Source organism: Hydra vulgaris, chromosome 02 (genome assembly GCF_038396675.1).
Source record: "Hydra vulgaris chromosome 02, alternate assembly HydraT2T_AEP".
Taxonomy (NCBI): domain Eukaryota; kingdom Metazoa; phylum Cnidaria; class Hydrozoa; order Anthoathecata; family Hydridae; genus Hydra; species Hydra vulgaris.
In genome coordinates, this window is record NC_088921.1 from 50,759,700 (window position 1) to 50,831,788 (window position 72,089).

Sequence of the window (72,089 nt, forward strand, 5' to 3'; positions counted from 1 at the left end):
TAAAACAGTAATATTAGTGTACTGTGGTAGCAGTATATGTATACCATATATGCGAGAACAATATTTTATTTTATTCGCTAATATTTTCATTTTATTTCATTTTTTTCCGTTTAAATAATCTGTTTGAATAATTTAGATAATATGCTAGTAATCCAGATTTTTTGGCAAATCTTCTAAACTTCTACTTATTTTGAGCATAAAACCTATGTATATATATGTAGGGTGAAAGAAATTTATATATTTAATTTAATTTACATCAAAATTAACAGTTTTAACTGTTAGTTTCATAAATTTAAACAAGAAATATTTTTAATATTTACAATTGATCCAAATTAATATTTATATGCATTTAGACATAAGTCTAAATGCATATAAATATTAAATAAATATCTAGTGTTAAACATTGTTTGATAATACTTGTATTACATTTTAAAAATGAAATTTTTAAAATGTAATACAAGTTTTATCAAAATTATTTATAAAGATGCTGCCTTGTAAAGAACGAATAACGAATGTCAATGGGACAAACTGTCAATACTAGATATTAATACCATACCATGTATTATTAACGAAGAAAATATTTATTTAATGCAAGAAGAAGAAATAAAAAGAATTTATTTAAATAACTTTAGAAGATTAAAAACAATAAACGATTTTATTGACAGGTCTATGGGTGACATCATGATTTAAAAACAAATAAAAAGGCTGCTCATGGAAAATTCATTGTAAAAAAACGAAGCGCGCATTGTGTGCACTGTACAAATAAACTGATACAAATGGATATGGAAAACTGTTTATTGTCGTTCTTAAAGAAAAAAAAATGTCGTACTATTAAAAAATTGTTCATCAAAGATTGATGAAAAAGGCGAATTATGGCTACTGCATAATATAACGAAACAATCAAAATCTATATCTATGATAAAATTATTATGCAATCATTGCAATGGAAAAAAAAAAAATAATAATGAAACGAAATAAAAGAAAAACTATTAAAACAAACGAAAACAAGAATTTTAATATATATTTTTAGTGTCTAGAAGATATACACGAATAATACACAATGTCTTTTTTTAAATATACTTTAAATATTTTTATCTGACGGCACATAAGGGTTAACTGGTACTTTAGGCGTTGTAACAGCGGCCGGCAATTTTTTCTCCTTCCATGCTTTTTAAAGCTGCATAACAAAGAACCCACTTGCAAAGCATTAGATACGTTTTTAGGCGTGAATTAATCTGCTAAACTTTGTTCGCGTCGAATTCTTTGTTTGAATTAATCGTTCATAAAAGTCTAGATTTTCTTTCACCAACTCAAAAAAAGTATTAATAAAACATTTTGAATAATATTTTTTAATATGATAAAACCGATGAGCTTTATCGCATGTTACTGGAGAATTCATTTTTGTTAAATGCGCAAATGTGCTTTTTTTTGCTTTCTTTCTAGTCTTTTTTTATTCCGAATTAAAAAATGGTTTGAAAAAGATGTCCGAATAAAGGCATAAAATAACCATGAGCAAGACTAGGTTTTTTCAAACCGAGACGAGACCGAGACGAGAAGTTAGTTCTTCTCGTGAGACCGAGAACGAGACGAGACGAGAAATTTAACAATTTTTGAAAACAATTTTATTAAAATCCAAGTTAAAAAAAAAAATGTAAACATGGTTTTGACAAATAGACACAAATGACATTTGTCAAATGTAAACAACTTTTTCAAATATTAATTCAGAATTTTTTTGCCAAACTTTTCCAACAAGACAATGTTTTCTCTGATTAAGATGATTTGTTCTACTTTTTCTGGGTGTAAGTTGTGTCTGGATGATCGGACGACATTTCCACCTGAGCTAAAAACTCTCTCTGATTTAGTTGAACTTGCTGGAATAGCTAAATTTTGTCTAGCTAATGAAGAGAATTCTGGTAATGTATTTGAATGCAATTTCCACCAATCAAGAATCGGAAAGTCTTTTTTGGCATCAGGGAGATATTCATACTGGCACATTTCGCTCAAAATAAGATTCAGTTCAGATGTTGGCTCTTGTGTTTCAAGTATGACGTTTAACTTGCGCTTCAGTTTTGAATTAGGGGACAAATCTGCTGAAAGGACTCTGGCAACAGGTTGGCACGCAACATTATCCTTAACCTGTGAGGCTAACCATTCTTTTGTTGTTTGAAATTTTTTGAAGAGCTTCAAGTGAAGTCCCTTTAAAGCAGGATTTAAGTAGTTTGCTGCAGCACTCAATAAGTTTCCAGTGTGACAAAGAGGAAATCTTTTCTCAATGCAGCTTTTCAAGTTTTTTTGCGTACAAGACACCGTAGCCATTTTTTCCATCCGTCTCAATAAATTGATCAATTTTGTCATGGATTAAATAAAGAGAATTGGCGACAGTATTAATTGTTGGAATAGACTCAGCCGACCACGTTTCTGTAGCTTCTTTAGGTGGTACCAAAATTTCTACTGCTCCCTCGATTGATTTCCACTGTGATGCACTGATGGTCTTTGAAGAAAAAATATCTTCATTTGCACATAAGCTGATAATTGCACTCTTTAGATGTAGGACAGAAGCCAAGCCTATTCCATCTTGTGTCAACTGTCTAAAATTGATTCCTTGAGCGTCTGATTCTGATTCATGCAACTCAGCTGCAACTGTTGACTGGTGAGTTAAAGAAGCCAAATCTTTGCATGTTTACAACGCATCATCCATTCCAGCAGTCATTCTAAATGAGTCTTGAACTGCAAATTGCAAAATATGATTGTTGCACAAGTATTGGTCAAGGCGCTTTGACAATTTGACTGCAAGTTTCATGTTTCTTGCGTGGTCGTTCATGCAGTACATTGGCAAATCAGCAGGCAAAGTTATTTCTTCTAAGAAAGAATCCAGCTTTCTTTCAATTAAGATACCTGTGTGTCTGCCTGGGAACTGTTGGACATGGGGTGTCCAGTGATGTAGTCTTCAATTTTCGTCAATAGCATGAAAAGTCCAAGAGATGTAGCTGTCCTGAGCTCTAGAAGTCCATAGGTCAGAAGTAAATGCAGCACTTTTTAGATTTGGCGTAATCTCCATTACTATGCTCTTCATTCCAGCTTGAACTTCTCTTGACCGAATTGAAAGCTTTCTTGAATATGTTGTTCTGTGATGAAGACTCAGTTTAAGGTTTGCAATGTCAAACAATTTCTTGAAACCTCTTCCTTCGACTGCTGAAAAGGATGCCGAATCAGTGCAAAAGTAATCCAGCATTGCAGAGTCAAACTGTTTTTGAATGGAATTGTCTTTGTCATATTTGGACTTTGTTTCAAGCATTTTGACCATGGTTCGTTGTTTCTTCTTAGGAGGAGGAAGAAGAGAGTTGTCAGTTTTTTCAGAATACTCAACGTAATCTTGGTTGTATTTTTTTTTGCATTCAGTACCGTCACTTGTTTTTTGAAAATATCTCTAGATTTTGTTTTTTCTTGGTGACATTTTTAATCGTTGAAATGAGGCAAGAACATTTCTTTTCAATATGAACAATATGTGTCAACTTGAATTCCACTGGTAAACTAATGAAATTAAGTCAAAAGTCTACCATTTTATACAAAAAGTTTTTGTATTTAAAATCTAATTAAAAATATTTAAAGTCTAATTAAAATCATGGAGTCAAAATATTAATTAATTAAAAAAACAAATTATTGAGCATTTTGTAAATTATAATAATTTTTAATTTGGAAAATAATATAGCATTTAAGTCTCGTTCTACTTCTCGCGAGAATTTTCTATTTCTCATTTCTCACGAGAAGTCCCATTTCTCACGAGAAACGAGACGAGATCTTGCTCATGGTTAGCATAAAGCCTAAAGCACTACCAAGAAAACCGTCATTTTTTTTCTTACGTAACCGATTTTTTTTTTCTTCCTCTTCCAATTAGCGCGTTATAAATTCGAGGATGAAGTCTTTGTTTTTTATGTTTTTTACATAAAAAACAAAGACTTCATCCTCGACCATGTTTACAATGTTTTCGATAATGATTTTTTTTTCTCTCTCTTTTTTTTTTTTACATTTGATTTCTTTGTTTTTTATGATCGACTGTAGTCCAAACAAACCTGTATATCAGTTTTCCTACTCGATGTAAATTTCGATTTTAGGGATTATTTTTATATGCACTTTTTGTTTTCCTATAACAAAAGAGTCCTTTTTTACAAATTTGATGCTTTACTTTTTTTAATTTATTTTTTCGCTTTCTACGTCGTATAGTTCTTAATCTTCCAATATTAGGATCCGTCAAATTGTTTTCATCAAAAGAATTTTTATCGAAATAATCAAAAAAAGGATCCTTTGTAGATTTAACTCGGGTTCTAAGTGCATGATATAAAAAAACTTTTTATTTTTTTTTAAAAGATTTGTATTTTTTTTAAGTTATATATATATTTTTTTAAATAAAAAATGTTGTGTCACCCTGACACTGCCTTACTTATTCTGCCTTATAACTTTCTTCGTTGGCCTACTTATTTATTCTATTTTTATACTATTTCTTTTGCAAACGCGATCGTTTATTCCTTACTCACTTACTTAGTCCTTACTTACTTAAGGTGGTAGTCTACCTTTAAACCTAAATCCTAGAATTTTGTGTAAAAAAACCCAATTTTTGGCTGCAATATAAAAAACCTTACAAAACTAAGGAATTTAAATTTAAATTTTCAAATTTGGTTTTGGAACACTGTTTTTTGGTCCGCGGGACCGAAAAAAGGGCATTTACGCTGCGATAAATAACTCAAGAACATCATCTAATAAGGAAGTTGAATTGGCTAAATTAAGGAAAAAAACTATTATTAAAAAGTTTTTGTTTAAATGATAATTCCAAATGGCAGCAAAATTTTGACCCAAAATACAGATTTTGAGCCCAATTAACTAAAGAACCAAAAAAATTAAAATAATTTTTTTTAATTCAGCGAATAGATTATATATAAAAGAATCAATGAACCAAATTTCAGGTCCATAGCATTTAATTGAGAAAAGTTATTTATCACACCGTTTCAAAAAACCTTATTTTGAGAAAAACAGAAAAGAAACAGAAAATCGAACTCTTTTAGTCTAGTTTAAGCCAAAAACTCACAAATTGCATTAACAAAGCATTATTTTTGAAAAACAAACTGTTTCAAATCATTATTGGCTTTAGAAATGTTTTTTTAAGACTTCAAAGTTTAAAAACCACTTTAAAAACAAGAAAAGAATAAATTTACATAAAGCAATAAATTAGTAAATTGTAAATTAGTAAAACGCTATATATAATAATGTAGAAAAAATTGTATAATAACGTAGAAAAAAATAATTTGAAAAAGACCAGTCTCATATACTTATATCCTTCCATTTCTTCATTGGCATCTGCAAATCCTTTACGCTGAGCTCTTTTTTGAGTTCAGCGTAAAGGATTTGCAGCAGGATTCTTGAGCGGTAGATTCTGCTGCCGTTTTCTGTAATGTGAAACCTTGGCATCAAGATGGAGAAGATTACACTGCTTTAGTTTTGACCCTAGAAGTTCTGCCTTTTCCTGTGAAAAGTCCAGATCTCGAACAAGATCACTTAATTCTGCTTGACTCAATCTGTGTGGCACAACATCTGTTAACTCAAAATCAGGATCATTTGATGTGAAAAGCTTGTTGTTTGCATTGATGTTTTTGGATTAATGCATTGTCTTAATTTGAACTATGATCCAATTGAATGGAGATTATTCTTAGACTCATCTAAGCTAAGCTTGAAAGCTGTATTACTGCACAATGGAAACCGTCTTCCTTCTGTTCCTATTGGCCATGCAGTTCACATGAAAGAGACTTACATAAACATGAAAGTTCTCCTCAACTCAATTAATTACAATAAACACAAATGGAAAATTTGTGGTGATCTAAAAGTCATTGCTATACTTTTAGGAATGCAATTAGGGTATACTAAATACTGCTGCTTTTTGTGTATGTGGGACAGTAGAGACAGAAGTTCACATTATATAAAAGAAAACTGGTCTGCAAGAAATCTCAACACAAGGAAAAAATGTTATTGCTGAACCACTTGTGGATCCAAAAGATGTTCTTCTTCCACCATTACATATTAAGTTGGGTTTGATGAAAAATTTCGTCAAATGGTATGAACAAAAAAGGACAGGCTTTTAGATATTTAAGAAATAAGTTTCCAAAAATAAGTGATGCAAAAGTTAAAGAAGGTATTTTTGTTGGGCCACAAATACGTCATCTTATGAAGGATTCTGCATTTGACGAAGTTTTGAAGGGGCCCGAAAAGGAAACTTGGGAAGCTCTTAAGAGAGTGATTAGTGGATTTTTAGGCAACAAACGAGGTTATAACTACATTCAATTGGTAGCAGTACTTCTGCAAAAATATCATCAACTTGGATGTAACATGTCCCTCAAGATTTATTTCCTCCACTCACATCTAGACTTCTTACCCCCCCCCCCCCAATTGTGTAGCTGTTAGTGATGAGCATAGTGAAAGGTTTCGCCAAGTTATTTGTGTAATGGAAAAAAGATATCAGGGTTGTTGGAATGAGGCCATGTCTGCAGATTACTGTTGGTTTGTGTGTAGGGATGCTCCAGAACTAGTTTACAAAAGGAAAGCAAAAAGATCACGATTTTGTGACGATACCCCATAATCATTTTTAACCCTATTAACTTGATGATCATGATTTCTTTGTTTAAAACTATTAGAATATATCTGTAATAAAAAAAAACCAAATGTACTTTAAATTTTATTAGAATATGTAAATTATATGTCATATTGCTCTGTTGCAAATTAACTGAAATAAAAATTTATTGCTATTGTATATCTCAGAAACTAAAGCTAATAAAAAATTTTCGTTGTTATATTCTTTTTTCTCAGCCCGAAATTAGTATAATTTGAATAAAATTGCTTGAGATACAAAAAAAAAATATTTTTTTGTTGCCCAGTGTAATTTTTTATTCTTCAAGTCGGAAAATCACGTGATTAAAATTCGCGATTGGAAGGCGTTTTAGAATTAGGGGAAAATAAACTCTGTGCTTGCGCCTCTTTCTATATAAATATTGCAATTATTAGTTTATAAAAACTAATATGAATTTAATAAAACATCATGAAAAAGAATGTGCTTTAATTCTTGATAAATTTTCAATAACTGAAAGTATTAACTATGACACATATCAAGCTCATACTATGGAATTGTTAGATTACCTAAACATTATGGCCAAGCTAACCATATTTTAGTTTTTATGCTTAGAGGAATATCTACGAGATGAAAATAAACTGTAACATTAATAAAGTGAAAGTTCTGTATATAAAGTGCAAATAACCAGTGTGGAAATCTTTTAGCATAAGCTGTATTATATAGCATAAGCTGTAATATCCATGTGGCTGAAGTTGCTCTATTGATTTTTTAACAAATGTGCTTCATCTATTGAAGAATACAAGAACATCTCTCTATGTAACAAACCTTTCATAGTTACAGCTGGAATTAAAAAAATATATATACTGCTATCACTAGTTATAGATTCAAAATTCCTGTGCAAGCTTGTTAACATTTTAAATATGGATTTGAGTTACAGTTAATATTAATTACAGCTAAGATTAAAAAAAAATACTTCTATCACAAGTTATAGATTCAAAATTCCTGCAAAGTTATTGACATTCTAAATATGGATTTGATGTTTACTTATAAACTTAGCATCTTGATGAAAAATATTTTAACAAAACGAAAGTATCAAGAGTATTATATTGTAATAAACCATAATGTAAGTTGTGGATTAAAATTTATTGCAAATAAAAAAAGATGATTATGTACTCACAACTGCTTGATTTGACTGAATTATTGATATGACATAACGAAACCCTACTATGGCTTTTAGTATAAAAAATTGCCGAATTTCCAATAAAGCAAAAGCTTTTTTCAATGAAATTATTGAGGTACTATGTGGATTATATGTATTGAGCCAAAGGAGAAAACTAAGGTGAATGTTTATTCCTTTTGGTGTTAATTTGCCGACAACCAAATATTCTTCTTGAAAAAAAAACTTTTAATATGAAATTGCGATTTACTCAAAACTACTAAAAAAGTATTTATAACTGGTATGTTCACAAAACTAGTAATTCCTACAGCTTTTCAATACAAAAATGATTTGAAACTTATTTATGTTGCTCAATTCTTAAAAACATTATCAAAGTGCAGTTACGATACCATAGTATAATGACCATCAGTTCTTATTGTGATTTTTTGACTTGGTTAATAATAAGGTGCACAATCCACACAAAAATTAGCACATTTTTTTTACTCAAAGATTTGGATAAAATGTCATGTTCAATCTTGAGTAACACTGAGCAAAACTGTTTTTTTATAATGTGTTTTAATGTAATTTTTTTAATATACATGAGTTCTAGAGTTAATGAAATTTAAAGAATTTTCTTAATTTGTTTTGAATCTCAATATTTTAAAAAATAGAGTAAATGCTGATTATGTTTGCTACATACAAACAGTCCAATGTGAGAAGTTTATATTTTGCTAATGAAACAAACTTTGCATTTTTTTTTTTTAAAGAATTAATATTTAGATCATTTTATTCTTACTTTTTACCTAAAAGAATAGTAATTCTATACTCTAAGAATAAGTCAATATCAATTGATTTATTTAAACTGATAAACAAATTAAAAGTTTTATTTTAATTCTTATTAATTTTAATCAAAGCTTGAAAAAAGGTTTAAAAAATTCATACCTGTAACAGGGTGTCAGATCTGCCAGATCAGGTTGTCAGTACTGCCAGATCAGGGAAAACAGGGAAAAGTCGGGAATTCAGATATCTGCAAAAAAATCAGGGGGTTATCAGGAAAATTTGGTTTAAATTTAGAAAAATCAGGGAGAAATCAGGGAAAATGGCTTTTTATCAAACTTACATAATTTAAATAAGTTTTATATGGTACAAGTAATATAAAAGTTTATTCTTCTCTTGATACACTTAATGTGGGTTGTATTATTGTTTATATTTTTGCAGTTAAAGAGCATTTTTTTAAACGAATCTAGGTCAATTTTTGTGAAGTTGAGTTTGGGTAACTTTAAATTAAATCAGGAAAAAAAGGTCGAATATCACGGAAAAGTCAGGGAAGTCCACCTTAAAAAATTGGCAAACACCCTGTGTAATATTTAGCCTTAAGAAAGAAAAAAATGAAGTAAAAAGATTATTTTGAAATTGACAGCAAAGTTATGACAATAAATGCGTTGGCTTTGAAAGAATAGATTCAACTAAAACTAATATATAAAAAAAATGCAAAACTTATGTCCAGGTCTAACCTTAAATAAAGTTACTTATAAATTAAAAGTAATTTTTTGACGGTTTTTTTTAAAGAATTTATTTATTTGCCAAATAAATTTTTGTTTAATAAATAACTATTAAAAAACTGCAAAAAAAAAAACTTAAAATATTTATATTTTCAAAACATATTTTAGTTTAAAATTTTGTGTTTTACAATTGTTTTTATTTAAATTTTTGGCATGGTAGTCTTTTATTCTTTATCAATTGTTTTGTTGTACTGTTTGAATTAAAAACTCTGTTAGTTTTTCCCCAAATCATAATGGTTGCTATTTCCGTGTTTTCGCATGACGTCAAGCCGACTTGAAAGATGCTGAGTAATAGCTTAAACGTAATAATCTTTAGAAAAAAATCATTCATTTACATTGTGAATTGAAACAATTTGGTCGCGTAATTCCGCAACAGTAGATATTTGGTGGTTATAAACCTGCGACTAAAAAGGAATTTTTCCAGTGCAAAATTGCAACGCAGCAACATTGATTCCAATCATACATGAGTGGATTCTACCTGGCACTACTATTTGGAGTGATATATGGGCAGCATATAATAGTTTGCAAGGGCCTTTATATCAACACGGCACAGTTAATCACACCTACAACTTTGTGGATCCGCAGACAGGAGTAACAACAAATCACGTGGAAGCTATGTGATGTCGAGCTGAAGCAAAATTCAAACCAATGATGGATTCGAATAATCGCGAAATGATAACAGATTATTTATCAGAATTCATGTGAGTGCAAAGATTCAATGCACATTGTTTTTTATCATTTTTGGGAACATGTTGTAACAGCATACCCAGTGTGACCAGAGTAGTGCTTACTGTATGCATAGGAAACATCACATACATTATAATTTATACTCTAGGATCATCGTTGGCAAAAAACGGCTGTTTTCATAGCCACAAAAGTTTATTTAAAACATGTTTTACAGAGAACATTATTAAAGTGTGTTCATAAAGAAAATTTGAAATGAACATACTGAATGTTTGTATGTTTCATTAATAAAATTTGAAATGAACGTACTTAAGTATGTTCATTAATAAAGTTTATTAGTTTGAAATCTCAATAAATTAGAATAAAAATGTAGTTTTTTCTTTGATCTTGCTTAATTATGAAAATAATATAAATTTAAAAAAAGGACATATCATATGTTAATTACTTTTTTATTGCATTGTATGTTTACAATAGTGTCTTTTTTAATGAATTTTGTCTTGAAATTCTGTTATTTAGCACGAAAGAATTTTTTATATTGTCATAACAATTCAATCAAAACCTCAACTATTTTATCAAAAATAGGATTATCTGTGTTTTCGAACATTTCTTTTACAAAATTTTGATGCAATTAGAAGCAGTCTTTTTCTCTTAGCAAGAGGTTGAAAAGCAAGGTTCTGGAATGTCTCCATTTAAAATTAATTATAGATATGTCTTTGTCGTGTGAGGGAGAAGAAAAGGTCATTCTGGTTTAGGAAAGTTTTGCGGTCTAATGAACTTACCTCCTCCAATAAAGATGAAAGTATTTGATAATATTGAAGATAAAATCGATGTCATATATCAACAAGTAGCTGATGTTAAAATAAAAAATGCAAAAAATGAATTTCGATGCTTTAACATTGATATACAACAAAACGATTTTAATATTAATGCAGTAGCTGATGTTGTTGTTTCCAACGATGGAACTTGGAGAAGAAGGGGTCATTCCTCATTAAATATTGTTGTTACTGTTATTACTTTTGACTCAGGGAAATGTATAAACTATCAGGTTTTTTTAAAAAATTTGCAATACCTGTGCATCATGAAAATTAAGAAAAGATAGTGATATAAGATATAGTCTTTATGAAAATATGAAGCGTTGTCCTAAAGATGTTTTGTTGGTAGTACCACTATAGCAATAAGCATTGCATTAGCAGTAATTTTATTTAATAATGGTATTTTTGAAATATTGGACATATCTGAATATTTAAATGTTACATCTAATAAATGCTACTCAGTACTGTACCAAGACAGACCAAGAAAAAAAAAGATGATGTAAAAGAAAAGTTGCTTGACTCCATAGAACAAAGAAGACAAAGCAGACTTCATAAAACAAAGCATTTTCACGCACAACAAAAAGTTTGTACTAATATAGTAAATTAAAGTCTTATAAAGCAGATTTTAAATTTTTTTTTAATAAAAAGCTTAACTATTGTTTTTCTTAATATATGAGTTTCATTCACGTTGCGATAAATATCTTGTGATTGGTTTGTCTGATTGTGTTAAAATTTTCAGGAATTGTTCATTACATATATGTACATTTACCTTAACAAAATAATTCATGTTAGAAAACATTTTTATAAAAAAAGGTCTATGTTCTAAGCCTTTTTGGGGCTATTTTTTAGGTTGTTAGGTTTTCTTACAAAGGCTTGAATAGTTTCTTAAATTATTTGATTTTGGCAGGGTGAGTGTAATCATTTGATATTAAAAAGTTGTGGAAATTTCATGGTCATGCCATTATCAGCTCACAGGCTGTTTATTGCAGCACGTAGTCCATATTTAGGGCCCATTGACCCAAAATCTTGACCTAAAAAAAAATTAAATTTATTTTTATTTACTGTGCTTTAAATATAAAATACTATATTTTGTAAAAAAAAAACTATAAAATATGAATGCATTCATAAAATTTTGGTTTTATTAGTATAGGACCAGCTTAAACTTCATTTTTATATAGATTTTTTTTGTAGTTACAAACGCTTTTATTGAATTTTACTTAAAAACTTTGCTGTTGATCAGACATCAAATTTATATTGAAGGAATGTAGAGAACATTTTTGAAACTATTGAGAAAAGTTTAAAAACTTATTTTCTACGTGCGTGCCAAATATTATTGAAAAAGGTTATGTAGCAGACACTTAATTTTTGTAGCAGAATATGTACCTAAGTTGAAATATGGTCACAGTTTTATTAAGCAATCCTTGTAATCAGATTTGTTACTTAAATGAGCTTATCTTTAAATAGAATTGTTATTTTGTTATGAAATTTTCACTATTGTATGATTTTCACTATGCTGATTTTAGCCCCTCTCCAATGATGTATAACAATCAGTAATAAAAATGGTTTAAAATTTGTACGCATTATTTAAAAAATTAGAAGGGGTGATCCTTTCTTCTTTTTATGTAATAAAAATGTAATATACAACTTTCTAAACTGTTTTCTATACTAACCTCTTTTATAATACGATTTTATTATTGCTATTATAATTTATCTGATATTTCTAAACAGAGACGTATTTATTTTTTTGGCACCCTGGGGCGCTAACTTGTTAAGCGCCCTCTTTTACAAATAACTGAATACTTTGATATAGAGGAATCATTAAAAAAAAAATAACACTTTCAATACAAACATATATATTAAGTTAAACTCACTTAACATTAAAAAGATATATATATAACTTTCTACATGAGTTTTGTTTTGCAAGATTCTACTATCCTGACAGACGATATTTTGTGTGACTTTTTTTTCCCGTAAACTTTGGGAAGTCTTGAGAAGTGACTTCCCAAAGTTCACGGGAAAAAAAAAAGTCAGACGAAATATTGTCTGCCATCATGACGGCTGGCGCCTTATCAAAACTTGCCGCATGGAGCTCCTCAAGCCTCCTCCCCTTCCTTTTTCCTCCTCCGTAAATACGTCTCTGTTTCTAAACTAATAAATAATAATTAAATTTTAAAAAAGATTTCACTTGAATAGTAGATATTTTGTCGAATGACCGCGTGTATATCGAGAACGCGCTCTTTTTAGTTCAGAAAAGTCTAGTAACTAACTAAAACTACTTTAAAAATGAAAGTGAAACGAGACTACTATTAAATTATAGGGATTAATATTAAGATTTTTCTTAAAACTATGATATCAGATAGGCGTACGATTACACAATTGGAATTCGGGATCGGTAGTTCAAGAAAAGTTTTTTGAAGGTAATTAATCAAAAATTTTATAGTAAGTGTGAACAAGAAATTTACTATAATATAATGATTATTCGGCGTTTTATAACTGACTACAGCGTGTAGCAAGTGCCGACATAGCTTCGAAGTGCTGTTGAAAGGTACCTCTTTATCTTTTAATTTATCAAAATGGTTCTAAAAGTAGCAACAAAGAAGGAGTTTGATTCTATCCTCCAAAATCACGAACGAGTTGCTGTTGACTTTACTGCCACTTGGTGTGGACCATGCAAGATGATAGGACCAAAGTTTGAGGTAATTAATTGTGTAATAGATAGTATCAATTCGAATCAGGGTGACTGCCAGATTCGGGAAAAATCAAAGGATTCAAATACCTGCAATAAAAATCAGGGAATAATCAGGGATATTGGGTTAAATTTAGGAAAAATCAGGGAAAATCGTTCTTCATCAATAAATTTTAATCAAACATATAAGTCATGCATCGTACATAATGTAAAATTTTATTTTGCAGAGTTTAAGAACTTTTCTTGGTATTCTAAATGTGCATTTTATTTATGTTAAAGTTTTTGCAATCGAAGAGTGTCTTTCTCAAAGAATGTCTACTTTTTCTAAAGTTAAATTTATCACATAAAATTTTTAATTTGATTGAATACTAGATTGTTATATATCTTTATAAAAAGCTCTAATGTAGTATTTTAAAAGTGAAAAAGTTATTGAACAACTCTACAAAAAGTTATGAGGATTTAAGAAAAAGATATTTGATACATAAATTAGTTAAAGAAACTGTGGATAAAACTTTTTTTCTTAACGTAAATTTGTTTTAACTTTGTCATTTCTTATCAAAGCAACAACAACTTAGTATCAGTAGAAAGGTGTAAGAGTGGACTACAAATTTATAATAGTCTTTAGCAACAAAACATTCAGGAGACTAGAGGAGGCACCAAACCACCTTCTATATAGTCAAAATTGTGTTCTGTCTGTTTTCTCAGCTCTATTATTCATTATATTTGTTAATGATATTTCCAATTTAGTTACTTCAAATGCACGCTTTTTTTTGACGATACAAAAATATTTTACCCTCTTACTATTGTGGATTCACACACCGTACTTTAAAATGATATTGATATCTTGGTTGACTGGGCAACTAAACAGATAATGAAATTTAATATAGATAAATGTTCAGTTCTACACCTAGGCTACTAAAACAAACATGTCTATACTATGTACAATCTAGAAAAGATAATATACTCAGAAGAGTATCTAAATTAGTTCATGGATTACATAACCTTACAAATCAATAAAGACTTAAAATTTAATATGACAATCATAACTGTCAAACAATCTTTCCAAAAAACTATTTTTTGACATTGTAAATGCTTTATCCTTGAGTAATTTTAAAAACAAACTAGACAAATACCCAAAAGGAAAATTAATTGTGTATGATTGAAGATTAGAAAACATACGCAGCACTTGGAGAGAGGGTCAATATTCGCAATGCTGACCAAAAAGTGTTTAAGGTCAGTAAAAAATCATCAACCTTGTTTCTATGTTTGTATTAATTCCTTTGTGTCAATTTATTTTTGCTGACCTCTATCAGTTTAAGGTTGGCAATTTATTTCTAACCTTATTTTTCCTAATTCTGAGGGCTGTATATGTAATATATTTGTATAACAGGTTGGCAGCCATTTGTGCCTACACAAATACAGGTAGTGAATGAAAGAAATCCGTCTTAAAATAATGGCAGACACCTCGTATCATTGAGAGTAATGAAATTACTAGTTCTGCATTTTAAAGAACTTTAAGTACATGTTTTGGGATTAATGCGAGCGAGTGTGTTTTGGTTAAAAACAGGTAAAGGTTTGTAGTCCAAGTGGTGCTACAATCAGATCAAGGGTTTAGATAAAGACAAATGCTAAGTTCAAAATAAATTATTTTTACACTACTCAAAGGTTTCAAATAATGAGCACTTCAAAAATTTTATCATCTAATATTGACCAGTTCCAAGGATATACATATTTTTACTTTGTTTTGAACCAACAAAAGACTTCTTAAAAAAAAAAGCTGTTTTAAAAACTGTTTTGGCTTTTTTTTTCGTTTTGTGCGTAATGGGAAACTGTAAATATGTGCTCTTACATCTTTAGGGTAAAGATCCCAATAAAATAACTTTCAATAAATAAACGTAACACCTTTAAATTAAACATATTCTGTAGCATGTCAAATTACTAAAATATTGACCTAACTCAAGGCTTCTTAAACTATGTATTGCAACCCAAAACATGGTTAAAAAAATATTGTGATTAATGAAAACACTTAACAAAATTTTAAGATTAATGAAAATGCTTAACGAAATATTGGAATTGCAAGATTTTAATGTAAAATATTTAGATGTGTAAACTTATATAATGGTGTATTTTTTCATATGTATGTAAATTATTACCTAATCAATAAATTCTCACAAAATAATAATATTTATATTTTATATTTACCTTGTTTGCAAAAAATTTTCCAATCGTAAATGGCGCTGTGAATTATAACAGTTTTAACAAGCTCTGACCTAACTTAATTTATTTATTTTTTTGAGTTGTCTTGAACAGGTCAAAGTTGTTACAAAGAATAGGAAAGTGGTGTTAAGCAACTATAAACGTAGTCAAAACTTCTTAAATTAGTTTCTTATAAAACAGCTTAAAGAAAAAAGATGGAAACACAGTTTTGTGACTGAAAAAGATTTTGGTATATCAAATTTAGTAAAATTACTAAATCTAATCCTGAAACTTTATCGTAATTGCTTAGAATCTTTAGGATTTAGAAAAGCTTTACATACAAAACATATACAACTTAATATTAATTTTACTGGAACAAGTTAAAATATAAAGATGTAGATGTTGCTCAGTTTTTAAAATTAAATGGTTTAAAAGAATGTAATTATTAATTTTTGAATCATTAAAATGGATTTAGAAAAGCTTTAGAGAAAGGCTGTGAGAAAATTTTTGTTGTAAAAACAAATATAAAAGATAATTGTTATCTTAAAGGTTTTCAACAAACTTATCTTTGGAGGTCAAGCTAAAGTCTCATTCAAAGAGTTAAAGATAATATTTTATCGCGAGCAGGTCTTAGTAACAAAATTTATGTAAGAGAATGATATGTTGTTATATTTTTAAAGATTCAAAAGGTAATAATCTGCACATAAGCATGTCCTAAAATTTAGGTTGTAAATTAGGGTAAATATTTTGCCGCTTATTCAATTCTGTCAAATTATAACAAAGTTTCTGATTGTGTGATGGAGTTTAATATTGATGGTTATCTAGTGTTAGTTAAATGTTAATCTTATAATAAGACCTTCCATCAACGCTTCATTTTGAATGATAAAATATAAATCTGATTATTTGTGTGTGTTTGTGTTTAAACTACAAAGAAGAACATCGGAATTTATTTTTTCAAGTTTTTAAATGGTTTTTTAAATTATATTTTAGCTTGAATAATGAGGTTGAGGAAAAAACAAAATATTTTTATTTCAAACTGATATATTTTTAAAATCAAATATTTCAACTATTTCTTAATGTTAAGTTAACTATTGAAGGTTATTTTCGTATTTAATTTAATTTATAAAATCTTTATTTTAGAAATTAGCTGAGAAATACAGTTCAATAAAGTTTATCAAAGTAGATGTAGATGAAAATAGTGAAACTTCAGAAGCTCATGGAATAGCTGCAATGCCAACCTTTAAGTTCTTTAGAAATGGAAGTGAAGGAGTCAGTGAGTTGGTAGGAGCCAGTGAAACGGAACTTGATGCAAAACTTCAAGCCTTAGCGTCAGCATAATTACTTAAAAAATTCTTTTTTGAACTAGTTTTTTTTACATCATATCTCTGATTCTGATTCATCAAGTAAATTTGTCCTTAGAAATATTTACTGAGTAGTTATTTGTGCTAACTCTTAGGTGTCTAATAAACGAGCAGGGACGCCTAATAATTTTTTCCCAGCTTATTCATTATTCCTTACAATTTTTTGGTTATTTTCCAGCCCCTTCCTTAAGGTGGTAGGGATGCAAATAATGATCGGGAAAAAAATTTTGAAATTTTTTCAATGGTGGAATTTCACCCTTTGATATGTCTACTTTCATGCAACTAGCATTAGGAATAATAAAAATATTTTTTGGTCCTTATTTGCGCTTTAATACACTGAGGTAACATCAGATTTCATAGCAACGTCCCTAGTTACCGTAAACATAAGTTTATTCGAAATTTTCTCTCATGTGCCTTATTTAACTTAAAACATTCACAAGGTGTATCAGCTGTCTTTAGCGGTCTAAGTATCATTTGAAGTCACAAACATTACTTAAACAAATAAGCTGATTGAACATTTTCTACTTTATATTATTTACAAAAATTTATTCTCAAAAGAACCGTATGATTTAAATTTAGATTCTTTTAATAATTAATACAATGGAATTTCATGAAGATAGTAGTAAAAATAAGAATTTAAAGAACACATCAATAAGTAAAAAACGGAATTGTATTGTTTTAAAACGACCCAAATTTACTATGACACCTTGTGTCATTGGTGAATTTATTCAATCATCCTCAGCTAGAAAGATTTCTTATGCTGTTGATCAGTCCAATGATATAAATAAATAACTAGATATCTAACTTCGCTGTGTTTAGTGGGGCCTATTTCATGATTTGGAAGCCATTATTATATCGGGCAAAAAGCTTTTAGCAATTACATTCATATGAAAAGATATTCGCAATTTTAACGTCTTTATTCTTGGAATTTAAGATGATTAGAATCATAGACCATCAATTTAGTGAGCATACAGTCAATACATACATATTTTTTGGTCAAAGATTGGACATGATATTGTAAGCATGTTTAGTTTGTTATAACAAACTAAAACGAACTGTTATATTTATAGTCACAAAAATATATATTTAAAAACATTTGCATTTAGAACATCAAACTAAAACATCGTATAATAAATATTATTTTAATAAAAGTTTTATAAAATGAAATATTCATAAACCTTAACAATGTTAATTTGTTAGTTTGTTGTCTTGAACCAATTGACGACTTTCTTAGAACTTTAGTGGTATAATTATGGGCATATCTGAACATTCGAATTCTAAAGTAATATTCACTTATCTTTCTAACAAGCTGGCTGGAATGCAAATCTTCATTTTCATCCCACAATTCTAAGTCGTGACTATCAAGTCTTTTAAAGACTTTTTTTAATAATTAATTTGTTAACACAATGGATCATCTTATGCTTTATATTTTTCTCTGAGGTTATTTTTGGATTTTTAAAACCTTTATCACTAATAAAGAAGTTAAATACTTCCTCACACGACTCGACAACAGAAACAACATTCCTTGATGGCAAAAAACAAACCACCACGATCTTTCACATTGTTTAATGAAGAATGAGATTTCGCATAGGAATGTTCGTATGATAAAATATCAGTTAATAATTGAGCACAACATTACACGAAGTAGTATTTATTAACTTTCTGACTAAAAAACCAGAGATATATCCCAATATTGCTTCTTTGTAGCTAGACATTTGAAGTTCATCGCAGTACAAAAAAACTTCTTCAAAGTCAATATCCTCTTTGTCAAAATTATCTACAGAACACAACCTTTTTTTTTCAACTAAGAGAAAAAATAGAGCTATTAGAATATGGCTCAAACATCAGGCAGTTAGCATGACTCAATCCAACTATGGAGTTTCGCAGAAGAATCCGTTTTAACGATGACTTTAAATGCACTTCATCAAGATTGTTGTTGTAACCACTTTTTTCACGAATGCAAGGAAATAGTAGTTCAAGATGATCTTGGGAATATTTGTAAGTTAAATGGTTTAAGTTAAATACTTAAATGGTTTCTCATGAAACGTTAACAGATCGGTTGATAATTTTAGAGTGCTTTTAGCATCTACAATTAAACCTAAAACAAATGTCTTTCTTCGATGTAAAAGCAATGGAATGCTATTAATATCAGTCAACTTGCTCAGATAAGTAATCGTATTGTTTAAAAAATCTTTCCAATAAGCTGATTATTAAGATATAGAGGTTTCTTAGAGTGTTTACCATTTGGATTTCTGGAATTGAGCATGTCAAATAATTTATCAATAACTCTTATAAAACGGATTGTACTATTTGCTCCTAAGAAAGATGGATGCTGTGATACCATTAAAAATTCAATTGCATCAGCAACAGAGCTGCTAAGGGTTTGGCCAGCTATTTTGACATTCATTTTGTGGCGATGAAATTCAATATGTTTTCTTGAAAGTTTGTTTGCAAATTTCAAACCTTCAAGCTCTTGTAACTCAAACAAAGCTTTTATATAACTCTATTTAATATAGTGGCCCTCATCATCAATAAAAACACCCAAATCATTTAGAGAATTTCTAGCTAATTTAAGCATATAGTATGGGTCTAGGAAAATGTAGAACAGTTGGTTGTTATATGAAAAAGTACTAACTATATTGTCTATGACTTTGCTAAAACTTACATCCAAATGGGACAACGGAATTTAAATTTGTATTGTACCATCAAATGTAATACTTTTGATACAAAGTTCATATGTCAAAGCCACATCTAAAATATTTTTAATAAAACATGTTAAATCACTTGCTTTAACTTTATTTGATAAAACATAACCAATGGGTGTTTTCCAATGTCCTCGCAAACCAACTAACATGAAAATTAATGCCTCTGGAGCTGGAGTATCAGGTTCACATACAGAAATATCTTTACCAAAATCACAAAAACCAATATAGTGACCTGAATTTTTGTCATAAGTTATACTGTTTTTGATTGCCATAGCATCAATAATAAGAGCACAATGCTTAAAATTAATATCTGTTTTCTGTTTATGACCAAGATATGAAAAAAAATCAAGGAATAAACCAGGATCACAATTTACAGATGATGTCCAATGTGATATTGAACTGGCAGCAGGAAGACATAACATAGGCCAAAGAAAGTTATACGCATGTGGAGACTAAAAATGAAGAGTTAAAGCGAATTTTTTCACTTCATCGTAGTATCTGTGACCTTTTGGTTTAACATTTTGATTGGAAAATTGGTTCTTAATAATTTCATATGAGAGTCCAGAAAAATTTTCGCTTAAAACAGTGGCAGCATCAGTAGTCAAATAATTTTTAGATTTTAAAAGGGAAACCATGTCTTGTAAAGAACAGATTTTCTTTTCTTTTCTTCTTAATTTTTGTTGTTAAGCCTTCACTTTTTTTTTTAATTTTTCTTTTGCTGGTGATAAAGATCTTATAGATTGTGTTGGAGATTGACTGGTGTGGTCATTTTTTTCAATAGTGCTTTCTGGCTGATCATTATGTGTTGAATTAATTTCTTTGCTGGGTTTGTCTATAGCAGGGTAAACATCAAACTTTGTTTTTTTTTATAAAGGATCAAATTTAGATAATGAATTTACTGATGTTCGTATTGATGGGAGTTTCCTTTTTGTCTTTTTAATATTTGTAGAAAATATAAAAACTGATGGCACAGCATTACATTTTAAAATCGGCTTTTGATGATGATCAAGACTTGGATTTTTTTTGTCTGGGATACAATAATTGTAGTTTGATTCTAAATAATGGTCGCTGCAGATACAGGTGTGTTTGGATGGAAGAAAATTTTCACGTTTCAAAGCAACAATCCATCTTTTACATAATTCAGAATTTTGAAGAGGAAATTTATGAAAGGATTTCGTGCCGATTAAAATAGTAAACAAATAAATCGGCTTCACTATTACTTTATAAAAATCCCGAAGTTAGACATCTAGTTATTTATTTACGTCATTGGATCAGTCTAACTCAGAGGGTTTGGTTGATAATATTGAAGACTTTTTCTTATTTCTTCATTTTAATGTGTTAGAAAATATTTGTCGTGAACTTATAGCATGTCCTGATTGTACTGCTTACGTTGTTGTTATTGATCAAATTGAAAGTGAATGGGTTTTGCATATTGTATTCTTATAAAATGTTCAATACGTGATTGGATGAAACCTTTTAATACATCTCCTAAGACTTCCTACAATCCAGAAAGTGATTTTAAAGGTCACAAAACATTTGATGTAAATGCCCGAGCTGTAATTGGTTTTCGGGAAATAGGTTGTGGATTTTCATCCATGCAGATATTTTTCTCTATCATGAACTTGAAGTCCATGGCATCATTCTCTTTTAAACTGTTGAACAAGAAATTAATGACAGTCTACAAAAATGTTGCAGAGAGTAGTATGGAACGTGCTACTGAAGAAGCTCAAAAAATAGATTTAGCAGATAACATAAAATGTGTACGTATTTTTATTGACGGTTCCTGGCAAAAAAGAGGACATGCCTCATTGCATGGTAACTGCAATATCAGGTGATAAGTGTTTGGGTATGGTAGTAAAGTCAAAGCACTGCTTTGAATGCAAAATGTGGGAGAATAAAAAAGGTTTACTTGAATATGATTTATGTAAAATTGATCACCACTGTCAAATAAATCATGAAAAATCCTCTGGTGCGTTGGAGTTATCTGGTGCTGTTGATATATTTAACTGGTCAATTATTAAGCACAACATAATTTACAAAGAAAATCTTGGTGATGGTGATACTTCATCTTTTAATGATGTTGTTAGATCTGAACTATATGTAAAACATAGTTTAACACCGATTAAGCTTGAATGCGTTGGACATGTGCAGAAACGATTAGGAACCCGATTACGCAACCTTGTTAAATCTTACAACGGTACAAAAACTCTTGTCTCTGGAAAAGGTCAACTGACGGATAAATGCATTAATTCCATGCAAAATTATTATGGTATGGCAATTAGATCAAACCTGTCCAATGTTAATGCTATGAAAAAAGCCATATATGCAGTACTGTTTCATTTCACAAATACAAATGATCCGCTTGAGCGTCATAAATTTTGCCCTCGAAATACCAACAGTTGGTGCAAGTACTGGTCCAAGGGCCAAAAGAATTTTAAACCCTCCAATACAATCCCTTTTTGGACAAAGAGTCTTCAACCGATTTTTAATGATTTAATGGATGAGGATTTGTTAAAAAAATGTGTGCATGGAAAAATCCAGAATGCAAATGAGGCCCTAAATGGACTCATATGGTCAAGGTTACCAAAAACTGTATTTGTTGGCAGGGAAACCATAGAAATGGGTATAAATTCAGCTATTATTCATTTTAATGATGGACGCAAAGGAATATTGAAGATTTTAGAACACTTTGGTTTGAAAGGGCAAATTTCAAAGGCAACTGCAACAAATTTAGATAATTCACGCGTTAAGCGAGTGGAAAAGAAGTTCACGACTGCAGAGAAAAAGCATAGAAAAGGATTGCGAGCCAGAAAAAAAGGATTTTTTGATAAAATGAATGAAAAAGAATCTGTAGATTCATATCAAACTGGTGCTTACTGAGGAGATTTTTTAAACATTTTATTTTTGTTTTGCATTTTTCTCTGTTTTTAACTTTTTGCATACTTGCTATAACTCAAAACATGGATTTTACATAAAACACTTAATATCTTAACACTTAATAAACGAAGATTTTTCCCATGAGACTGTCAATATTAGGAAAAGACTCCTGGCTGAAGTGAAAGAAAGACGCAATAATGGTGAAAATGTTGGTTTACGGTATGACAAAATTATTAAATTAAATAATATCCAAAAAAAATAACTCTTCTTTCTGATATTTATATCTTAGCGTATATATATATATATATATATATATATATATATATATATATATATATATATATATATATATATATATATATATATATATATATATATATATATATATATATATATATATATATATATATATATATATATATATATATATATATATATATGTACATGTGTGTATGTATGTGTGTATAGGTATATACAGCGGTGGCCAAAAATTAAAGACCACTCATTTTTTTTTCAAAATTTATTTTTAACCTTTTTTGGAAAAAGGTATCAAAAAAAGAAAAACATTTTTAGAAAGAATTTTTATTGTATTTTATATTTATTATAAAAGAATTTATAGTTTTTTTACAAAATAATGTTAAAAAATTAAAAAACTGACTAGTAAAAAATATAAATGGGAAAAAAAATTGGACAAAATTTTAAGACTAGTTTCAAAAATATTTCAAAAAGCAATAAAAAAATAATTTAGAAACGTGTTGTTCCTCCATTTGTTTTCAAGCACTCTTGTACTCGTTCTGGCATTGAATTCATTAAAGTTTTAATTACTTCATCAGGCACATTTTTCAAATGATGAGAGATAGAAGATTTCAAATCTTCCAAATTGTAAAGTTGTTCTTTACCAAGCTTGTGATCAAGCCACGACCATAAATTCTCTATTGGATCAAAGTCTGGACTATTGGCAGGCCATGGAAGCACTTGAATTTTATTAGAATTAAACCAATCGCTAGAAACATGCGCTTTATGACACGGCGCATTATCTTGCTGGAAAATAAATCCATCTTGCAACTGCCATAAATCAAAGCTAGGAATAAGCGAGTTTTCCAAAATTTCGATGTACCTTTCTTTGTTGAGTCTACCATCGAATAAATGAAAAACGCCAACTCCACAGGCACTCATACAGGCCCAAATGCCTATTGAACCACTGCCTTGTTTTGTTCGTTTCGAAATGCATGATTCATCGAACCGTTCGCTTGGAAATCTACGCAACATTACGCGACCTTTTCTGTTGTCTACCTCAACGTTCATTTCATCACTAAAGACCACACGGCTCCACTGATTTGTTGACCAATTTTTATGGAGTTTGCACCACTCTTTCCTGGCAAATTTTTGTTTTTATAATAAATAATTTAAATTGTGGAGTACCCTTCGCACAGTTCTAGGGCTTGCTTTCAGACCATTTCATGACAGTGTCCATTTCGTAGACAAGTCTGTAGATGATGCTTGTCTGTTTTTTTTCATTAATCTCACTAACGAGCGAACATCACGGTCATTTGAAATTTTATTTCGTCCAGTCCTATGACGATCATTAATTGACCGGGTCTCTTTGTATCATTTTGCAATATTTTTATATCCCTTATTGCAATTCAAAAAATAAATGTTTATTTGATATCGAAACTCAGGTTTCGACATTTTATTTTATAGCCAACGTATTAAGCATTTAAGACAGTTAAAAAAATAATGGATTATTATTTTTAATAAGTGCAAATTAAAGATTTGAAAGTGGTCGTTAAATTTTGTCCAATTTATTTAAAGAAGATTTATAAGTACTCATCAGTTTTTTAATAAATTAAACGATATTTAATTAGAATAAGATTAAAAAAATTATACCGCTTTAATTTGTATGTTTTAATTAACAAGATATTAAAAAAAAATTTAATATGTAAATTAGAATCTTCTTAATTTTAATTTAAAGATTAATAAACCAACTAAAAAATGAGTGGTCTTTAATTTTAAGTCACGTATGTAAGTGTGTATATATATATATATATATATATATATGTGTGTGTGTGTGTGTGTGTGTGTGTGTGTGTGTGTGTGTGTGTGTGTGTGTGTGTGTGTGTGTGTGTGTGTGTGTGTGTGTGTGTGTGTGTGTGTGTGTGTGTGTGTATATATATATATGTGTGTATATATATGTATGTGTGTATGTTTTTAAACAGTTAAATTTTTAATTATGGCAATGACGGAAACAAAATATTTTGAAATTTTTGATAAAGAAAACACTCTTCTTCTGAACAATAACAACGACCCGGGCAAAAAATTTTTGGAAAACAACTCATTTAAGTCTAATTACTACAGCATCGAAGAAATATCTTATTTTATAAATGCGTCTCAAAATACATTTTCAGCGCTGACATTAAATATACGCAGCATGAGTAAAAACTTTGAAAACTTTAAAGATATGCTAAAAGACATAAGTCACGAATTTACGGTAATATGCCTTTTAGAAACATGGTGCAAAGACGAAAATACCATAAACTCAAATTTTCAATTACAAGAATATAAAGCTCTCCATCAAACTCGTAGTAGAGGTACTGGCGGAGAAATATGTTTCTAGATACATAATACAATATACTTTAAAAAAGTAGAAAGCCTCAGCATACTGAACGCAAACTGTGAACTTTTCGCGGTTGAATTAAAAAACCAAAATAAAGCAAATGCGTATATAACTGGCTTATATATACCACCAGATGGCAATATAAAATCTTTTAAAAAACATATAATTCTATACCTAAAACTGGCTAAAAATAAGCGCTTATATATAATGGGAGATACTAATTTGGATCTTTTAAAAATAAAAACTAATAGCAATGTCAAATGCTTTTTAAATAGTAGTAGTACCCTTAATAAATAAGCTGACTCGAGTAACTCTCCAAACCGCTACCCTCATCGATAACATATTTACAAATAATACTATAAAATTTAACATTCAAAGCGGAATAATAAAATCTGACATAAGTGACCATTTTCCAATATTTTTTCTACTTAACAATTTCAACAACAAAAAAGAAAACAAAACAATGATTATAACAAAAAGGCAAATAAATCAAACAAATATAACAAAGTTCCGAAGCAACTTAGCAATGGAAAACTGGGATCAGGTTGTTAATTGCAAAGATACTAACACAGCTTACAATTTTTTTAAACTCACTTTTGCAAGTTTGTACGAAAAAGGGTTTCCGAAGCTTGAAGAGTTAACTAAACTCAAAAACCTTAAAAGTCCTTGGATGACAAAAGGTCTGATTAAATCTTCAAAAAAAAAAAAAAAAAGCTTTATGAAAAGTTTTTGAAAAAAAAAGATTTATAAAAACGAAAAAATATATAAACAATACAAAAGTCTATTTGAAAAATTAAAAAAGCATTCAAAAAAAACTATTATTGCAATTTATTAGAAAACTTTTGCGGTAACACCAAAAAAACATCGGGCGTAATTAAAGAGGTAACGGAAAAAAAACAGTAGCCAATAAGGCAATAGATATTGCAGAGAAATTTAATAATTATTTCATAAAAATTGGGAAAAAACTAGCTAATAAAATAACTCCTGGAAAAAAATGTTATAAATCGTATTTAGAAAAAAAAACGTCAGTTATGAACGAGCTTGATATAATTCCGGACGAGCTTAAAAAAGCATTTAATACCTTACAACAAAACAAAAGTCCAGATCTAGATGACATTTGCGTGAACGTTGTAAAAAATGTCTACGATATTATTGAATATCCCCTTCTGCATATCTGTAATCTGTCTTTAAAAAATGGGGTATTCCCTGATCAGCTAAAGCCAGCAAAAGTTGTTCCTATATTTAAAAGCGGAGATGATTCTATAGCTTCTAACTACAGGCCTGGTTCTATTTTATCATGCATTTCAAAAATATTAGAGCGTATAATGCACAATAGATTTTACAACTACCTGGTAAACTACCACCTGCTTAATGATAACCAAATGGTTTTCAAAAACACCATTTAACAGAACAAGCTGTAGCCAAACTTGTCAACGAAATTTTAAATGGGTTTGACAACAATAAATACACTCTTGGGGTTTTTCTCGATCTTTCAAAAGCGTTTGACACAGTTGACCATGAGATTCTTCTTTATAAACTGTATAATTATGGAATAAGAAATAACAACTTAAAATGGTTTCGCTCTTACCTTAATAATCGGAAACAAGTTTTATCATATGACAACACTGTAACACGACTTGAAAACATTACTTGTGGGGTCCCACAAGGATCAATTCTTGGTCCATTGTTATTCCTCGTTTACATTAACGATATCTACTTATCTTCTAACACACATAACTTTGTCCTTTTTGCGGATGATACGCAAGTATTCTTTAGCCACACAAACATTAGCCTATTATTTAACACTGTTAATCAAGAACTTGAGAACCTGAACGAGTGGTTTAAGGCTAACAAACTCTCTTTAAATGTCGAAAAAAGTAAATATATTCTTTTTACAAAATTATCAAAATCTGAAACCCTCCCCTTAAAACTACCTGATTTACTAATTGATAAAACAAAACTTAAACGAGAATACTCAATCAAGTTTTTAGGCGTAATTCTTATTGAACATATTAGCTGGAGTAATCATATCAAAGTAATAGAAAATAAAATATCTAAAATTATTGGTATTATGTATAAAACAAAACATCTCCTGAGCGCAAATTGTTTAAAAAATATTTATTTTGCATTTATTCATAGCTACATCAGCTACTGCAACGTTATCTGGGCAAGTACTTATCCTTCAAAGTTAAATACAATCTACAAAATACAAAAACGAGCAAGTCGCTTGATATTAAATGCAAATAAATACGCTAGTGCCAGACCCCTACTAAGAGAAATTGGAGTGCCTAATGTCTATGAAATAAATATTCCTAATATACTTATTTTTATGTTTAAGTTTAAAAATGGTATGCTACCAAGCATTTTCCAAAAAACTTTTTTTCTTTAAACCACAAATACGAAACTAAATACTCAATAAATAATTTTTTTATACCAAAAACATTATTAAAACAAGCTAATTTTTCGATATCTTGCCGAGGGCCGCGGTTATGGAACTTGGTTTTAACGAGTAATATAAAAACTTTAACTTCAACTCAACAATTTAAACGTGCAACAAAACAACACTTATTTGATTTTGATACAAAGCAATTACTATCCTTTTATTAAAAATTTTGATAATGTTAATTATTTAATATCTAATAAATTGACGCAACTTGTTAATTATATTGTATGGTACTTAAAACATGTTTGATATTATTCTATATTATAATAATCACGCAATTTGTAAATGCAATATTTATTATAGCTTACGCCATTTGTAGATGGAATATAAAACAGAATTTACTTGTTTTTGTATGTATATATGAACGGACATATATTTGCATGTGTGTGTGTGTGTGTGTGTGTGTGTGTGTGTGTGTGTGTGTGTGTGTGTGTGTGTGTGTGTGTGTGTGTGTGTGTGTGTGTGTGTGTGTGTGTGTGTGTGTGTGTGTGTGTGTGTGTGTAATAAAAATAAAAGTAGAATAAAATAGAGAATTAAAAAAAATAATAATAATTTAAAAAAAATAATTAAATTTTTTTTTTTTTTTTCTTTTTTTTCTGCATATAGTAAAATGATTGTTAAATCAGTTTTCTCTTTAGTTTCTTTTTTCCTTTTTCATTTTTATCGGTTGAATTTTTTAGTTATATTAACGGGGCTGGATGATAAAACCATGTCTTCTGCCGGCTCCGGTTGAAACTTTAATGTTATATTTTTATGTTGTAAAAACATTGTAAAAGCTTATTTTTTTTAATGACTAAATTAAATAAAAGAAAATAAAATAAAATCTTAAGAAAATTCAGTTTAGGTGAAAATTTGTATGAACATTTGTTTAAAAAAAGTAGTATTTTCACAAAAACTTAAATAACCCTGATGATTTATGCAAATCCTAAAGGTCATCCGGAGTATAATATGATATTATACATATGTGCAAAAGGATTTTCAATTTTGCTTTTGTTTTATCAAGATATCATGTTTCAAAAACATCATTTGTAAGGGTCAAAATTAACAAATTTTACGCTATTATGGATTTTCTGTTTAAAAAATTTAAAAAATTTTTTTTTGCAAACTATTTCTTTTAATGTATTTAACAGTTTTAATAAACTAAAAAATGCTGCATTGACGAATTTCAGAAAGTAGCTTATTTGCATCCCTACCACCTTAATAACTTTTTAATGGAATGTAACATAGTATCGCAGTTTTCTACTTTAGAAAATAGGTTCATGGTAAGCTAGTGTTGCAGAATAAGAGAGGGTTGTAACAACGATTTAAAAACAAGAATAGATTCCTTGACTGTAGAGGCCCCCGCTGTTATTGTATTGTATTGACCTTGGGAAGCTGAATACAATAAACGACTGATAAAACAAATTATACTATTATAGTATGATGATTTTAATTGATGGAGGTCCAGTAACTTATACTGGATTTTACACAGTATTATTTATACTGGTTTAAGAATTTTTAGATCCTTGAAAAGTCAGTTTTTTATAACAACTAAGAAACAAAAATAAGTTCATCCACCGGACGACCAAAAGTTTTAAAGCCACTAGATGCATTTATTTTAATATTGACTTGTTTACATAGGAACTTTGATCTTCGTTATTTATTTATTTTTTATACAATATTTCAGAAGGAACAGTTTCGAATACTGTAAATATATGGACAATTTTTGTATAAGACTTGGATCCATCTGCATATGGCTTTGTATGGAGCAAGTTAGGAAGACAATTCCGCAATAAATGAAGGAAAAGTTCCAAACTGTTAAATGTATCATTCATTGTGTAGGGTTCAAAGTTAAAAATCTATCTGAATTATTTATACACAAAATCATGCATTCAGATTATAAAAGTCATAAGAAAGTTAAAGTAGGAAATGCACCCGGGGAAGGCATGTTCCCCCGGAACGTTTTTTACATTAATCAAGGTGAAGTTACATTAATCAAGGTGCAAGTGTAATGAGTGGCTTTTTACTTTGCAATAGCAGAATAACCCAGACCACTTAGTGTCAATATTGTTTTACCATTATTTTTAAAGGGTAGAAAACAATTTTCTATTGAGGAAACAGTTTTAAGTCAACAAATTACAAATTAAAGAATCCTTGTGGAGAGAATAATACAGAATTTTATAAAATTCCAAAATTGTATAGGCCAAATATTATAGTTGGTACATGGTAAAAATAGTATATATACTAAATGTATATATATCAAAAAATATGATTTTGCCAAATCATTATATAAATTTTAGCAAATTAACTAAGGAAGTAAAAGAGTGCTGTAAAGTAAAGCGAAGAAAAAAAGGTGCTGCATACTCCCTGTGTCTTTGAAACTATTTTGTGAAGAATTTAGAAAACAGAGAGAAAAAGACAAAAAAATAAAAAGCAACGACAATGCAATAATATAAAAAGTTAAATTAAAAAATCTTATTAATTAAGAAATAACTTGAAAGAGTTTTAAATTTTTCTGATTTAGTGGGACAGCGCTTTGAATTGGTTTTTACCTAATATTACTTTAATATTTACTTTTTTCGTTTATTGTCTATATTTGTGTATTTTATTTTATATTTAAGTTAATCTTTTATTTAGTAAAAATCAAAAAAACATAAAATATCTATTAAAGAAAAATTACATAACTGCCCATCAAAAAAATAAAAGAATCCAGAAATGGAGAGCTAATCTTAGGCAGCAACATGACAATTTACAGATGGAGTGCAAAGTCCTAAGGCTTACCTTCTCGTTGATGCACTTCGTTAAATAAGTTAGACAAGTAATAAATGTCTAATTTATGAACAGAATAGCCAAGGCAACATTTTTATTAGTTTTTCATTTTAAATGAGTAATTGAGACCAATGCTGGGTAAGCAATAATAAAATAACACCTTCAAATTTTGTTGCTTGATTCATAAAATCTTTATTTATCACTGCATCACTTAGTTTATGATTTAAAAGATAAACTTCCGACAGATGTTAAACTTTTGAAATCATTTTCAAAAGTGCAGTTTAGCTTGTACTTCCTTGACTCACATAGCATCACTAAAAAGAAAATTTAGTAATTAAAACGAAATGTAACCTTTCGCTATTTAAATTACGAAATGAAACTATTTTGCTACAAACAAAAGTTGCACTTACGGAAGTGGCACTTGCGAAACGAGCTCTTTCGCGAAACGAGGTTTTGAAGTCTATAAAGAAAGTTTGATGGCCAAACGGATATAATTGTAAAAAAAAAAAATCTTTTTATACCAAAATGTATATAATAAAATTTTATTTTCAGTATTGTAACATAGTAACAATTTAAGGTTTAATTTATTGAAATAATGATAAAAAACCACATTTCTTTCGAAACGAAACTATTTCGCACCGCAACTTGCAAAACAGTTCTTTACGGAAAAAAAACTTACGAAACGCGACATAATAAATATATTTAATTACGTTTTATGAATCAAATACGTATAATTAACTAAGTACTAAAATACTAATTATTATATGATATTGATAAGTTTCAGTTGTAAATTTTATAAATGAACCCAGACTTTCATAAAATATAATTTTTAACATGTCACTTTATGAATAAGAATTAAAAATGGAGATAACCTGAACAACATTAACAAACGAATGCAATTGTGTAATCGGGAAATAATGTCTTTGTTGAAATCAAAAAAAACCTAATTTAACATATCTTTAACATAGAATCCCACCAGGGTCATACAAGATCTGAAAGTTTCAGAGCTGTTGTTTTTACATATGAGAGTATAAATAGTAAATCTCCATTTCTGCAAAGCCAAAAACAACCGGCAACCAAAAGTCGATACTTGAAATATATAAATATATATAAACATTAGCGTCGTGACAGGAGGCATAGATTGGAAAATTTTAATGTGTATATATATATATATATATATATATATATATATATATATATATATATATATATATATATATATATATATATATATATATATATATATTTGTATATTTATACCAGATATATATTTATAAACTATTAAAGTATCATTTAACAATATTATCCTTATTTAAATAATAACATTTTTTTTTTTTAGCAGTATAATGAGTGCTTTTCCGTAAGTGCACATTCCGAAATACTCATTCCGTAAGGAACTGTTTCGCAAGTATTCCTTTCGAAATGATTTTTTTCGCAAGTTTCTTTTCGTAAAGCGTTATTACGGAATTATTATTATTATTTTTTTCGTATAATGTCACGAAAGATGAATTTGCGCATGAACAGCTTCCGTAATAGCAAATTTAGTTACGGAAGATAAAAATGCGAAATTTTTGTAAGTTTTGTTTATTGGCGAACAACCCTATTAAAAACTATTTAAAAAAAGTTACGTAGCTGCTTATTTAGAAAAGGAAAGAATCTAAAAGAAACGGAGGGCTAACCTATGGCAACAATATTAATACTTTACATAAACTTCCTCTTGATACATATGAGCAAGAGTAAATATATTAAAGCTCTACGAAGTCTTAATAATGTAACAAACAACAGTTCTTTTATTGATAACTTAGATGAATCAGTAGAGGTTTTAACTTTTTTTTGAACTATTCCTGTAGGAGAGATTGAATTTTGCAGATCCAAGAAAATCATACAGGCAAGAGGTTAAGCTGACGTTAAACCAATAAAATATTTACATTTAACTTTTGAAGATAAAATATACTCAATTGGCATGACATTACTAGATGATAAATTTGATACACTAAAAGAATTTAAATAAGATGTTGAGGGAAATCGAATAGGATTGTCAAGACATCTATTTAATATAACAGTTTCGATTTTAGCTGCAAGTAGATATTTATTATAAATAGTTTGAGTAGACTGGTCACAAGTTTTAACAGTAATATTATTTGAAGCATCTAAAGCTAAAGAACTATAATGATCGTCCAAATTACAATTAATTTCAACTTTAATTTGACTACCTTCAGTAAAATTATTTTCTGTATTAGATTTCCAATAAAACGGAGAAATCTTTCTATTTGAAAATCAACATCTTCCAATATCTTTTTCTTTTCTAAGGCTTTACAACAACATTGCGTATGGTTGGGTTTCTTCTTTTCCTTTTATTAATAGAATTAATCTGATGTTGTGTAAGATTTGCTTTTAATGGATTAGGATGATCTTTAGTAGGACCTTTCGAAAAAATGTAACGAGCAAATATAGGTATCTTTCTTTACATTGTTATTATTAAAAGATTTTCTGCCGCAGGCATGAATCTATTTTTTACACAATTCAGTTTCCTTGTTTTGTTCATCTTTCTCTGAATCTGCTATCCGTTCTTCAATTTACCAGGTTTGGGAAACCTATAAAAAATGTTTCTGGTGGCAATTTGTCTGGATAACGGCTATTAGAATGGCAAACTGTTGCATTCTTGCATTCGTTTATATATATATTAAAAACAACTACCTGAGCGTTTCTCAACCTTCTGTTCTATTACATAAAATCGTGAGTAAATACAAAGTTACAATTCCCATGAGAATTATAAAACTACAATAGTCATTAAAAAACTTAAATAAATGCGTGACTTTCATCACGTTTATCTACGTGACTTTTACCACGTATACGTAATAATTTTTATTCACCAACTTTAATAGAACACAAACTCCGCAACAACAATATTTACCGAGCCAATTTTTCGCTTCGGGCAAGAAAAGAAAATTGCGCCCCCCTCCCCCACACACACAAAAAAAGAAGAAAATTAAACGAAAAAAACGATTTATTGATCACAAAATTTATCATATCAAGTTATAAGTAAAATTTGTCATTAAGGTTGCACAAACTTTAGTTCAATGTCACTTTTCTGGCTTTTCTTGAGGCAAATTCACTAATGACAACATCAAAATCAATGTTGTTTGCCACTTCATTTTCAATTGAAATTATAGCCAAACTAGACAAACGTTCTTGGCCCATTGTTGACCTCATATAGTTTTTTATGAGCTTAAGTTTACTGAAACTTCTCTCACACGTAGCAACTGTGACTGGTATGGTGAGGAAGATACGAATAGCAATTGCTGTGTTGGGATAAGCATCAGTCAAAGAATATTTATGAATGAGCTGCAAAATGTCGATCGGGCTAGATTTTTCAAAGTTGTCCATCATTACAGCAGCTTGATATTTAAAGCTTGCTATTTCTGACTGGAAATCGGAGAATCTAAATCTGCCTTGTAAATTTGAGATAAATTTGCAGCTTTTTTCTTGAGTTCATCCACTGAACTTTTAGAGAGTGAATGCCCACTAAGGAAGTCAAAATCAGAGGATACAGCAGACATAGCCTCAAACTGCCACTCAATTTGTGTAACAATGCTGTCAAACACAAGGTTGCACTGAGATCCGAATTCTGTTTTTGCTGTGAGAAGGTGAGAGTCATCTTCAGCTTCATAAAGTGCCATCCGCTTCACTTTGCACTTCCTCTTGATTGGAAAGCAACCATCGATTCCACTCTGGTTAGCTTTTTCTGTGACATCTTTGATAATGTTGTCCACCTCAACATCTCGAAGATTCTGAATGGAAGCCTTCAATCCTTTCTTTTTTTTTTGCGGCAATGTCAATTGAAATGGTTTTTGACTGAAGCAGTTTGCTTTCCCGGTCAATTAGAGAAAAAATTGACACCAGAAATCCAACAAACACAAAAAACTGAAATCAATTTGAATGAGAAGTTCTTTTGCACTGCTAACTGTCACAGCATTTGTCATTGGATTGTGGATAATGGATTCCAAAACATGAAGAACGTCTTTGATTTGTCTGTGCAATGGTGTGATTGTTTCTTTTTTGGCAGACCATCTTGTGTCACTTTTTCCCTTTAATGAGATGGCCAACTTTTTCATCAGTTTTTTCCATCTTGACGTGAAGCTTGAAAAAAAGTTAAAGATGGCTTGAACCTTTCCAAAAAACGTAATCATGAGTGGGGAAACCTCAGCAGTATGAACACCAATAAGATTTAAAGTGTGAGCTGCGCATGGAAAAAATCTTGCTGATTCATTATGAGAATGGATGCGAACTTTGACGCTATTGTATTTTCCAGACATATTGGCTCCATTGTCATAGCTTTGGCCCCGGCAATCGGAAATGGTTAGACCATCCTTCTCCAATTTATCAGTTATCTCTGTTGCAAGACCTTTTCCAGTTTTTTGGTAAGATTCAATGAAGTCCACAAAGCTTTCCTTAATTGTGCAGGTTTCATCACTGATGTGGACATACCTGATGATCTGAGTCATCTGCTCTTTGTGGGAGGCATCTGGAGTGCAGTCAAACAGAATAGAGTAGTATTTAGCTTCTTTGATGTTTGACAAAATTTCGTTCCTGACTTTCTGCCCAAGTAACTCAATCAGCTCATTTTGAATTCAAGGAGAAAAGTAGGATGTTGTGGGTTTTTTTTTGCTTTAACGGACACAATGTGTTCAGCCACTAATGGATAATAATGGCTAATCAACTCAATTAAGCTCAGAAAAATGCCACTGTTTGTTGACCGATGTATTCTGTTGTTCCCCGAAGGGCAAGATTGTTCTTGGCACAGAACAAAATTGCATCAACAATCACTTTCAAGATGTCTCTCCACTTTTTCATCTCTCCACTGACAACTCTCTGCAGATCAGAATCCAGGGTCTTTCCTTCCTTGAGGTTTTTTTCAAGAGTTTTCCGATCAGAATAGCATCTTTGGTGATCAGAATAGCATCTTTTCCGATCAGAATAGCATCTTTGTTCATTGCTGTTTTTATGGTCAGGAATTCTTGGGTTTAGTTTTTTCCAGTCACAAAACCTATTGTAAATTTCTGAGAAATTGTTGGTTTTTGTTGTTGAAAATAACAAACAGCAAAAACAAAATAAAAAATCTTTTTTGTTGCTGTACTGCAGCCAAGTGCGAACAAATTTTTCACCATTGGAATACATTTTTTCATACCATTTTGAGCTGAAGTGTCGCATTCTGTTTTCAAAATTACACAGTGTTCAAAGTTCTCTTCTGTCTTGCTCTGGCCCATACTCAATCAAAAAGCATCTTGTTTTGTCCGTTATTTTAGGCTATGTTGCTGGATCCCTGTGTTGAAAATTTTCTTCCGAGACCACTGAAATTTCTGAGATTTCTGAAAGTTCATCCTCGCCCATTTCAACTGGGCCTGAAAGCTGGGCATTTCCATTTTCCCTTGTTGGTTCTGAATCAGTTGTGCAAAATTCTTATTAACTTTGGCTGATGAAAATCTCCTCTTCAATTAATTCCAAATGATGATCTGAACTTAAGTCAATTATAGGATCTGTTGAATTGTCATTAACTTCAATACAAATATCCTCTGAAATAATTTGTTTTTCCACTGAGTTTGTTACCAACCACTTTTTGAAACAGTTTTGTAGTTTCTCGTCACTTTCTTGGCGCTGTTTTCTTTTCTTCTTAAATTCAGCACCAGATAATTTTTTGGTTCGATTCATAATAGAATCATAATGTTCAAAAGTTATCAAAGGTATGTTAGTGTTAAAGGACGCTCTTTTGTTCAGTAAATGAGCTTTAATATTTAGGAGTTTGTGTCAAGAGGTGGAATTTTAATTAATTTTCTTATCAACAGCAGCAACGCCGTGAAAATTTGTTTCATAAACTGATTATTGTTTTTTTAATTTATTAAAATTTGCGCCCTCCCAATTTTGGCGCCTCAGGCCGCGGCCCGGCTGGCCCCGCCCTTGGTACGGCCCTGCTCCAGTCGACTGCAATCCTTCGTATTTTTTTTAACCATCGTTTGTTTGTCCGCATGCGATCTCAAAATACTTTGCACGAGTGTTTGGAAAATCTATGTATTGCCACGCAATCCTACGCTATTGCGCATTTGCGTAACTGTTTTAATCCCTTTTCCTGCCATGAGTAATTCCAAATAACGTTAACTGAAAGCGTATTCGACGTCTTGATAGAACACCTTTTAAATAGGAAAATATCCTGGCTAACTCGATCTCGAAGTTTTGAAAAAACACACACAAAAACGCTAATATTCGCCATCTTTTTTCAACGTAATCAGTTTACTTATGTTTTGTTTGCAAAACTATTTTTATAAACAAAACATAAGTAAACTGGTTACGTTGAAAAAACATTAACTTCCTTATTCTATTATTAACTACGACGATTTTGCAATTAAAATAACGCAAGCAGGAAATATGCAATATTTTAATTATACCAAAATTAGTTTGTTTTAATAAATAAACTTAATATAAGTTCTTATAAACTTCTAAAATAATTCTTTGCATTGATTTTTCTCGTTTTTTATTAAATATAATATCAACAATAGTCTCATGAAACTCGATAGATATCAACAACTTGTTTCCAAAAATGAAAAATAACCATGTTGTTTAAATCTTTGCGCCCACATGAACTCTACCAAGTAATCAGGAATCATTTCGAATAGAAGAACCGAACATTGTTTTGAACTTTGATTTACTTCTCTGCCACATTGCCTCAACTCTATTTGTTGTAACTCCAGTAATAGGGTCTACAAAGTGATACGTATGGTTGACTGTTCCATGTTGATAGCCGTGTGCTGCCAAATTTCCATACCCAGCCCACATATCGTTCATTATCACAGTACCAGGCCTTATCCATTGTTTAATGATTGGTATAAGAGTGGCAGCGTCTCGACGCTCAACAGGTATAAGAAACTCTTCTTTTGTGGTGACATCATCACCTCCAAAAATCCATTGTTCTTCAACAATGAAGAAGGATGGATTTTTCCTTCTTGTAAATAAGGACTCGTCAATTTTAACAATTCTGCCGGGACCACCTAATTAAACTGGGTTGTTCAAGAAATAGTTGACGACTATGTCTCGACAAAACTGATTCCAATCTACGGCCGTCGATTGACTAAAAATTTTTAACTCTTTTCTAATATCTTCCGACAACATTCCTCTACTTTTGCCAGCACTACGTGTCCACAAATAGGTAATTCCAATTATTTGCCACAGTTCTAAATGAGATCGCTCAAAAAAACTACCAAGCCGTACACTAATAGTTTTTCTACAATGTTTAAACGGACACCTCCAAGTTATTTTGTCAATAGATCGATTGAATTGTTCTTCATTACATTGTAAGTTGCAACTAGGACAAGTAGGACATTTTGAGAAAAGACCAAACTCTCTACACCATCTAACGCACTCTTCTTTGTTCGTTTTATATCGAACTCCAATATTTACTAATGAAATACTATCGAACTCAGCTTGTGTAGGATTCGCTATTTTAATATAAAAATTTAGATAATAGAAATTAATTTAGAAAAATGTTAAAATACATACATTTAAATTATATTTCTTACTTTTAAATTGCATTTTATTAAAAGGCAAAATTAAAAACATTTAGGTTGATAGGAACCAGTCTTTTTCAAAGTAGAGTTTAAAGGCTATTAAAAATTTAAAAACGAAGACTTTAATCAGTGAATATTTTATGTTGCGAAAAAAGATGGCGAATATTAGCGTTTTTGTGTGTATTTTTTCAAAACTTCGAGATCGAGTTAGAGCCCTTTACTTTGATAAAATTTGTTATTAAATACCTTTTTTTTTTCGTTTTAAACAACGATCTTTCATAATCTGCAATCTGTAAATTCGGAGGAGGTGCGAAAGTGTATTAGCGCCGAATGTTTACCTAATGCGAGTTTTAAAACGTCTAGCAACACTTTGTTATGTGATCTGATTGGCATCAAAACTTCAAAATGGTTAAACTAAACATTTTGGACAATTTTCCTCTCAGATAGATTTTTAGTTTATTCTAAAATTACAAGGAACTTTCTCCGACTTTTTTTTTTACTTTGAAAATTTCTATTAGGATCTATTCTCTGTGACAAGGTGTATGTTACAAAAATGTTATTGTATCAGGCTGTTTTTGGAAAACCAATGATATAAATTCTCTTTCGAAAAGTGTTTTAGATGTTATGATAACTTATAATAAAAGTTATATGTTTGATGGTCCTAAATTTCTTTTGAAAATGTTGTGAAAACCTGTAAACAAATAAATTTATAATTTTTATGTGATCAAGTTCATTTAACTTTAGAATTAGTAAGAGGGTCAAATAGCAAAGCAAAGGCAATTGCATATGATAAAAATCTAACTCTAACATTTAATGAAAAACCTTGGTTAACTAAAGATGGAACTCTTTTGTTGTTTGACTTTTTTCCACATTATCAAAAACATACAAAATAATTGGCTCAGAAAGCAAAGCATTTTTCTCTGATAATACTTACAATGTTCTTCTTAATCACCCTGAAACTTCTGCTCATCAATCTTAAACGTTAACAAGACTGGTGATTTTATTAAACTCGCGTCACATAATGAAAAACTTTTAATCTAAAAAGTGTGGGCAGATATTTTAGGTTCAATAGTGATCAAAAAACTTCCTCAGAGATCTAAATGATTAACAGAGAAAGTTTATTTTGGATTTTTGCGATACATAAAAAAAATCAGAAAATAAAATATCAACACATGTCACAAGGCATTTCACAAATTATACACATAAAGAAATAGTCTGGCTGATTAAAACGCTTTTGACAATAAAACACTTTTTTTACAAATATGTTATGTAAGGAAAATTTTTTACAGAACTACTTTAAATAGAATTTAGAAATTTAAGAAAAGTATCTTTAGACATTTTTTAAGTGTTCTTTGAAACCAAAGAAGTTTCTTGTTTATATTAAAATGTATTTTGAAAATATGATTTGCTTAACGAATATGAAATTTTGACCAGTGTAATGTTTTATTTTTTTAAACTATGGTCAATGCCCAAAATCATTCAAAATAGGTGAATTAAAAAGTCCTTTTGACAATACTGTTCAATGGCTTTTCTTCAATTTGATTAAAGATAAAGTTTGTTTGACTTCCATATTCAATACTTTTATGCTTTAATGCATTACTTAATTGAAATTGAGTGTTATCATCACTTTATGCTTTCCTACATTAATTTATAAAAAACCACTGAAAACTTTCTCCAAAATCAAACAAAGAACTATGTTGTTTTAAAAAAAGAACGAACATATTAGGTTTGTCTTGTTAAGTTGACATTTATTCATTGACACCTCTGTTTTGATTATTTGCTGAGATTTGTTAATATATCTGATGTTTGTTGTTTTGGGATTTTAAAATCATTTCTTATTTATTTAAAGGAAAATATTTTTATTTAATAGATTAGTTACTTTAGTTCTATTTTTTATTTGATTTAAAACCTGTTTTTTTTTTTTCATTATTTGACAAAAAGTTTATTGTAATGAAGCAATGAAGTCTATTATTTAAAATTTGAAAATATTTATAAATTGTTTTTATAAATTTATTTAAATCGTTACAGTGTCTATTTTACTTTTTTAGACATTTTATAAAGCCATTAAATAAAGCATAATGTGTTTTAAAACAAATTTTAGTTAAATAAAAAAATCGAATGTTAAACAAATTTAGATTAAAATTTGTCGTTTTCACTTTCATATATCAACCTCCAATTTTTGCTCAGACAAAAACATTTTAACAACCATAAGTATTTTGTGGATTTAAATATATAGATAAATTTATAAAATGTTTTGTGTTTATTTGGCATAAATACATTGACTGGCAATGAAAGTACCGAGAACTAAATGTAAATACATCGACTAAGGATAAGAGTTCGGTCAGGGTTTTAGTCATGTTTAAAGTCATAAAAGACAAGTAAACTATCATTTCGTTAAAAAGTATTCAGTTTAACTAGATGGTTTTAACGTCGCGTAAATCAAGTAACGTTCTACAGCTCTAAATGGATGGAAGAAGAAAGCAGTGGTAGGGGACCTAATGTATCATTACAAGCCACTGTACATCCAAGGCTGGCGCGAACGGTGTGTGATATCCTCCCCCACCTCCTATCATTGAATTTTAGTTCATTATATCCAAAAATTTAGCTCTTATAGACCAGCAAATCGGTATATGTAGATCATATAGTGCAGTCGGCAAATGTGAAAAGCAAGGACTTTTTTTTTTTAGACAAAATAAAAGTATTTATGGCATTTTTGCTACAGTCAATAAAAATCCTGTATCCACCCCTGCTTTGTATAAGGCGTTCTCTTCATAATCGGTAAGACCGTGGTTCGTACCTCCATTTGGACAATTTTACTTCTTTTTCTTTAATATCTCGTTGCTCGTATATTTGCTGTGACACCATTCCCTTATTCTTTTTTTTAAAGAATACACATCTCTCAACATCAAGGCTCTCAGTGTATTTTCTAAGTAAGGCGTACACACATGCCGGGTTTTGCATCCGTTTAAAACAAATATGACATCCATTTAAAATTAAGTAAAAAAAGTATCTATGTTTGTGGGACGTATCTCACCGGTCATACAAAGGCAGACATGTTAAAATGAATGCGTGGAAAGAAATTTCCACATATTTCAAAATAGAAAGTAAATAAAAATAGTAATAATAGGTTTTAGATAAACATTAGTATTATATACATATACATAAATGTTTATATTTTTTGTGTTTCAGTTGAAGTTTTGCCAAAAAAAAATTAAAAAACCTAAAAGATACTTTAAAAAAATGCTTCGACAAACGTAATAAGATGACTAAATCAGGTGCTGGTGCAACAGCTTTACCTAAATACAAGTACTATGATAAAATGTTATTTTTACATGATAAGAACAGCAATATTTTAACTCAAAGCAATTTTGAATTAAAAGAAACTATAACTGAAAATGAAGATCAGATTGCTATTCCGATTGCTGTAAAAGCCAAAAAGTGGAAAATTATCAATCAAGCGGATAAAAAAATTATGCAAGAACATTAAAACTTTGAAAGCAAGCTAAAAAAAGTTATGACTAATAGTCAATGTGAAGTACTATACTGCTTTAGTGTAGTACCGGTATCGAAAACTTTACCGCCGGTATCAAAAAGTTTACCGCTTAATAAAAAAAGAATAGCAAAAAATAAAATATCCCAACTGTTGTATGAGCTTGAATTTGATGAGAAATGTGAATAAAAATTTTTTTTTTAGCTATTTATTTTGTAAACAAAAATAATATTGGTTTTAAATTTAAAAGTTTTAGTCCTTTTGACAAGAGGTATAGTTTATTAATGACCACTGCCAATCAACTGCCCCCTCAGTATTAAGAAATTTTTTAAAGTTGTTTCTAATTTTTCGAGCATCTTTAGAATGATTATTACAAGCAGAACTTGAAATATCTTGTAATCCTAGCACTAGGGTAGATTAGGGTAATATGAGCACCTTCGTAATATGAGCATTCTTAGATTTATTAGATGTAAGCAGTAAAGGTAAAGTTGCTTTTTATTTTTTGAATCAACTTTATGTGGTAATAACAGGAATCGGTACAATTAGCGTAAATTTATATGCAGTAATTAACGGGTACTATCTAATTAAAACGCTGTTAAATTTTTTGAGTTGTTAAAATAAAATCATCACGCATGAATAAATCTGTGGCGCGAAATTTTGGTGCTATAATACTGAAATTAATTTTTTCATAAAGAAAAATATGTTAGCTAAAAATCCGATCCATTTTTGTTTGAAAAACAATGCATAGAAACATTAAGTTTTGACTTTATTTAAAGACGCCATTTTTGTGTTTTGTGTCAAATTACCCAGTGATTTTCATTGTAATTAGCTAGTTTAAAGTCCTAAAACTGCTGTGGTTTTAATTGCTTTTTGAATAAAAACAAAACATAGTAAAAAATTTTACTATTTTAACAATACTAAATATTTTTCTGTAATTTATGTTCAAAAAATTTAAATTTTTATCGTTCAAAGGTTTGAGTTGATGAAATTGAAAAAACAACGAACTAATTTTTTTTTGTTGTTGTTGCGGAAAACATAGTAATATTGTTTTAACAAAAAGTGGCTTATGACGAATCATTATATTCCAAAAATTAGTTCTAATTGTAAGGTTGGTATTTTTTTATTAATTAATGTTATTTTTTTGAGCTATTTTAAAGTGCTCATATTACCAAGTGGTCTGGGTAATATGAGCACTTTTGCTACTTTTTTAAAACCTCTGGGTTTAAAAAAGTAGATCCCTAGCGGTTTAAAACCTCTAGGGATCCCTAAAAATTGTTTATTCGCAAAAATCTTGGATCTAGCATAATTATTTTTGAAAATATTCCGATTTTCGCTAAAGGTGCTCATATTACCCTAATCTACCCTACAAGTTTTCCATCAATAGCACCTTAGCAATGGGGAAAATTCCATTTGTTCTCGAAGTGCTATTTTTTTCGAAAGCTACTTTTTTCGAAAGCTATTTTTTCGAAAGCTATTTTTTTTGCAAGCTATTTTCTCGAAAGCTACTTTTTTTCCATTCTTTTTCAGAAGATGGTGGGTCTATGTATTTCTTTTTAAAAAATGATACCCATATGGCTCTACATGTTTCACTTGTTATTCTTCCGACAACTGAAGCACTCATGCGGTAGTTGATAGCTATTGTTGTCTTTGCGTCACCGGTTACCAAAAAACGCATTGTAACACAAAATCTTTCTAGAGCAGATATAGAATCTCTCATATGTGTAGATTATTTTTTAATTTTTTAAAGGGCACACCCAAGACAATAATTCTTCTAATATTGTTGGTGACATGCAAAAATAACGAAAAAATAGTTCGTGGTCAAACAATTTTAAATCTTTAGCAAGAAGATTATATTCTCCATTTTGTTTACGATCTAAATAAAATTGTCTTATCCAAAATTGCTTCTTATACTTTTTTTTGCGATTTGTTTCTTTTGTGCAATAAAAATTTTAAATATAGTAATTTTTTTTTTAAATCATCTAGCGTAAACTTATAGCTGCCATTATTTATTTTTAATAAAGTAACGCGAAAAAAGTATCGCGAAAATAATGTGGAAATCAAAACGGCACACAGTGACTCAGGATGTTCAAAAAACGGCAAAAATAAATAAAATTTGACATAAATTGTAAACAAATAATGTTATATATCAAAATTATATTTTTTTGGTCAAAGATTTCAAATTTGTTGATAAATTTTTTTTTTACGCGCAGCTTCGACGCGTATAATGCGCGTATGCGTGCGCGTGCAAAAAAAATTTTCTTTAAGTTTTAGAATCTTCAAGACAAACACATTATCTTGATAAATTACTCTACTTGATATTTAAAAAAAAACGGTCTATGAAGGATGTTGATACAAAACTACATTTTGTTACATTTATTTTATTATTTACATTACAATTAATTTAATAATTTCGTCTGGTAATGGTTTTCCTCGATAGCTCTTATGTTTTTTAAAAGATATGCTTGATACTTTTGGATCTGATCTTACTAGAAGGTAGTGCATCTGATTCATCATTGTGTTTAACCTTGGTATTTTTGATGTGTGCTTAAGTCTAGAATTTCTTATCTGTCTATTTAAAGTCTCCAATGCATCTTCCGAATATACCCCGATTGGCAAAGGTAATTTATGTGATATAGAAGAACTATGCAGTAGCAGTTTATGTACAGTAGGAGGCATAAGATACCAGTTGTACAAACTCACTACACGTTTAGCTGTTTCAGTGCAGTATAAATCTAATTCATTGATATTAATAGGATATCCACAAGATATGGTTATGAGAATATTATGCAATCTTTCAATTACATCACAACCAATTTTAGTAATTTCAGAAAAAACTTCACTATTTTTAAATGCTATTCTGGCAGTATTGCCGTCATTGGTATTTCCAGACCCAGGCATGTCAACATATAGGCTTAATCGTTCTCTGAAGAGTACCTGAATCTCTTTTTTTTTGACTCTACAGATAACTTTTCCTCGATTGTTTTTGGCTTATACTTTTTAATTTTAATTTTATAACTCAAATGAAGAATAAATTCCAAGTATTTTATCCAGCAATGCAAAGCTGAAATTCCGAGCCCCAAGGCTAACTCATTCTCAGTTTTTGCTTTTAATAAATCAATATTGTTCATTTCGTTGGGTTTAGCATTGCACACATTGCAGGATTGAGTGGATTTTGTCTTTGTAAGTGCGTTAACTACTTTATTATCAAACATTGTATCAACTCTATAGCTGATATTAAAGGTCACCTTTCTTCCGGCAATATAAAAAACTTTGCAAAATGTCTTAAAGGTATTTATTTGATTTTTTAGATCCGATTCTTCTTCTCTGGATAAAATTGGCCTTTCTTTTTTATATTGAAGATATAGGTCCACAAAAGTGACAACTTGAAAGATTTCCATTTATCCAAATTTCGCCATTTTTTACTTTGAGCAATAGAGGCACAAAAGCTGTACTAAAAAGATTTCCTTTACTTTTAAGTTCTATATTTGTGTTGCTTGTCTCGTATTTCTGTTTATAAATACTTTGGCTTGATGCATCCATCAAAACCAACTGATCTCAGTGATAAACAATATCAAATGATCAAAAACTCAGCTCTTATGTACAAGAGCTGAGTTTTTGATCATTTGATATTGTTTATCGCAGAGATCAGTGTTCTTTTTAACTCAAGAGCTTCCTTTACACTTATATTAATGGGAAAGGTTTTATACAAAGTTTCATCAACTTTTTCTATCTCTAAAACATTAGAAATATTGTTTTTTAAAATAGAGGTTTTTTTTCTCCAGCAACATTTTCACTTTTTGCAGAAGCTTCATGATGTTCAGTGGCTAGTTATTTTAATTTTTTTCTTTTGCTTTGCTCTCCATTGTTTATGGGGCCTTTCAGAACCAAAATGGCTATTTTTATTGTTCATAAGATTTCTTTGAAGCCAACGATTTTCTTTTTGTATAAATGTATCATAATTTCGTCCAAATTGTTTTATTTTTTTCTTCACCTTATAATCTTAATATTAATACTTCAGAAACGTAGACATTTGGTAGACATTTGGCTTATCTTCATGTTGGTGTCTATTGTTAAAAATGGTAAATAGGTAATTTTATTAAAAATCGCTGCTTTTAATAACTCACTAAAAGCCAATACAAATTATTTTGCCATATATACAATTTGTTTTATCTCAATTTGATTTTTTGTCTTTAGCGCTGTTTACTACATGATTTTGCTATAAATATTTTGAAATCATGATGTTCCAGCATAAATTATTTTGTAAAAGCTAACATGAAATAATAATTTTTTTGCAACTACTACTCTGGTAAATCACAACACCTTTTCTCTATAAGGTGCATTGATTTTCATTTTTTGTATGTAATGTTTTTCTTATTTATTTACTTATTCATTACATTTTTTATTTTAGATTTACCAGATAATATATTAATGTGGTATAGAGGAACGAAATATTGTAAAGTTTTTTATTGAAAAAAACGTTTACTAATAAATTTTTTTGAAGAAATAATTTTTAAGTTTGCAACAAAGGGTTTACAACGTTTTTTTTAATTTTTCTTTGGAAAGATTGCAATCTTCAGGATTCGTTTAAGATTTTTTGTTACTACTTTCAATTAAAAGTGAAGTTTAAATGGATGATATTAGGCTAGAAGCAGATATTAGTTTAGAAAATGGAAATGTTAATAGGCAAGTTGTTTGTGGCACAAATGAAAGAGATAGATTTAGGCGAGATGAAATTAATAATGGACAAAATGCTGCTCGGCAAGCAGCAAATAATTCGAACCCAAATGAGGAGAGCTTGGTTAGGCGAGTTGAAAATTATCGTCGCAGAAATGAAAGAAATAGGCCTAGGCGAGATGAAATTAATAATCAACAAAATGCGAGGTTTGCAGCTAGATACGAAAGAATGCATTGTATAGCAAGAATTAATACTATTCCAGATTATAATTATTTAGGAGAAATGAATTATATTTGTCAGCATTGCGGTGCTAAAAAATTTCCTGATGAAACACATTTTTTATGTTGCCATAATGGAAAGGTAGTTTTGTCGCAACCTTCATCATTTCCACAAAATTTAGAAGATTTATTTAAAGGAAACTATGCAGATAGAAATGCCAATCTGAATTTTTAAAAATATATTAGAAATTTGAAGTTAATGTAGTTCAACCCATAAATCATGGGCCACCATGTTTTAGAATATGTGGTCAGGTTTTTCATCGTATTGGTAATTTAAGACCAAATCAAGATGTTCCGCCGACATCCCAGTGGGCACAGGACGTAAAAAAGACGTCTTCTAACGTCTTTTGAACGTTTTGACGTCTTTTGAACGTTCAAAAGACGTCTTATTTAGGTCCTGTGCCCACTGGGATATTGTCAACTATACATCTATGATCCACTTGCAGCAGTAAATTTTAGAATGTAACAAAGTGATAATGATCTTTGCTTAAGTGATTTAATGTTTCGATTGCAAACTATTATTAGTGAAGAAAACCCATTTGCTCTTGCATTTAAAAACATGGCTGAAGTGGAAGATGAAGAAATTCGTCGAGCAGTTCTAGAAGCTCAGTGTCAGTTGTAAAAATGTCTTTACTTGAAGGGCATGATAGACGTCGCTATAATCTCCCTTCACATAATGAAGTTGCAGTTGTATTTGTTAGTGAAGTTGGTGAACCACCTGCTTCCAGGGAAGTTCTTATTTACCCAAGAGGTCATCCTCTTAAAACTTTATCAAGTATGTCTCAAGTAACGTCTTTTAAATTTAACTAAAGTTTACTAAAAGCCAACGTGAAATAAGGTCATAAAACAACACCGACAAGCTGCATCATGACAGCAGTTTAAGTATGACAACAGGCTACCAAAAAGCAGGTAAATTGTTTTCCAGTTTTTTTTTTGTTGTGTTTTTTTTCTTTTATGTCTACTTATCTGTTACAATTTTTATTTTAGGTTTGTCATATGACGCTTTAATGCATTATAAAAGATCAAAGTTTACATATTTTTTTGTAATTTGTTATACACATGTTTGATTATAAATTAACTTTTTTTTGTTTGAAACGTATTTGTACTCAATTGCTTAATTATTTATAATAAATTTATTTAGTTGTGTGCATTTAACGTTTTAAAGACAATTTCCTTTTTTAAAGAAACATGTATCAAGGGAATACCAAAAAATTAATAACTCATGAATAATTTACGTTCACTTCATATTAATCTTATTAATTAAAGTTCATGTTAAAAAAAATATAACAAGAATTTAGCTTTAATTTTTCGTCAATTTAAAGCATGATGAAGTGTTATTATTTTGTGTCAGTAACTAAAAACGTATTGTGTTGAACTTAGTAATGTCTAGGAAAATGGTTCTGCCATACACTAATATGACCTATGTCAGTTGTAAATTACTCAAATAACGTTAAATAATTGGTAAATTTATTTATTTTAATTTCACAGATGGTTTAATTTTTTAATTTGAAGGCGTTTTTCTTACCGGTATTAGTCAAGATTTCGCAACTTTAAATTGTGGAAAACAGCCACTATAAATTAAGTAACAGACCGACCGTAACCCGTACTACGGGTTGCTTTCTGCTAGTATAAATAAATATAACTAAAGCAACCTTTACTTTTTTTAAGTTTTCTTTGCGAATTTCTTCAGTATTTCGTATTAAATCCTTCCATAATCTTAATTTATCCACTCCTAATTTACGAATATTTGGGATAAGATCTAATCTTTTCATTGTTAAAACTAATATACCAGAAACATTTTAAATTACATTATATATTTTTTTAATTATACTGTTTAAAATTTTATTTTGATATGGCTTTAACAATTGTCACATTGTTACATCCTGTAAAAATACCATATTACTAAGTTAACTTTATATTACAGGAAAAATTAAAGTTGTTCAATTAAGTTTTTTCAAACATGTTGTAGGGGAACCTGTTGTACCTTTGACCACTTTTTGCTTTAAGGCGTTTTTTGCGTAGCCTATTGAGTAAATCCAAACCATTCAAACTTTATAATATTCTCTTATATTTTGCCCAAAAATTATACTTAGAACTTTTTTTTCATTTGACCAAGAAGTATATTTTTCTCGCGTTTTAAAAAAAGAAGTCTATTGGTCAAAGGTACAACACGTACGTTGTACCTTTGACCGATGCGCGTTGTTCCTTTGACCAAAATGTTATTATTAAAAAATCATGCAATGTTTGAACCCTTTTTAATATTTTAGCTTGTTATATATTATATAGAAACTTTTGGTCCATCTTATATCAATAAAAAAAATCTAATTATTTTGTAATCAAGCCTAATTGTCTAAAAAAAAACTAGAAAAATCAATCCTTACAATCTTGCAAAGACTTGTGTATTAAAGTTACGATACTCAGTATTACTAATTTTTTTCAATAAAATCAGTTATTATAACTATTTAGATAAAGTCACATATTTTCTTTAGTTAGATGCTACTTACATGAAATAATTAGGATTAAGGTCCAAATCTTTAAACGCGATTTAATTGTACAAAACATATTTTCTAATATATACAGTTATTTTTATTATTTTAGATAAGAAAAGAGCAAAAATATATTTTTATAACTTATGTTAGCTGGCGGTCTATATTCATTTACATATGATCATAATGCTTTTTATAGAAAATATCTTAATGATGACAACAAAAAATACAATGATAAAAGAGTAAAATATATTAACTATTGCAAATAGTCAGATCAACATCAAACATAAGATACTGACGCTTAGATGAACCATGACCAATACTTGGTGGTGGAAGTTTCATAATAATATCCTTAAGTTCCAAATCATAAAGATTGTCATCTTCTCTTATAAACTTGTTACAAAAGTCTCCTGATTTCTTAAGATACTTAATTTTGTAAACTATACCAACAACTTCTAAAACTTCTGCTACATAAAATCTAGAGCATTTCTTTCCAGCCAACTTGACAATTAAAAAATCTCCAGAAACAATTTCACTTTCATTATCAAGTATATTTACTCCAAAATCAATTTCATTAGAGCTTTCATCATTTAAACATATGTCAGACTGACTAAAAATAATCTGCTTTGTCATTTTTTTTCTTTTGCTTGAAGAGGTCTTTTTAAATTGTTGGTTATTAGATTTTGAATCTAGAATAACTTTAATTTCAGGGGTATCAGTTAAAATACATGATTTTCTATTACGCCTTTTTGAAGTATTTGTTTTTCTTAATTTGGCTTTAGGATGAGGTCGTATTATCTCAGGTGAAACAATTGATCTTGATGGTAAACTCACAGTAGGGATTTCCCCTAAAACAATAGATGACGTTGATGGTACACTGGATGGAGCAGTTTTAACATCAATAATCTCATTAGAAAGGCAAGCTTCAGTATTCACTATTGGCCTATCAGTAACGTTTGCAGCTAAAAAGTCAATATCAGTAAAAATATTTTCATTAAATGGATAAAATCCAGTACATTTAAAACTGTTTATAATATTATTTGGTACAAAAGCATGAGGATAAGCTTGACCAACAAGGTAAGATATATCATAAATTGTGACTGGTTTACCAGCATTGCCTGGTGATATCATCCAGTTATTCATGGCATTGTTATAAAAAGTTTTAAATGGTTCAAAAACACCACGATCAAGAGGTTGCATTTTATGGGTTGTGTGAGAATGAAATGTCATTAAAACTATGCCTGATTTTTTTGCTAACTCAATAACAGAAATGTTTACATGACTCTCATGATTATCCATTAATAAAAGAACAGGTTTTTTAATTGACAGTCGCACATTACTAATAAAATGTTCAAGAAATTGCACAAAAATGACTTCATTTGACCATCCAGACTTATTAGCTGCTCCTACACTTCCAGGAGGACAATTATTTAACATGTAGTCTTTGAATTTAGCACGTGGAAATACAAGTAATGGTGGGATGCTATTTCCAGTAGCATTAATGGCTGCAATCATTGTTACATTGTTGCCTCGTTCAGCACTAGTTATGCTCCCTATTTGTTTTTTACCTTTTGGAGCTAGAATTTTTGGTGGTACGTGGACTGTGGTAATTCCTGTTTCATCACAGCTCCAAATATTTGATGGGTCAAAATGATAACGTTCTAAAACATTTTTGTAATTTTTATATACAATTCTTACAGTTTCTCTATTGAATGCAGAAGATCTACCAAGACTTGTAGGTTGTGGTTTACGTAGAGATAGCTTGTTATTATATCTTTTGCGAAAATCTCGCAGCCATTGTTCACCTGCACATTTATTTTTCATCCATGAAGTTTCAATTTTTTTATGATTTGCTAAAGCATACTCATATGCAAAGGATCTTATCTGCTTTAATGTAAGTCCATAATGCATATTTGCAGCATCTGCCAAGTAGTTTACCAAAATTAATTCTTCTTCAGTTGAGAATACTTTTTTTGGTTTGGTATGTGAATATAAATATTCGCAACTACCAGATTTTTTAAACTGCTTCAACTGATATATTAAAGTTGACTTTTTAATGTTGCAATGTCTTGCAGCTTCACTTAAACTCATTTTTTGTTGAAGCACAAAATTCACTGCATTTAGCATATCCATTTCGGAAATCTTTTTGCGAAAAACACCAATCTTGCTCCTTGGCATTTTAAAACTAAAATATATTAACAAAATTAATTAACTATTTCGATACATTTAATTCCCTATAGCTGAGCAGAAACTAGGTAATAAAATGAACTTGACAATAATATTGCTTCAGCTGTCCAACTAACTAAATTAACAAAATTGATTATTCTAAGTGTAGTAGTGGTTCAAGAATAAATAGTGAATTGCATTAAAATTCAATGGAGTTGTTTCATCATCATAATACTAGAAACAATTTTGCATTAAAAAGCAATAAAGCACAGACGACGCCTAATAAGGTAGATTATAAATTTTATAATCTTGCCCTCTTAAAGTCCGCAAATTACCGAGGAAGCAGTTTTTATTGGTCAAAGGTACAACGTCCTTGACTGGTCAAAGGTACACGAGATGGGTTTCTTTAACAGTTATTGTCTTAATCCCCATTTACGGTCAGACATAATCATCCAAAATTTTCCATAACAAAAAAAAGATGTTGGGTTATGTTTATAATGTCGTAGATGAATCAAACAACAATTTATCACAGTTTTAAAATCAGAATAAGATTAACACAAATATTTACTTTTTAAGAGTCAAAACTTATAATTGCTTGTGGATCATTACCATCTATCCCAAGTATAATGTTTTACGATAAGAAGAGTTGTCATGGACTACTATTTCAAATGACACTTCCCGTTTTTTTTAAATAATAATAGTAAGCCAACAGAGTAGAGTGACTAAAGGTACAACGTGGTCAAAGGTACAACAGGTTCCCCTACTTATCGAATAATAAATCGTTCTTTAAAATTGTCAATAAATATTTTAACAAACTTTTAAATAGTATATAATGACAAAAGCACGTTTTTTAAAACTATATTTAATATTTATGATTTAAAAACTATATTAGAGCAAGTAATACAAGTAAAAAATTAAAATTAAAATTTCCCGCCATTTTCATTTGTTTTAATTATAACAAAATACTTTCACAAACGGCGGAAAACAAGGTTTTTAAGTGTTTAACGACATTTGTATTTCTTTAATAACTTCCAATACCGCAGGAGTCCGCAGTTATCCCTTTATATTTTAAAAGTAGAAATGTTAATTAACTAGAAAATATATGTATATTTTTGGAACTCGGTGGAACATTTTTTTAGCTGATATATAAACCAAAAAAGTACAATTATTTGCTGCCTTTTTTAAAAAAAAGTCCTTAAACTTAAACAAAAAAATCAGACTTTTTTTTTTCTTTTTAGTAAATTTGAAATATATAGAGCCAAAAGATTATCTTCAAAATAAATATACACTTTTATTTAAATTAAAAGTATTTAAAATACTTTAAAATAAAAATCTCACATTTTTCAGATTTCATTGAAAATAATAACATTTTTTCACTTCTTTTTAGTATAAAATACATAATAAAAGTTTTATTAAAAAATTTTTTATACTTTTGAAATAAAAAATTATTGCAATTTAATATTATTTAAAAAAGGGCACTTAATTTATAGAAAAGTTGTGAGGGGTTTATTACAATTTTTTTGTTGTTTTGAGTCACTGTGCGGCGCACAGTGGGCCAGTAGGTGGACAAAATAGGAAAAATTTTAGTTGTCTAATCTTGAAAACCTATTTAATTTTAGTATCTACATATATTAGGAGAAATCTATTGATAATTTATTTATATTAAATCCCTTAGTTACCAGGACTCTAAGCATTTGAATATTAAGATAAAATAAAAAAAATAAAAAATTATAAATAAGTAATTAACGGTGACATCAACGTTGTGTTATATTTCAATTACATCTACGTTTTTGAAACAAAAAATTAGTACATGTTATTCTAGAGTATTTAGAGATAAGAAAAACCAATGTGTGAAATAAATTTGTCATAACATGTTATCTCAGTTTGAAAGTATACTTTGAAAATACTTTAGTATACTTTGAAAATCACAGACTAAAAAAAAAAATTTCTTAAGAAACTTATTTTTTGCCGCACAATAACTAATAATTACCTCAATTTGCCATGTGTTGTCTTATATTTATTTGAGCTATATGATGTTTCAATCGAGTTTTAATTGATTGCTCGTCCCCTTAAATCCCCGTTCAGATTTTATGTATGTTTTAACTTGGTTGCTATGGTACTAAATTTTGCATAGCAACAACTCATTTTTACATTAACGTTGTTTTAACAGTATTTTACTTGCGCTAAATACACAATATTGGGGGTATGTATTAAAATGAGATTCAGAATTCTTATGAGGTTAACTTTTTTTTGGTTACTATGGATACCTTACTTTGCATAACTTAGCAACAACATATTTTCGGTAGTTGTTAGTAATTTAATTACTAACACTGACAGTAATTTATTTACTTTTAATTTTAATTACTAACACTTGTAGTAACTTAATTACTAACAAGTATTAGTAGTCCAGGCGGCATATATATTATAACATTTTACTTTTAAATACAAAATACTTGTTACAATAATTATTTAGATATGGTTTTGTTAAACTTAGACATTCATAATTTTCTCCAAAAAAACAATCTTAGTATTTCAAAACAACATATTACTGAAGATATATTAAAATTTATTCAGCCAAAACTTGCTGATTTTAAAGACGTTGATTTTAGACATGCTGTTCAACGATTTGTTTACTTGTATAAAAAAAAGTGGAAATCTGCAAACTATACTGTGAAAAATTTTGAAAAGAAGTTTGTGAACTGGCTTAATGAATATTTAATTGTCAGAAAAAAAGACAATGAACCAACTGCAAGTAGACGTGGTCGAAAACCAGTTGCATTTGATAATAGTTCTAATAAAACTAAAAAACGGCGTGTATCTTGTTTAATTGAATCTCATTCATCCAATGAATTATTTTTTGCTGCTAATAAAAAATTTAGAGATGAATCTGTTGTTATTGCTGCCAAGAATGTTTTAAATATATCAAATACAGATAAAGCAACTAAATATTCAGCAGACGAAGCACTGGCTTTAATAATTGATGCAAGTCTGACAAAAGCTTCCTATCAATTGATTAGAAGCGGAGCCTTGGAGAAAGAATATAACATCTACCCCGCTTACAATGATGTCAGAGATGCAAAATTGAAATGTTATCCTGCAAACATAACAGTGGAGGACTATTCAGCTTCAGTTCCTTTAAAAGATTTAATGACTCATACTTTGCAAAGAATTTGTGCAGTTCAGGAACCTGTGCTAAGGCACTTGATATTGAACGACAAAGCAATAAAAACAATGACACTAACGTGTAAGGCTGGTTTTGATGGTGCTACTGGCCAAAGCATTTATAAACAAGTTTTATCAGAACCCGACATTAACAGAGATTTAAAGCGTGAAGAATCATTATTTATTACTTGTCTTGTCCCATTGGATTTGACTGGATTTATAAACAGCAACGAAAAGGTGCCTATTTGGAGAAATCAAAAGTCGTCCTCCACAGCCTATTGTAGACCCATAAGATTTGCATACAAAATGGAATCCAAGGAATCTGTGATTGAAGAAGATCAGTACATTAAAAGTGAGATAGAAAGCTTGGATATGATTTTATTAGAGGTTTGCGGATCTTCTATTGAAGTGAATTGTATTATTGAACTTACAATGATTGATGGGAAGGTTCAAACAATATTATCTGAAAAAAATAACTCATACCAATGCTGTTCAGTGTGTGGTGTCTCTCCAAAAAATATGAATAGTCTTGATATCCCTAATATAGATTATACTAACAGAGAGTTCAAATATGGTCTTTCCAGTCTTCATGCATAGATTCGATTTTTTGAGATGTTATTGCACATTGCATATAAAAAAGAAACAAGAAAGTGGCAAGCAAGATCTAAAGAACACAAAGAAAAGGCATCTGTAGCTAAACAAAAGATTCAGACTGATTTTATGAACAAAATGGGACTTGTTGTTGATTTCCCTAAAAGTGGTGGTTCTGGAACAAGTAATGATGGCAATACTTCAAGGCGTGCTTTTGCAGCATATGAACAAACAGCTGAAATTCTGGGTATTGACCAAAACCTTATATTCAGATTTTACATTATCTTGGTAACGCTCTCTTCAGGATATGAAATAGACTGCTTAAAGTTCAAGGATTATTGTTTTGACACTTTTAGACTATATGTGTCCCTTTATCCATGGTATTACATGGCTCAATCAGTTCACAAAGTATTGATACATGGACATGACATAATTAAAAGCCTTACATTACCCATCGGACTTATGTCAGAGGAAGCTCAAGAGGCTAGAAATAAAGACTTTAAATCTTATCGCGAAAATTTCAGCCGAAAAACATCCAGAAAAGCAACAAATACTGATCTTATCGATAGACTCCTAGTTTCCAGTGATCCTGTTATTTCATCATTGCGTAAATCAACATCACACCAAACAAATCATAAAGCATTTCCTTCAGATGTTTTACAATTACTTAAACAATCTTCAAACGATATTATTGTTTTATAATTTTTTGATGTAATTTAAAATTGACAATGTTTTCTTGCACTATTTTTTGCTTTTATTATTCCTAAAACATTATTTACATAAATACTCAATTTTTATTCAATATAGGTGGGTCAAAAATCCGATAAGATATTCAAATATCAATTTACCACTTTGTAACTAAGGAAAGTATCCGGTAACTAAGCAATTTAAGTATCCATAACAACTAAATTTAAAAAATTATCACTTTTGTAAGAAGTGTGATCTCATATTGGTACTCATGCCAAATTTAGTGAATATAGCACTTATAAAATATCTGCAGATAACAAAAGTAGGTTGTTGCTAAGCAAAATAAAGGTATCCATAGCAACGAAATAAAAAAATATTACCTTCATAAAAAGCGCAGACATCATATTAGTACTCATACTAATTTTAGTGAATATAGCTCTAATATTAAATTAGTTATGAATTTTGTCCAGTAAAAGTGCATTCTGGCCCACTGTGCGGCGTTTCGTCATGAAAAAATTTGTTTTGAATTTATTTCTTCTTTTCTCAATTTAACCACTTCATCCCAGAGTTTTTTACGCTTTTTTAGTGTTTCCTTTACAAATAAGTCTTGCAAATGAACACACCTGTTCCGCGAAGTTTTTTTGAGTTTTGTAACTTTTTGTCGTTGAAATTTAGAAGTTTGATGATAATCATTCGCTTTTTACCTTTTTTTTTAATGGACCTGACCAGTGTGCCCTTTCGATGATGATATCTTTGCTGATTTTAAGATTATTGGAAAAAATATCCTTAACTATTTTTTCACATTCATCCCATGTTTCGCCTTAATTTTCCTCGACACCATCAATTCTAAGATTGTTTCTTCTTGAACGATTTTCTAGATCTATTAGTTTTTCATTTATTTTATTTTATTTTTTATTTTTTTATTATTATTATTTGCCGTATATTAAAATTTACAATTAAATAAATCGTGTTAATAAATAAAAGAGCTGAAGCAAGCAGAAGACATAAACTGTCTTATCATCGAGCCCCATTTACATGGAAAAAATCGTCAGTTTATATACAAAAATGAAAAGTAGCTAAGTACATGATAAGAATTTTACACACGTTAGTTAAAATATAAATATTAATATAATATAAATATTAGTGTTGAAATATAACGCAATGTATCAAAGATTAACAACAATATACAAGTATTAAAGTTTTTTAACAAAAAATTAAATAAAAATAAAACAGCAACAAAAGGGAAATAATGTCAATAACTATTTTTTTTAGATAATTTATATTATTTATGTATTTATTTCAAAAGTGATATTTTAAATCAAAGTCATTTTGTAATAAGAAACTCTTAAATTCTTTCCTGAATTGTTCCAAAAAGATGTTTTGAATATTTATTTTTTTTTGTAATAAATTTTGAAAAGTGTTTCCATAGAAACGGTCCACGGTATTGGATTTGGTAAGAACTTAGTTTTAAATTAGTTTTTGGTACAATAAAGTTGTTAATTGAAAATTTAGTAGGATACTTGTGCAAGATTTCACTAAAGTAAGAGATAAAACTATAAATAAATGAAAAGTATATTTTTTCAAGGAAGTAGTGTTAACATATGGTTTAGTTTTATATAATATGGAAATATTTATTGAGATTTTTTTTTCTATGTATTTTATATGTGGTTTCCATGACAAATTTTCATCTAGTATTACTCCTAAAAAATTAACGAGTGGTTCCCTTTTAATAAATGTTTTATTGATTAAAAGATTAGGTAATTTTAGAGAAACATCATCACCTTTACTAGGTTTGGAGAATAAAATAAATTTAGTTTTTTCTACATTTAACGAAAGCCTATTACTTGTAAACCACTCGTTTATTTTTAATAGTTCTTCATTATATATATTAAAGAGAACTTTTATGTTTTTGTTGGAATAAAAAAGATTGGAGTCGTCTGCAAACAATATAACATTTAAAATATTTGATGCTAAGTACAAATCATTTATATACAATAAAAATAATAATGGTCCTAAGATTGAACCTTGGGGCACACCACATGTAATGTGTTTTTCTTTTTCAATTTTTTTATAAGTAATACATTGTGACCTGTTCGCCAGGTAATCTTCAAACCAAAGTAAGTTTTTATTTTTTACTCCATAGAGTTTCAGTTTTTTAGTATTTTATGTAATTAAATATTTTATGGTTAACAGTGTCTGAAGGTAAAATATTCATTATTGAATGCATCTGATACATGATTAATCAGTTCGATTACCGCATGGTTAGTTGAATTTTCTTTTTTAAACCCAAATTGTTTACTGTACTGCAAACTGTTTAACACCAAATAGTTATAAAGTCTTTTGTACATAATTCGTTCCAATAATTTTGAGAAGCAACGTAAGACGGAAATAGGTCTGTAGTTTGAAATATTAGTTTCGTCACCAGATTTAAAAATTGGAGTGATTACGGCAACTTTAAGTTTTTTTAGCACAACACCTAGTTTTAATGAAAGGTCAAAAAAACGAAATAATGACGGTTCAATGATATCGAAAACTGACTTAACAACGTTTAACACGTTTTTTTCCTGTTGCTTCATCATTTTGTCTATTTCGTTCTTAAATTCTTTAAACATTTTTTGTATCGTTTTTTTTTACTTGATCCATGGTAATAGCCATAATTAACCAATATATCTTTATTTAAAAATATATATTTATGCATATTTGTTTATTTAAATAATTGCAAACAATTTAAAAAAACAATTTTTTTTTTTTTAATTTTCACAACAACCACGCTGCAGAAACACGTCTACTTGAAGTTCACTTCAAATGTTTGAGCATGATCTTATATTTTTATTGATGATATTGTATTTATGATATTATATTATATGATATACATGAAGTTATATCAATTTAAAAAACAATTTTTTTTTTTAAATTTTCACAACAACCACGCTGCAGAAACACGTCTACTTGAAGTTCACTTCAAATGTTTGAGCATGATCTTATATTTTTATTGATGATATTATATTTATGATATTATATTATATGATATACATGAAGTTATATGAGCCGTAACCACAATTTTGATATTGGGGGGCCAGGGGTTTTTTCGATTAAAAAAATATTGGGGGGGGGGGGGCCTATGGTTCTGCGCTCCCCCCACCCCCCCCCGGCTCTGTATACATACATATGATATACATGATATTATATGATATATATGATATTATATTTATAGTTTTTGATTGTATTTCTGACTCCATATTTTTATTTTCGTTAAAGATTCTTTTATGATTGTCAATGCAATGATTTATTATTTGGTAATCAAGCATTTAATTATAAAAAAGCTTTAAATTATAAAAAATAAATCACCAAGAAGCGGAGGGGCGCTGTAGTAGGATAACCTTACCCAACAAGGGATTACAAAAGCTACACTTCCAAAATAATATCAAAGCAATTTTTCAGATTTTTTAAAATAAGAAAACTCTGAAATAATATTTCAAATTTTCATAGATAATGTAAACGTAGACTGCGTCTACGTTTATATTCTCTTTGAAAATTTAAAAAATTATAATCTATACGAAATATTGTTATTAAAATATTCCATATTTTTTTCTGTAAATTTTAATATATCTCAAAATAACTAATTTTTTTGACTTACGAAGTATTACGTTTTAAACGACGATATATTAATTTTTTGATTTATGAATACAACCCTCTCTGAAACCTTTAACTTCAAAATGCAAGTCTTGACGAATAAGTTAGAGAAACAAGTTGAAACTTTTCGCTTAAAAAACAAGCCCTCTATAGAGTGCTATAGTGGTATACCACTACACCACCAAGTGTTTCTGAACGAATACATTCAATATTTACTGGAGTTTCACCTCAATCAACAACAATGTTTGTGGTTTAAACTAGTTTTAAATGTAAAATAGAGCAACAAAGTATGTCAAAATTATTTCATGATTTGTTTGGCAATTGCGGTCTTTCACTGTTTCACTAATATTATCAAAAAAACAGTTGAACACTTTGATTTATTTTTATTTAACCTTTGGTGACAGAAACTTGACACAAACCATGAGCAATTAAAATGATTGAATTTGTAATCACCTAACTTAACTTTTATTTTGCTGTTATGCTTATAAAGTTTCCTTTCGTTGAATTTATTTTTCAAAAAATAAATTCAGTAAAAGGAACCTTTATAAATACTGTAATAAATACTGTATTTATTCAGATTAGTTAATAAAAAAAGTTGTTGCGAAATGAAACCGGCTTCATAAATTGAACAACTGTACAATTATTGTAATTTTCACCCTAGTGTTAAAACTAAGAACACGTTTGAGTATTTTGTTGCCTTAATTACCCTGAAAGAGTCATCAAACGTTGTATGCTAAAGCGAAAGAACAACTGGATAAAGACTGAGCTGAGACTTTCATCATTTGAGCGACCGTGGTTGCAAAACGAAATAAAATTTCCGAAAGACTACTCAATGGGAAGTGAAATGGACTCAGAAATTGAAAAGAATGTTGGAAATCACCTGGTATTGGTTGGGGCGATGCTAGATGGCTATTTAAAAGAAATAGGAATTGCAATGCTCTCCAAACTCACCAGAAGTCATTTAACAGGTCTTGTTTCAATTAAATTATACATTCCATGGCAAATAATGAGGTTTATGGCAGCTATTTTTGAGAGCTATGGAAGAAGCATAGAGTTACTAACACAAAACTTTCTTTTTTTTAATAGAAAAACAAGATACAGCAGTTCAACTGTTTAATCCATCAAGATTTAATGGAATAAATTACCTTAAAAAAAGAAATTATTCTAAAATAAAAGATCATGGTATATCAAAAACAAAATTATCTTATGTTGGGGAATCAAATGTTGTTGTCAGCATAAATACCCCAATACGTATGAAATACTTTCATAATATAAATCATCTCAAAGTTTCCTATTATATACAAAGATATACTGCTGAAGGCTTTGTTGTTGACACTGCTGTTCAATCTCTTGTCAACTAAGAGTTCAATAATACCTGAATGGTGATTCAAAAACGGTTATTTTCATAGCCACAGAAGCTTTTAAAAGCATTAATAGGCATAAAATAAATAATAATATGAAAATAGCAATTTCAAAATTGTGTGGATGCAAATGTGGATATTGAGGTAATTGTATTTTTATGTGAGAGTAATTTTTTATTTTGATGAGCAAATAAATTTATATAAATTTTATTTTGATGATTAACAAAATAATTTAAAGCAAAAATAAATAAAAATATACTTAACCAATTCTTCGAGGTATAAAATAATGCATTTTTGAATTCTTTTTCTTCTTAACTGGTTAAATGTTCTTATATCATAATATGTTTTTATTAAGATTTGTGGCTATGAAAATAACCGTTTTTATGAAGCATCATTTAAATTTACTAATTATCCTGAAGTGATCCCCTCTTGGTTCTTCTGTTCTTACTTTCTTGAAAATAAAGAGAAAAATAACTTCAAAAAAAAAAAAAACGCAAGCTGAAATTCAGTTCGAGAAATGAATTTACTATGAAAGTTTTACATAAGTTCACATATTCATATATATGTGAACTTGTTTAAAACTTCCATAGAAATAAATAAATAAGTTCATATGTCAATATTAATAATTTTTGAATTTTATAAAATATCAACTAACCAATATGAATAAAATATAGTAAATTTTTTAATTAAAAAACATTATTAACTTAAAAAAACTCTTACATATGATTTATATTTACAACAAGCCCTCTAGACGTCTTATCAAATCTTTTTTTGAACCAATAACACTCTTTTTATGAGCTTTCAGCTCATTTCTAAGCTGGTAAATAGTTAATGCTTGAGGAATAAGTTGAGTAATAACTTGATTGCATTCATTTTTTGCTGTGTGTTTATTCAATGAACATGGATCTGTAAATCTTTTGCTACATATTTTGCATTTAACAGGCTTTATTATGAATAAAATATCTTCTGTCAAATATTTTTTCTGGACACAATCTAAAATTGAAACAGACTCGATGCAAACTAGACATAAAAGCTCAGATTGTAGTGAACGTGAACAGTTACAGCATTCTTTGTCTGTAACAGGTTTACGAGGTTGAAAATGAGATTGATACATGGATGGTATTGGAAAATGATAAGGCAAGTAAAAATTTCGTACATAGCTAGACCGCATCAGTTGATACCATTTACCTCTTTTGTCTTGTTTTGTAGATCTGTTGCTACAAGTTTTTAATTCTTGTTTAATGGATGAATGTTTGAATTCTTTTCCTTGCATAGAAAGAATCCCATAACCAACTCCATAGCCCTTGAAAACTTCTTCCGCATGAAATGGAACAACATAACCAATAGTCCAAACTGTACTGTTGCAGTTTAGAGGGAAAAAAAGCGCAAATAATAAAAAATATCTTTGACAGGCAGTAGTAACACTTTCAACATAATTTTCATCAACAACATCTACAATGTTAATTATACTTCCAACATCTCGAAGTGCAGTAAATATCTGTGCTAGAACTAGTCTTATAACTTTTTCCTGTTCTGATTCTTTATTATGTTTCAAAACATCAACTAAGCGATAACCATATTGGGCAATCGATATCGCTTGTGCACCAATAATCCTGACAGATGGAGTCTTCAATCTTTGAAATGAATAAATATTACAATATGATATTTTGATACAAAAATTATAATAAAAAAACCAATATGCAAAATTACTTATAATAATTTTAAATTTATTTACTATAAATATAACTTACCGATTATCTTCCACAAGGTAATGTTCTTCATAAATTTTACCAATAAAACTTAAGCCAATGCCAAAAATAGAATCAGAAGAATGCTTAGCTGGTGCTTTTAGGATTTTACAAAACTCAACAAATCTGTTTCGTCTTGTTGCTTCAAAATATAATACATTTAGACAATGTATCCAATTGTTTATTTCAAAATGTAGGGGGTCTGGTTTTATTCTGTCAGAAAATATACCAATTCTTGATTCACCTAATTGACGCAACCCATTCTCAGCCATAAAATCCAGAGACTTTTGATGTTTAGCATTTTCTGACAACTCATTTGAAAAACCATTTTGAAACTGTTGTAACATGGTAAGATCATTTTTTCGACAAGTGTTATCAGAAATCTTCCATTTCTTGTCAGAATTTGAATACCCAATTGATCCATCTATAAAAGTAAGTTCACTTTTTGTGAACATTGCAGAAAAGGGATGGGTAGGTAGCATTTGTTGGAAGCACATTTGCTGCCCAACACAACCAGGATGTATCACCAGCAGGAACAAAGAAATATGTTACTTTTTCATTGTTTATATAAAACAGATTACCTTCAATTAACTCCATTTCCTTACTATGCTGTCTCCATAAGTTTGCACATACATCATCTTTTCACCAGCTGTTAACATATGAAGGGGAAAGTGGAATTCACAACTACGAATATGACTTCCATAGTTCCATAATGACATTGTAGCTATAGTCATTGTTTCTTCTTTTGACTCAGGTGCGCTATCATCAGAAAACTCAACAACAAAATGATTTATGTTCCCATTAAACCACCTAAGTTTATCTTTCATTGTTTTTACTTTCAAATTTAGATCAGCAATCATTGTGACTAATGCTGTCACTGTACGCGAAGCACCTTTTTTTATAAAATGAATATCTCCAATATCGTGATTGTTAACAAAAGTTTCAATAGCTCTATCAGAAATACTTGATGTTTTCAATAAAATGTTATACTCTCCGTAAGATATTATATTACTTTCATTATTGTATTCAGTAAAAGAATTATTTTGTATTTTATACAGCATGGTATACTTTCTCCTTGACATATAATTTAAATATTTTGTTAAAACTGCTTTTCGTAAACAAGTGTCACTTTTTATATGAACATCTAATATTTTACCAACAAAATTTTCAAGAAACTTCCCTCTTTTATAAGAAAGTATTAAGTTTTCTATCTCAGATATTATAGCAATACTTCCTAAATAATCCCATGCACCATTAATTGATCCATTTCTTCCACCATGAACATATTCAAGAACATTTTTTGTTTCTTCACGACGTCTATAACGCGTTGAATTTGATGAGTCATTAATCATATCAAAGCTTGTTTAAATACTTTCACATCGCTTCCGTACATGACCTTTTTTATCTAGGAAATGTTTGAGATCTTCAGATTGATCTTCATTGTCTTTTAATTCCTTTCCTAGGTTAGTATTTAAAATAGATATATTGTTCAAAGTATAAATATATATATATAAATATATATATATATATATATATATATATATATATATATATATATATATATATATATATATATATATATATATATATGTATATATATATATATATATATATATATATATATATATATATATATTATATTATATTATATTATATTATATTATTACTATTATAAAGTAATCTATATAAATAAAATAACCTATATATGACATAGTATATCACAAAAAAAAATTTAACGCCTTACTTACTTTCTAAGAGTGTTTTTTTAAGTTTGTTTTTTTTAACATCAACATTTTTTTCTGATGAAATCTTTGAGCAGAGGAGGTTTTCCAAAAACATGAACGGGGTCGATGTTTATCACATGACCCAGAATACAGTTTAATTTAGAGCAGTTCTTTTTCTTTATACATAACCTAAAGATTAGTTTGTATACACATTTATTTCAACAAATAAATAACCAATATATTAAAAAAAAATTATTAAACATAATACATACTTTGCACTAGTTGTTTGTTGATTTGATGCTTGAGCCATTCTCAAAAATTGCATTTAAAAATACTAAACTCTTAGTTATTAAACTATATAGTTTAAATTATGTAAAGTTGAAACTTTGTTAACATTAATTTATTAAACTAGTCTGAAAAAAAAATCAATTTATATATTTAATAGCAAACACAATAATATAAGAAATATATAAAATAATATAAAAAAGATATGCGATTTAAAGTTTTAAGTACTAAAATTTGTTATTTTTTTCTTTGGATAGTTGAACTTTAAAAGATTTGATAAAAAAAAGTTTAAAAGATTTGAGGGAAAAGTTTAAATATCACTATAAAAAGATTTTTTAATAAAAACATATGCAGTTAGAATTTTTATTATAATCTTAATTGTATCATAATTATAATACAATTTTGTTACAGGTATAGTATACAAGTATAAATAAATAAAAATATGTTAAAAAGATATATTGCTAAGCATGCAGCATTTTTCAATTTGTATATTATTCTAAAAATTATATTTTGATTTGTTAAAAAAAATCGTTGTTATTGTTTATATAAAAAGATACGAAAATCCATAATGGGCGCAAAGTTAAATTAACATGAAACACAAATAATGAGAATCAAAATGCATATTCGTAGTAGATAGGCTTTCAACCATTTCCTTAAATACTTAGGGAATAACTTGTATATACTTAAAACTACATTTTGTCTTTACAACTTTTTTATTGCTTTCAAATTGCATATTTTAACATTAAAAGCTCAAAAAATACATGTTTTTTTGACACATTTTCGAAACTTTTAGCTTCTTACTAACATTTTAAAATAAAAGTTGCAAACTCAAAACACGTAACTTTTAAGTTTTTCAACTTTTTCGTTGAAACAATCTCCTCAACGAATACCACTTTTGATTCCAAAATTGATACAGCACAATGGAAAAGTAAAATTTACGCCTAAAAACACTTATTATTTTGTGTTTTTTAATTAAAATGTTTTTTTTTATCTCTTTCCTAAAAATCTTCTAAAAAATCCACAACAAAATACGTTATATTTTTGCATAAATAACGTTTTAAAGTGTACTTGTTTTTACTAAATTCAGGCAAATTTTTGCGGAAAAAGACGTTCTTTTGGACTATGATGTGGGAGATTTTTAACTCAAATTTACCAGCGTGATTAGCTACATATAGAGGCAATTCTACTGATCAAATGAGGGGAGGTGAATCTATAATATGAACCGACTGGTTCCTAAAAAGTAAATAAATAACAAAAAAAGGTCTTCAAATCTAAAATTCACCCGATTGAGTTTTGTCAAATACCCGAATATATTCGTCAAAAAACCGACTATAACTTGAAAATGACCTGCTTTAGGTGTACCCCTCCCCCTCACACACACACCCTCCTTAAAATTGCCCCTGCTACAGACCTAAGATCTGTAGCTATCAATTTATTGTAACAGTATTGCTAGCTACGAAGCTGCTATATACAAAGCCATTGACGAGCCACAAATTTGTCGTTATGTTTTAGTTAGCTACAATGCTACGTTAAATTCTTGTTGTTGCTCGAAACACAGGTTTAATTTCTAATTTTTCAGCCAATTTTTTGGCAGTTAAAATGGTGTTTTTAAATACTGTGTTTATGTATTCTTTGAAGAAAATGTATCATTTTGCAACATTTCTCTGCATTTATCAATATCCAAGATCTGTTGATTGTAGAGATTTACTAACTACATTATTTTGAAAAAGTGTGTCATACCAAACAACCAACAAAACTATAAAACTTAAATCTTTTAACTGTTCTGCTAGAGAAGAAGCATCTTGAGAGACTTAACAGCAGTAGTGATCTCAAACATTACCCTTCATGGCTAATCGCAAGTCCTCCTGCATAGCTGGATCATAATTGGCTAATAGTTGTAATAAGCCCAAAAAATTTTCATTATTTATTGCTTTCAGTTTAAAAAAATGTTATATGCATCAATCTAGACAAACTTTTTTTTATATTGTAGTTTTTTTTCTCATCAAATATTGCTCTTGGCAATCTATTGTTTTTCCTATTTTAATCATAGATCAGTATCAACCCATAAAAGGTGAAACTACATGTGGTTAGTGCTATTCTCATAAATTTTTAACATTTCAGACAAGTGTTTCCAGTTGTTATATCCCACCGATACTAAACTTGACGTTGAGCTACTATCAAATAGTCGGCAACAAAAACAATAAACTCGATCCTTAAGGACAAAGTATATTAACCAACGACGCTGAGTTGTTTTGTTGTTTGCAAGTTTTTTTTGAAATGAGAATTAGAGAAGTGTCGATTTGTATGATACAGATTCTTTAGATAATTATCAATGCGAGTTTGCACTGGGCTACTTGTTTTTACATAATCAATAATTTTATTATTTTGAGTGAGAGGCCAGTTGGCTGGATCCGATATATTTGGTACAAAAGTGTTTACTCATCGTTAATTTGTATTTGTTGCGCATTGCCAATGGAGTCACGAGGAGTGGATAATGTAGTTATAGCATAACCTGTCTCCTCACTTGGGGAACTTCGTACACAATATATTCAACAGCTATCTGATCAACTAATGCATTTGTTTGTATTCTAGATGTAGATACCACATTCAGGCTTTGATTTTTTGTTGTAATACATTTATTTATGTTAATAAACTCCTTTTTCTGTCTTCCGTTTTCTATATTCTGTTGGTTTTTTCATAACCAAGATGGTTTTCTTTTGATAAGATCAACGCGTTCAGACATTTTGGGCTTATTAATTAAGTAGTAATTAATTAAAGTCTGCAACAAAGTAAGTATATCTCTGTAAATCCAAATATTTAAAAAATAAATTAGTTAAAATAAAGATTCATTATTATAACGCTATTTGAGCGAGAGAATATCTTAATTTTCTAAGCAGCTCAACGCCTATTGGGTTATGATTCCTATTAGGGTTGAAAATTTTTTTTTTCCTCAATTTTATTTAAGTTGCCTCAAGACGTCCTTACGGTCTTATCACAGAGCACTGCGGAAGAGCATTTGAAAGAAATTTCACGCCTCCTTCCTTACTAATGTTATAAAACTTGCCCAGAGGTGGCGTTGAACTACCGATCCCTAGTTTATGAGGCAAGCGCGCTAACCACTGCGCTACGGATGCTCAATTAAAATAAACACCAATTTGTAAATTACTTATGTAATAATTGGATAATTATACATGTACAGTGACGGTTCCAGAACTTTTTAGTGATTGAGCTAAATTCAAGACATGGAGCAAACTCCAACCATTTGTATGTTTATACTTATGCCAGATAAAGTGGCTTTGCAAAAAATTGCGATGATTAGAGGCTGGGAACGAAAAAGCACTTTAACATCATCCGGATCTGTCTCACTGCTCATGTAACGGAACTCACAATATTTTAATGTTTCAATTCATTAAGTTTGCTTACATTCGATATTTTTGTAGTGTTTTCTATACATTTTTTAATATGGTTTATTTTGTTAAATAAAAATAAAAAAGTGGTTTGTTTCAATCACTTTTCTGTAATTTTTTGAAAATTTTAATCATTATGTAATTTTGTAATTCTTTAAAATATTATTTAAAACTACTATATTAGTTTTAAATAATTAAAATTAAATTCATTCGCATTTAATTTTAAATACGTCGTAACTTCAGCAACCGTGAATTAGTCATGAATGATAAGTCGTATTTTACTATTATTCTAATACTGGATTTTACTCAGATAATCCAAAAATTTTTAAATTAATATTTTCTTTACCTATCATCGTTTTACTGGAAAACAGTCCCTTGAACTGATTTTGACATTAACATATTTATCCTCTGTTATGGCTAAGACAACTTCATGCAAAGAAGAATAACTTCGTTGTTGTCATGAGTCATTAATAGAAACTTGAGCACAATGGCTGTTAATAAAAATATTAAAAGGGGTTTTTTTATAGCTGTCTATTTCTTGCAATTTGTTTCAGCTTTTTTACATGCAGTTTAAACCGGCAAAACTATTTACCGATTACATATTTGTTGACATTCCAATGGCGATGTATAGAAAAGGCCAATCCCAATAATGGTTAATTAACCGATTATTAAGTTGTTCAAAAGTATAAAGCTACAACATATTTCGAATTAGGATCATTATGATTACAGTACTATCAATAACATGTAATCCATTATAGCCTGCCAAGTGTCCTTTAACGTTCTATGAGTATTAACAGTGTTATGCTCCATATTAAGTAGGATTCACTTAAAATGAACCCCTGCTTTGGGAATATTTTAAATTAAGTAGAAGCTTAAGGTAGTGTCTCGATAAAAATAAACATATTGGACAGATATTAACATTCGGCTACGGTTATGTAAAAGTCATCCTAAAACCCCGGCTGGCGCAGATGTATCCTAAAACCCCGGTTGGCGCAGATGTATGGCGCATCTGTGTTATATTGTTTCTTGCCAAGAATGATCAACACGCTAGATATTCTTGACTCTATTTATAGGTTTTTGTCTCCTTTATTAGCTCTAAAAACTTTTTCTGTTAGAATGAGGATACTTTTTCTGTTAGAATGAGGATACAGCTCCAAAACTTAGATTAATTGTTTTCAGTCTTGAAGGTAGTAAAGATTTCTAAAATTTGTGGTACATCTCATAAAGGCTGGATTCTATTTACAGCCGTAAAAAATAGTAAGAGTATTAACAGTTTTGCGTTTCATATGGATGGTGTCCCTGTTAGTGCTTTTGGTGTGCATTGTTAAAAGCCTCATAAAGAGCCTTTGTATCTTATGTCGATTAGGATGATTCATGAACGATTAGGATGATTCATGAACGATTAGGATGATTCATGAACGATCAAGGATGATTCATTAGGATCGATCATGAACTATAATTGAGTTAAGTTCTTTAATAATTTAAAATATGACTATAAAACTTAAAAATATAAAACTTCAAAAAGTCACTTTTATTGTTTCAATCAATCCATTACAAACATTTGTTGTTTTGAAAGTAATTTTTTGTCCGTTAAATCTGACCTCTTGCAAAATGCAGTTTTTTGTAAAGTTAATTTAAACCTGGCTATTTCATCTATAAATATTAGTTTTGATGGCTATATTATTTAAATTACAAAGACTCTAATGATAGCATGCTTGTTCTGGGAATATACTTACCACAGCCTGTCTTTGACTTTAACTTTCTCGCTTTCTCCTTGTTCAAATTTATGCGGCTCAGATCATGCTACAATCTCACTCTTACATCTTACATTTTCTCACATGCTATGATCTCACTCTCAAATTGTACATATTCTTGTATTTCTTTTACATCATATTCACCGTTTTATCGCACTATACCTTTAAGTTGACTAGAGTTCTTGAAAAACATGAATATATGATACATGGAAGTTTTTACTTCAATTTCAAGTCAAACCTCTACCCCATGATTTTTTTCTCCTTATGAAGTTTTTAAGCGTAATCATTTCTTTCATCTTTTTGGCAAAAACAATACAGACAATGTTTTTGGCAAAATTAACTCAGACAACTAACAGACGTCTTTTTTTACTACTAATGATCGTCTCAATGTTGTTGATATTTTTATATTAATCAATGGAAACACTTATACCAAGTCTTTTACTTTGCATCTTTTTGTATTAGCCTTCACTATCCGTTTCCACTCTTAAAGAAAACATATATAGAATCGATTTAAAATTAAGCAACTGCTAAGGTTGTCTCTCTTTTATTGTGCACACCATTTTACTACTCCTGATTCCATTTTATACTTCTATAAATATTTTATTTTTTCTTTAATGGATTATTGTTGTCGTACTTGGGCTGGTACTTTTAATAATGACTTTTTTCTTTTTGACAAGGTCCAAAAATGCATCGCAAATGTAGTCTTACCTGCACTAGCTACCAAGGCTCTATCCCATGTCTTAAGGTTAAAACTCTTTCTTTTTTCTAAATATACTACTATGGTTGCTTCTCACGCTACCTGTCATATTTTATTCCATAAACCAAAACTTGTTTTGCTTTATATTTTAGTAGATGTTACGATTTTTATGATTATTAAATCATTCTTTTTCTCAAAAGCAAAAAAACAACTTTATCAAGATGTTTAGATTATGATTTAGATTTGTAACCAAAAAATTCTCAAGAAAAGGTTTATTCAGCAAATTATCTCCTTAATTTAGGATAAATAGTTTACAAAAAAGCAATTGGTTAGAAAATCGGAAAACAAATGAAAAATTGGTCGATGGCGATGACATTTGTGCAAAATGTGGCCTATTAAACTAATACTGATTAATCAGTACATCACTGCCTATTAGCTTAAAGTTGCAATAAGAATGTTGTTGAGCGAATGTTGCAAGTGACTGAACAATATTTCGTAACGCAAAAATTGAATGAAGATGAAATTTGAAACAACAATCCTGATTAAGAGTCGTAAAAGATATGGGTCTAAAAAATTAAAGAACGTACTTTAATTTGGTGTTGAAGTTTAAAGAATTACACTTAAAACGTTAATATTCCCAATAATTTTAAAATGTACTTAAAAACACTGTTTATTCTCCTTGGTTTTAATTGTTGTTGTTATTAAAGCATAGTCAAAACAGTTTTTTAAGAACAGTATTTTATGAATATGATAAATGTTTATATTATTCTTCACCAAATTTAAATCGATTGAATTTTGTTCAAATTAACATCGGCGATTTCTGAAAGCGTTTTGTTTACAATGTTTATCACAATGTATATAGTCCTTCCAATCAAAAAATTTTTATTGAGTGTTTATGCAAGGCCTAGGCCCACTCATATGACAATACAATATATTGAATTGTCACATAAGCGGGTCTAGATATATTAACGTAGTATCGTAGAACATAGTATACATATTTATGACGTTACTATAGTAACGTCATAAATATGTACATGATATTTATTTTCGCCTTATCAATCACAAATATCAAACAAAATACTCTATCAAGAACTACTATATTCCGAAAACCACTTTAAGACAATCTAAATTCTCAATATCCAGCAGAGGACCCCAATTGTGGAACTCATTTCTAACAAACAAAATAAAAACTATAAACTCATTCCAACATTTTAAATGCGTTGTAAAACAACAGCTACTAGACCTCAACATTAATGAAACAATCTCTTATTTTTAAAATTTTTCCTTTTTCATTTTAAATCTTCAAATTTTCTTGAAATTCTATTTTATTACTTACTTGGTTATTTAATGATGTTCATTGTAAAAAAAAATAAAAAATAAAAAAAAAAATAAAAAAAATAAAAAAATAAAAAAAAAAATTTATATGTATTATAAATATTTTATTATATTTGTATTTGGTTTATATTTTTGTTATATTTTGTCAACGACAAAAATGGGGCAAGATGATAAGACTATTGTCTTCTACTGCTCCAGTCATATATTTCACGGTAAAGTGTTGTACAAACTTATATTAATAATGACGAATATATATATAAAAAAAAAAAAAAAAAAAAAAAAAAAAAAAAAAAAAAAAAATTTATGAGGTTATTATAGTAACGTCATAAATATCATATCATAAACAAGCATATGATATTTATGACGTTACTATAGTAACCTCATAATTATATACTTTGTTTTGTTTGTCAAGGTTATACTGATTAAGCGTGGATTTCATAAATGCGAGTCTACATACATGCGAGTTGGCATAGAAACAGTTGCAAAAACTGGCGAAAGCGCAGAATTTACAAACTCTGATATAAGTGTGATGTTCTTGCATGAAAATATGACTTTTAAAACAATAACATTCTTAAACATTAATTAGTCTTTGAGAAGTTT

At 29.2% G+C, this 72,089-nt stretch overlaps 3 protein-coding genes across 3 annotated transcripts; 2 read left to right on the top strand and 1 right to left on the bottom strand.

Annotated features, from left to right (window-relative positions):
- Positions 1-13,301: 13,301 nt before the first annotated feature.
- LOC100205970 (thioredoxin 1) lies at positions 13,302-17,130 on the top strand. Its single transcript, XM_065791291.1, has 2 exons — positions 13,302-13,520; positions 16,847-17,130. The coding sequence occupies exons 1-2, from the start codon at positions 13,398-13,400 to the stop codon at positions 17,042-17,044; spliced, it is 321 nt and encodes a 106-aa protein (XP_065647363.1). The 5' UTR covers positions 13,302-13,397; the 3' UTR covers positions 17,045-17,130.
- A 9,164-nt stretch (positions 17,131-26,294) lies between these two features.
- Positions 26,295-26,669, top strand: LOC136076122 (uncharacterized). Its single transcript, XM_065789590.1, has one exon. It carries the CDS (start codon positions 26,295-26,297, stop codon positions 26,667-26,669), a length of 375 nt encoding a protein of 124 aa, XP_065645662.1.
- A 34,481-nt stretch (positions 26,670-61,150) lies between these two features.
- LOC136077017 (uncharacterized) lies at positions 61,151-64,426 on the bottom strand. The gene is made up of 4 exons (XM_065791292.1): positions 64,284-64,426; positions 64,036-64,200; positions 62,291-63,746; positions 61,151-62,173 (listed from the first exon to the last, which is right to left on the bottom strand). The coding sequence occupies exons 3-4, from the start codon at positions 62,782-62,784 to the stop codon at positions 61,273-61,275; spliced, it is 1,395 nt and encodes a 464-aa protein (XP_065647364.1). The 5' UTR covers positions 62,785-63,746; positions 64,036-64,200; positions 64,284-64,426; the 3' UTR covers positions 61,151-61,272.
- Between the last annotated feature and the right edge of the window lie 7,663 nt (positions 64,427-72,089).

What these genes read in the sequence shown, in the direction of transcription:
- LOC100205970 (XM_065791291.1), top strand. Translation starts at nt 13,398, where the DNA reads ATGGTTCTAAAAGTAGCAACAAAGAAGGAGTTTGATTCTATCCTCCAA. An exon ending in TGATAGGACCAAAGTTTGAG is followed by an intron (nt 13,521 to 16,846) that starts GTAATTAATTGT and finishes TCTTTATTTTAG; the next exon opens with AAATTAGCTGAGAAATACAG.
- LOC136076122 (XM_065789590.1), top strand. Translation starts at nt 26,295, where the DNA reads ATGAACGAGCTTGATATAATTCCGGACGAGCTTAAAAAAGCATTTAAT.
- LOC136077017 (XM_065791292.1), bottom strand. Translation starts at nt 62,784, where the DNA reads ATGTGCTTCCAACAAATGCTACCTACCCATCCCTTTTCTGCAATGTTC. An exon ending in TACCTTGTGGAAGATAATCG is followed by an intron (nt 62,174 to 62,290) that starts GTAAGTTATATT and finishes TTCATTTCAAAG; the next exon opens with ATTGAAGACTCCATCTGTCA.